Source organism: Lactuca serriola, chromosome 8 (genome assembly GCF_051521515.1).
Source record: "Lactuca serriola cultivar US96UC23 chromosome 8, Lser_US96UC23_V15, whole genome shotgun sequence".
NCBI classification, from domain to species: domain Eukaryota; kingdom Viridiplantae; phylum Streptophyta; class Magnoliopsida; order Asterales; family Asteraceae; genus Lactuca; species Lactuca serriola.
This window is the reverse complement of record NC_136415.1, coordinates 318,037,262-318,109,350: the sequence shown is the minus strand read 5'-3', so window position 1 is coordinate 318,109,350 and position 72,089 is coordinate 318,037,262. Positions and strand designations below refer to the sequence as shown.

General features: G+C 38.6%; 1 protein-coding gene across 2 annotated transcripts; it reads right to left on the bottom strand.

Moving 5' to 3' along the window:
- Nucleotides 1-39,827: 39,827 nt before the first annotated feature.
- Nucleotides 39,828-40,814, bottom strand: LOC145070366 (uncharacterized). 2 transcript variants are annotated; one of them, XM_079017297.1, is made up of 4 exons: nt 40,679-40,814; nt 40,509-40,564; nt 40,382-40,437; nt 39,828-40,245 (listed from the first exon to the last, which is right to left on the bottom strand). In XM_079017297.1, the coding sequence occupies exons 1-4, from the start codon at nt 40,791-40,793 to the stop codon at nt 40,098-40,100; spliced, it is 375 nt and encodes a 124-aa protein (XP_078873423.1). In that variant the 5' UTR covers nt 40,794-40,814; the 3' UTR covers nt 39,828-40,097. The 2 variants fall into 2 exon arrangements, with proteins under 2 accessions (XP_078873423.1, XP_078873424.1); XM_079017298.1 differs by having other exon boundaries at nt 39,828-40,040.
- Nucleotides 40,815-72,089: the final 31,275 nt, after the last annotated feature.

Here is a 72,089-nt window from a genome sequence, read left to right as displayed (position 1 = left end):
GAAGACTCCAACAGAAGAATAAGCCAAAGCCTTGCAAAGCCCCTTGCTCCAAGCCTATTAATCTTCAAAGATCTCTTCAACAACACTCCTTCAAGATCCAATTGCTCTCTAATTCTCTCACAAACAAATATTAGGGTTTCTAGACTTCAAGGGAGGGTAAAGAGGCAGGGGAGAGGGTATTATGTCCTTTATAGGGCTCAACCCCCGGAATTAGGGTTTTCTCCACATAGCACCAACTAGCCCAGTCCAGCTACAGACTCGCCGAGTTGGCCATTTAACACGCGACCATAATCGCGACCCTACTCACCGAGTCTACCCATGGACTCGCCGAGTTGACCATCCACATTTTCACTTTGAACCTTGAACTTGCACTCCTGAAATCGGGATATTACACCCAACCTCCTGAGTATGTGGGGCGTACTCAGCCTGTACGCTCAACATCGTACTTATAGGGCTTGTATGAGCATCGTACATGCTTGTACACCCCACGTACTCACCAACTTGGAAAACTTTCCTATTTAAGCTCTTAATCGATTAATACCATTATAACGCCCGTAGATCCAGGCTAGTCAATTTAGAGATAATAGGGGTCGAAAACGACTTTTTGACAAAAGATTATTTAGAATAAATAATCTTAACCAAGTTATATAATACGTCTCAAGGGTTCCATACATATAAAGAACGTTGAAATCCGAGTTATAACGAAAAAGTTATGGTCCGTCGAAGTTTTACAGCAAAACCGGCACGACACCGGGAGATGTAAATAGTGAATTTATGATGGAGGAATTTTTAGCCTTAGAAATCTAAACAAAAGTTGTAGTATACATTAAACCGAGAACATACAAAAAAAGAACGCCCAAATCTGACTTTGTATGAGGAAGTTATGAATTTTCTAAGATTTGGCTTAGCAGTGCACAACCCGAAACTCGAATTTTAGATCGATCGGTTTTTGGCCTGTGCGACCTAAATGAGAATTGAATATCTCATTAATAGGAACTCAATGGTAAAAAGATAGATGAAACACAGAGTCTGTATGTAGAAGTTATGAATTTTATGCAGACATTTAACAGTATAATCTCCTCGTACTGTTAAATTTAAGATCGGTCGAGAATTAGCCGACGGAGTCAAACTGAAAGTTGTAGATTTTATTTTTACCTACGCGTGGATATAAATAACGTCAAAAATGGAGGTCGTATGTGAAAGTTAAGGATTTTAGAAGTCGGAAGTTTGTTGTGCGAAAATGGGTGATGTGGCACAATCTTGGCCATTGTTTTCTCCCCAAGTCTTGCCATTAGATGGTGACATGTGGCACCAAGTTAATCCATTTTTCATCCTATAAACAGAACCTATCCCACCCTCATTTTCTTCACAACTTTCCCATTCTTTCTTCTCTTTACTCTCTCTCTCTCTCTCTAGCCCCGAAACCCCTTGAAAAGCCTAGGGAACCTCCCTAGCACGAGGCGGAAGCCCCGGAGTGCTCGACAGCTCCGAGAAGAAGAGCATTTCGGCTCGGGAACGCTGCTCCAAGCAAAGCCCGATTTTCTATAAAACTGTTGTAAGTGAGCTACACCTACGCTATTTTTAATATAGCTTTTATTTAATTATAGTAACGTTATTAGGAACTTAATAATAAATACTTGGGCTATTATTATGGGTTATATAAGTATTGTTTAACGCTTATATAATAGTAATAATAGCTAGACTATTAATTAGTCTCGAAGAGTAATATACTAATCTCTGGTGGTAATAATAGTAGTTTTCGTCGAAGGAAATTATTTTTAAGAAGCGAAGCGCTGTCTGAGTTCGGAATCACCATCTTTTCAAATGAGTGCATAGTTACTTTCATCTTACACATAGATATGAAGTATTTAATATAAATTATGTGCTATGTGTGCATATTGTCTGAATATTTGCTTTCTATGTTGGATGAAATATTTTTATACGTGTTTTAAATGATTTAAACTGTATATGTATTTTATATCTACAAAATGTTTTGGGTAAAACATTGGTAGATGTAATAGTTTTTGTGTGACCAAATAAAATAATGAGAGGCCTCAATATAGATGTTATTGATGATCCAGTCATCTAGCGGAGTACAGATGATGACCACGGACTATTCTAGACAGTCCAGTGGAACGCTAGCAGGCTCGCAACCTGTAGGTGTTTATTTGAACTGTGTGCTCACCAGTAGTACTCCATTCCCCCACATGGTTGCCTTATTTGACATGAATTGATGAGGAACCCCCGAAGCATGTGTTGTCACCCCGATGGAAGTCCTTAGACTAGGTCCCTTGTGTTAGATGTTTTAGGGACGTAAAGTGAGGATAACGGGAACGGGTAATTGGATTTGTTTGGTTTGATAAAGTTAATAAACTTATTTATTGTGTGTTGAAAACCCTATGTACTCACTAGGTATCCCAACCTGGCCCACTGAATTTATTTATATCACAGGTGTTGATATGAAGTCACATTACACTGAGAGATTAAGGAGATATAAATCACTAGTGATAATGAATGTAAGTTCTGTTTATTCTTATGTTTCTTTATTGACGATGACATCCCAAATGTTTTAAAATGAATAAAAATAATTTTCTTCGGAAAATGATTTGATAACGTATTTATCATGTTTTACTGGGAACAAATTCCGCAACATTTTTATTAAAAGTGGTACTCTGATTTTTATAAAGCATAAACAAAATCGGTCTTTTCTGGCCGTGAAAATGGGGATGTCACAGTTGGTATCAGAGCATTAGTTTAAGCGAACTAGGAATATGGATTTATCTCTAGACTTAAACTTTGAATGCTAAGCAAGGATTGTGAGGAGTGTGTCTAATAAAATTTAGGTAAAGCACTTGAATAGACACAAGCACTAGCTAATTTAAGGAAAATGCCTAACATGCTTTTATGTGCTAAATGATTTATGATATGCATTGTGTAATCGGATCTATGGTCTGTTGCCGACCGGATCTAGAAACTTTATGTGTTCAGATTTCTAAACATTTAATTACAGTATTACAACTGACATATAACTTTTCGGAGAAATAGGGAGAATTACACGTCGATCGTAAATAAAATCTTTCCCTATCTTAATTCTCGTCATTGCACATCGAACGTATGATTTGGTATATAGATCGAAATGGAAAGAACCTGTAGTGGAGCAGGGAATGCAAATGGGAACATGAATCAACCACTAGTGATTGAACAAATACCTGTTGTAGCAGATGCTCCTGAGCCAATTACAATGGCTGGAGTACAAGCCATGATACGGGCTATGTTAGCTGAACAATGGGAAGAGATGAGGCATGAAAATAGGGATGAACCTACAATGCCAATTGAACAGCCCGAATTGAACGATGGCCAGTCAGAAGGAGGGAACTACAGTGGAACCATTGGTCAAGCCAACCCACCAACAGTTCGACAAAACAACCAGTATGACGGAGTCGAGAGGAATGGATGCAAGTACAAGGATTTTCTGACTTGCAAGCCATCGACTTTAACTGGAAGGGAAGATCCAATCAGAGTCATGGATTGGATCTCGGAGATGGTGTTTGCTTTCATGAAGTGTGGTTGCAGAGGCAAGTTACAGACCACCTTTGCAGTACGTCAATTCTGAGGAGGTGTTGTGCGCTGGTGGAATACCCTGGGGAAGACTCTGAGCCGCAATGAGCCCCTGCAACTGACATGGGCAAAGTTTTTCGTGCAGTTCAAACGCAAGTACTGCTCAGCCCAAAACCTGTTCGAGCTAGAGAACCAATTCCTGACCTTAAAGAAAGGAAGCATGTCAATTGATGAATACACCAACAACTTCACAGAGAATATGGAGTTCGCCTTGCGTCTTGTTCTGAATGAGCTGACAAAAATCGACAAGCACACAAAGGGACTTCCATGGGAGTATGCGGTGCCAGTGCGTCAGGCACCTACTCAGGAGGTAGCTATCTGGGCTGCCAAGTCTGTGGAGGATATGATTAAAGGAAGAATTACCAACAAGATTGAGGTTGGCGAGAAGAGGAAGTTTAAGGGGTCTACGAGGCCCAATAAGAAGATCAAGTTTGGTTCAGAGGAGTTTAGCGGAGGAGGAAACAAAGTGAAATGGTGCGAGAAGTGCAAGAAGAAGCACTTCGGGAAATGTAGCGAGGAAGTGACTTTTTACAAGTGTGGGAAGACCTGACATTACGCCAACGAGTGCACCGCCAACAAAAGGGTGTGTTATGAATGTCGTGAAGAAGGGCACGTTGCCAAGGATTTCCCGAAGAAGAAAGAGGCAACAGGACCAAACATTCCACCGAAACCGAAGGCAAGAGCGTTGCATATGATACTTGACAAAGAATATGGAAATGAAAGGGATCAGGAATGAGAATCTATAAAGTAGTCGTGTAAATAGTACCACGTGGTGTAGCCTATTAGAGGCATAGTATAAGTTGAACTTGAACACCTATGTAATCGTTTCAAGGAATAATATAAAACCTTGGTTTTGTTATCTAATGTGACAAGTTGTTATGTGATTTTCTTGTATGGTGACTTGGGTGAAATGTGAGACAATACTTGGGACGAGTATGAGTAGGTGTGAAAGGTAGTAGAGGCCTATAATACCAGAAGCACAGGACTCACACTTGGATCAGGGAAAGTCACAAGGTTACCAAGAAGCTAGTAATTGATACCGTTTTATTCAAATATGTCGATACCATCATTTCGGTAATGACTAAGAGGATGATTGTTATTCTGACCCTAGTGGTCATATCGAATTGAGTCTGACTACGATAAGTATGTTACGTGGTTCAAAGAACCAAGTTTGATGTAGCATCTGACTTAAGTCGGAAGATTGAAATAAAAGATAATCAAAGCGATCGGTAAAGATATCGTGATAGTTGCTTGTAACTAGAAATGCTACCTTCTACGATGTGATTAGAACATGGAGAAATGTATAGTTTGTTCTGGAAGACTCTAAGAGTACCATGGGAACATACGATAATAAGTCATTAGAATATGACACATCAGTCAATTTTAGTAATAAAATAACTTATCTTAAGTTTTTTAAGAAGAAAAAGCAGTCTCTAGTAAGGATCGAGATTATGACTTGAAGGTCATAATTTGGAGTCTAATGTGAGATAGGGAGTAAGTGCAAGATCGAGCACCGCCTGCAATCAGGAAGTCATAGAATTAGATATTCGTTCAAAGAAAGATCAAAGTTACAGTTATCACTTAGGATGAAAAGATAACGTATGGAGTCATCATGTGAGCCCTGTTTCGTTGATGATTCCAAGACGTAATTATCCTAAGGGGGAGATAATTGTAATGCCCGTAGATCCGAGCTAGTCAATTTAGAGATGACAGGGGTCGAAAATGACTTTTTGACAAAAGACTATCTAGAATAAATAATCTTAACCAAGTTTTATAATATGTCTCAAGGGTTCCGTACATATAAAGAACATTGAAATCCGAGTTATAACGAAGAAGTTATGGTCCGTCGAAGTTTTACAGCAAAATCGGCACGACACCGGGAGACGTAAATAGTGAATTTATGATGGACGACTTGTTATCCTTATAAATCTAAACAAAAGTTGTTGTATACGTTAAACCGATAACATACAAAAAAAGAACGCCCAAATCTGACTTCGTATGAGGAAGTTATGAATTTTCTAAGATTTCGCTTAGTAGTACACAACCCGAAACTCGAATTTTAGATCGAGCTGTTTTTGGCCTATGAGACTTAAATGATAATTGAATATCTCATTAATAGGAACTCAATGTAAAAATACAGACGAAAACAGAGTCTGTATGTAGAAGTTATGAATTTTATGCGGACATTTAACAGTATAATCTCCTCGTACTGTTAAATTTTAGATCGGTCGAGAATTAGCCAAAGGAGTCAAAATGAAAGTTTTAGATCTTATTTTTTCCTACGCGTGGATATAATGAACGTCAAAAACGGATATCGTATGTGAAAGTTATGGATTTTAGAAGTCGGAAGTGTGTTGTGCGAAAATGGGCGATGTGACACAATCTTGGCCAATGCTTTATCCCCAAGTCTTGTCACTAGATGGTGACATGTGGCACCAAGTTCAGCCACTTTTCACCCTATAAATAGAAGCTCTGCTACCATCATTTTCTTTACACCTTTCCCATTCTTTCTTCTCTTTACTCTCTCTCTAGAACCTCTCTCTATTTCCGAAACCCCCCGAAAAGCGTAGGGAACCTCCCTAGCACGAGGCAGAAGCCCCAGAGTGCTCGACAGCTCCGAGAAGAAGACCCTTTCGTCTTGGGAATGCTGCTCCAAGAAAATACCGGTTTTCTATAAAGTTGTCTCGGCAAATGATATACTAAACTCTAGTAGTAATAATACTAGGTTTCGTCGAAGGAAATTATTTTTAAGAAGCGAAGCGTTGTCTGAGTTTGGAATCACCACCTTTTCAAGTGAGTGCATAGTTACTTTCATCTTACACATAGATATGAAGTATTTAATATAAATTACGTGCTATGTGTGCAAATTGTCTGAATACTTGCTTTCTATGTTGGGTGAAATATTTTTATACACGTTTTAAATGATTTAAACTGTATATGTATTTTATATCTACAAAATGTTTTGGGTAAAACATTGGTAGATGTAATAGTTGTTGTGTGATCAAATAAAATAATGAGAGGCCTCAATATAGATGTTATTGATGATCCAGTCATCTAGCGGAGTACAGATGATGACCACGGACTATTCTAGACAGTCCAGTGGAACGCTAGCAGGCTTGCAACCTGTAGGTGTTTATTTGAACTGTGTGCTCACCAGCAATACTCCATTCCCCCACATGGTTGCCTTATTTTACATGAATTGTTGAGGAACCCCCGAAGCATGTGTTGTCACCCCGATGGATGTTCTTAGACTAGGTCCCTTGTGTTAGATGTTTTAGGGATGTAAAGTGAGGATAACAGGAACGGGTAATCGGGTTTGTTTGGTTTGATAAAGTTAATAAACTTATTTATTGTGGGTTGAAAACCCTATGTATTCACCCGGTTTCCTAACCTGACCCACTCAATTTATTTATATCGCAAGTGTTGATATGAAGTCACATTACACTGAGAGATTAAGGAGAGATATAAATCACTAGTGATAATGAATGTAAGTTTTGTTTATGCTTATGTTTCTTTATTGACGATGACATCCCAAATGTTTTAAAATGAATAAAAATAATTTTCTTCGGAAAATGATTTGATAACGTATTTATCATGTTTTACTGGGAACAAATTCCACAACATTTTTATAAAAAGAGGTACTCTGATTTTTATAAAGCATAAACAAAATCGGTCTTTTCTGGCCGTGAAAATGGGGTTATTGCAACCATGACCCAAGTTCAGATTTGACTTCCTTTAGGTGGTTCAGAAGATAAAGTTGCCAACTTTATGTGCATGAATGGCTAAATGAAGCTCTTAAAGTTCAAGAGAGCTTAATAGATGACTTAATGCATGCATGAGACCATAAGTGCCATAAAGCTTGCACCATTATGCTTAAGAAACTCATAATAGGCCCAAATCTAAAAGGATAAACCCCACAACTGACTTTACTCATCAAACTAACCCAAAAAGGACCTAAAAACACAAAAACCATGACATGTAGAGATCTAATCAAGTAGAAGGCAAGCTATGAACTTGATACCTCGAAAGACTTGGAAAATGAGTGATGATTCTGGATCTCTAAGCTTCACACCAAGCAATGCACCTTCAATCTTCTTCAATCCATTCATAATGAGCAAAATAAGCACCAACTTCTTAGGAGGTATGGAGACTAAGGTTCGAAATTTAGGGTTTAGTAGGTATGGAGGCTGGTAAAGAGGCCAGCCCTAGGGACTTAATGAGCTTAAATTGTGTACAACATCTCAAAACTAGGGTTTTATTAAACCCTGATACCCCTTACGTAATCCTCGTATGCTGAGCGTACAAGGCTTCGCAACCACGACCAATCCCTCTTAGTACACTAAGTGTACACCAATGTACACCTCACGTAATGAACTTCACACTAGTACACCCTGCGTACTCCCTATGTACGCCCCGTGTACTAGGGTTATCCTTAAACCCTGCAATCCTCCGAAGGCCATAACTTCTTCATTATAAATCCAATTTCAACGATCCTTATATCCATGAAAAGGTAACGAGAAGCTCTACGCTTTTATCAACTCATACTTTCCTTAAAATTTCCCGCACAAAAATCCAATTTCCATAAAACCCGAGCTGATACTTTACTAAAATACCCCTTAGCTTCAAAACATAAACCGAACACCTGGATCATATAAATCACACCACCCACATCCAAATGGGTCCATATCTTATTTCCTCATACGTCCTAAGCCTGATAATATTTGATCTTTGCTCACCAGTCCGAAATAGGAAACGATTAGGGATATGGCGTTACAATAGTCATAAACTAAGATTTATAAGGGATGCTTAGTTTAAAGTAAGTTGAATAAGATGGAAGTATCATACTAGGTGTGTGTGTGAGATTATAGCTCTATTATGTGGCGCTATCATGTGTCAGGGTACGAGTTACGTACCGGAGTTACTTGTAAAACTTGTATTGGGAAGTGACGGGGTGAGAAAGATAAAATAGTAGAGTAAGGCCACAAATAAAATTTTACTATTATATTATCAGGACTAGTCATACAGTAGAGTATAGATGACGACCTATGACTATTTTAGACAATATTTTGGAATGCTAGCAGACTTGTAATTTGCAGGATTTTAAATGATTCATACTTATCCAGGGAAAAGGATTGTTTTTTCATTCGGGTACTCTATCCCCCTCATGGTTGCATGTATTGACTTACATTGATCCGGAATACCCAAAGCAGTAGAGTATACTCAATGCTTATAGTGATCCATCGGGCTATATTTCAAGGGATCATTGTTATAGGATAACGTTTGAGAATCGACGAGCTGGGTAACTAAGGATAAAGGTTATAGTGTCTTATAGATATTTTTGTTGTATGATATATCTATATTGTTTGGTAATAATTGGTTTTGCAGGATTATTATTTATGAGCTATATCATAATAATATTTTGGGATTGAAAACCCTATATGTCTCGCCTGGTTCCCAAACATGACCTACTCAAATTATATGCATCACACGTAGCGGTGCAAAGGTTGGTGAACTTGAATTGGATGCCAGTGAATAAGAGACAACCTTCAATACTATTCATGACCGAAATATCTTTACGATGTAACTCATGTTTTGTATTGATTACGACATCCTTAGGGTTTTGTTATTTTGAAACAACATTTGTACTCAAAATGTTTTAAGCAACTGAGATTTTCGCAGACGAAGATAACATGGTTTTGAAGGCAAAAAGAAATGTTTTTTTTTTCAGTTTTGGAAAATAGGGGCATACATACAGACACACACACACACAAACACACACACACAGATATATATATATATATATATATATATATATATATATATATATAAGAAAATGCTCGAATTACACTAAAATGGTGAGTAACAATTATAAAAGGACACATATACTTTCTTGATTAATGAACAAATTACTAAAGTTGTCCCTGTGGTTTGCCAAAATTTCATGTTTGGTCCCTAAGTTTTCTTTTGCACTCGATATAGCTTCAGTTTGTTATGTTTTTAGTCCCTGGCAGACATAAAAAGACTTAGTTGTCCTTTATTTTTTCTTTTTCATGTTTATTTGATTTTTATTCATTCATTATAAAAAAATACATTAAATGATTTATAAACACTTGGAACCCACTCCCTATCCCACTCCCACCACTACCACAACCAGTTACTAAAAACCACCACTAGTCATCACCAACCATAAAAAAACACCACTAGTCACCATTAGTCATCACCGGAAACCTAAAATTAACTGTAAAAAAAAAATCCAATCCACCAGTACAACCAAATAAGAATCCTAAATTACAACCTATAACTATAAGTTCCAAATCTGCTTGTGTATCAATCAGATCCGCTTGATGGTGTGGAATCCCGATCAAACGGATGATGCCAGATAAAAATAAAAGAGAAGGAGAAGAAGAATAAGTGAATCTATGATGTATTCAATGAATAGAATGATGCTCCATACACATAGTACACACACACACTAGTTCTTCTCTCTTTGAAACACACCTTGAGTTTCACACACTTAAGCTCCTCTAGACCATCCACTCCTCACCCACCTAACATCTATATATAGCACACATGGGCCGTGAATGGGTTCACGGCTGTGAACCCATTCACAGCCGTAAACACAACCGCAAACACCTATTACATGACTGAAAAATACATTTTGATAGAAAAGTAAAGTGTAAACCAATATTTTTGACCCAACAATCTTCCCCTTGGTTTATAGCTTTCTTTTCTAATTGACCCAACCACCCCCCCTAAAAATGTAGCTGGCTTTTCTTGTCAATCTTCATTTGGATTTTGGCTTCAGCGTTAATCTTCGATATCTTCACGACTTCAAGATGAACATATGAATCTTCAATAAATGAATTCATCTCGAGCAGTTGGGCTTTTCTTCAGAATTTGACATTGAACGCACATTGAGTGAGGAGGCTTCCTGTACTGATTCTTGAAAGATAGCGCATTCACCTTGAATATCTTTAGAGAGAATATCAGAGAGAATGAATCTTCTGGATCACTTTAGTAGGTACAAAGATAACAACAAATTGATTGAGGAGGCTTGAATGCAATCTGTCACATAATCTTCAGGTGCAGCTTCACCTTGCTTCTGGGGTGGTTGAAAATTTGATTGTTGTAAGAATAATCTTGCTCATTCGAATGAAAATTCTTCGATGATCACAGATGAATCCTTGGCTCAGAAAATTTCGATACAATCTCCGTGAGTCTCACCTACATCTGAATTCACTTTTCAAGACAAAAAAAAAACTAAAAGAAAACTTAAAACAAGATTTTTGGATTTTTCATATTTTCTGAACAAGAAATAAAACAAAAATAACACTGTTTTTGGATTTTTAATTTTCTGATTTTTGTTTGATTTTTGCATTTTTTTAATTCTCCCCCTAAGTTTGTGCATAGAGGAAAGCTATGAACCAATTTAACAAAAAAAAATATTTGGGGTCAAAGTTGTGAGACAGTCTTAACTTTGTTTATCAGTACCTTCACCTTCATGAATAAATATGGTCAATTGCCGATATTGTGATCCACTTAAACACGAAGGATATTCACATATTTTTCTAAATAAACCATTTAGCTGACGACGACCACAGGTATTGTTGTCCACTTAAATTAAGCAGCGAGATCTACAGGCAACCTCTAAATGGTTTGATTTTAGGTGCACTGGAACGTGTTCCCCGCTTCGCGATATACCCTGGTTATCAAGAACTTCCTAAGGACTCCTTTCTTTAGGTGAATAGAAAAATATTAAGGAGGAAGTCAGATTTAGAAATAGGTGCATATGTTGTGTCCCAGTTCGGATCTCTTTCAATCACGTATAGGGGACAACATATGACTAACAGAGATAGAGGAATTGAGAGGTAGAATGTTGCGTATGCTGTGTTCTAGGTCGGATCATTTCAATCATGCAGAGGAGACAACATATGGCTAACAGATAGAAAGAATTTCATAGATAAGGAGGTGCATAGAAATAGAGTTGCATATGTTGCAATCCAGGTCGGATCTTTTCCAATCACGCAGAGGAAGCAACATATGACTGACAGATAGAAAGCAAGAAAATAATTTCCTACATACCTACTTTATCAGAACCCCCCAGTTGCCCTATCAGAACCAGAATTAAGGATATAAGTCCGTACATCAAGGAAAAGTTGAACCACAGCTCTAGATGTGTATTAATTTAGTGTATCTTGTGGGTTCCCGTGTTTATCTCACTGCTCAATCTACCCGAGCGTCGTATGGTCAGTCCAAACGATCCTATCTAAATCCACACTGTCAAATCCTTCATGCCTACCAGCACATTGAACACAGAGTCTACACAATTCAGATTCATTCCCTTACACATGTTTTAGACTTCCCGTTATCACTTTCTTGATATCACTTCCCAAACAATACCTACTAGTGAAAAGCTATAAGAAAATTAAAGATTCTCTTCAAAAGGAATCAGTGTTAGATAAACTCAGGAGTATCAAGAAGAAAACTCAAACCATAATTCAGCGATTGAATTTGCACCCAGAAGGACTAAGAGCAGCACGCGTAATCTCAGAAAAGATTCGAAAATTCTTCACATCGTTAAGAACAAACCCCATGTGTGATCCCTTCGTTTCTTCCTTTCCCGCAAAGGACACATACTCTCAGACACTGTTGTGAGTGTTGTATAGTTGAGATATCCCTCTTATCATGTGCCTGTAACAGCCACTCTCAACATACTGAAGTCTGATGATATGCCTCAATAGCTGCTCCGGCACAGAGCGGGATCAGTTGGTGTTTGGAACCCAGTCCTCTTTGAAACAGGGTTGACCTTTGTCATCTTTGCAAGGTACTCTCTCCCATGATATATCCTGCTTATCACAAACAGAAGATGTAGAAATATTAGAAGCATTAGGAGATTGAACCTTTGGTAACCATCTGTAGTTGGGTTTAACCCATTTCTTGTTCGATTCGATGGGTGCCTTAGTACTTTCTTTTGAACTGGAAGCCGATCGTTAAGATGACTTTGATACGACTGATCATGATTTCACTGGGGCATCTCTTGGATTGGACTTCTTGGCCGGCATACCCTTCTTGTTGTTGGAAGATGAATCCTTGGCCTTTTTCGCATTCCAGTCACCATTTCGCAATTGTGACCTTGAAGGGCTTCTTTTGGGGTATTTCCCTCTTGGCGCGTTCTGCCAGCATTGTGCGTAGTGCAAAACATATGCACGATTAGGACAATTTCTGGCAATGTGTCCCGGTGTTCCACAATGAAAACACGTCTTTTTCTTCAGTGGAAAGTTGTTTCTTCCTACCCCTGGTGGCATTTCCATTCCTCGTTTCTTATTGTTCCCACAAGCAGACTTGCAGCAAGTCGTAGGTTTCGGTTGTTTTGGTGGCTTGTATTTTCCAACAGCATGTTTAGAAGTAACTGAGTTAGAAGTAGCAGATTCAGAGTTCAAGGAGTCATTGGTTTGACAGTCAATAGAATTTATAGCACTAGAATTAGTTCTGTTCTCCTTGTCCTCATCCTCTATTACTTTACCAGCACATGAAGTAGAGGCATCAGAAACGTTCACCTCAACATTCTCAATTGGCCCAGATTGTTCAGTCTTAACTGAAGCTGGTTCAGAGAGTGGGCCAGACTGTCACACCCCCGAACCAGACGGCGGAAACGTCCGAGGGCTCGCGTGACTTTAATTGAATATCATCACAATGAATATACATGAATCATAAATAAACATCACCATGCATCAATATATTACAACTGTAATTGTTCACATCAAGTACATTATTTTAACACATTACACATTCATAACACAAATTGTTCCAGAGTTTTCAAAACAAAACATTCTAACGTACTTCGTATTACCCTTTCGCTTATCTGTTACCTGAGAATGCAAGTTATTTTGGAAAAACGTCAATATATGAAATGTTGGTGAGTTCATAAGCAAAGTTGTGAATAAAATGATTTGTATAGTTTGTAAAACCCAGAAAATCCAATATTTTCTGAAAAGACATTAGTTTAGCAAAGTGTGAAGATCTATAAGTTGATGCATGAATGATTTCTAAACATATATGTAACAAGGGTGTTTTGTATTGTAGTTATAGAATTTCCGAATGAAAAAGTATTGATTTTCCCTGGAAAACACGATGTTTTCCGATGTCGAAAGATATACGTGATTAGAAAGTTTGTACTGTCACATCGAATGAATATTGATTTCACCACCTTGATTACTGTTGAATAACATCCTAATTCTGTCTACTTTGATTATTCATAAGCCTTAGCGAACGAAGAGAAGAGGAGCACTATGTCCTGCAACTATCATAAGTACTTTAGGCTGTCGGGGTTGCGAAAGACACGATGGTCCAACTCGCATTTGATTACTTTAACCTTACTAGCATTACTAATGGGCCACTAGGGTCCAATAGCACATAAAATCTATTGAAAGTCCTTTTATATGGAATTGGGTCATAGGAGGCCCAGTAACATATAAGCATTATCCCTTTGGGCCCAAAGATCATGTTAATAGACTTGCAAGGTCCAACAAGCATGATTTAAAACTTCTAAGCCCAAAGTTTGAATAATTACTCATCTTAGGTTTCGCATATCTATTGGAGGGTTAGATTTTACGATTGTTGTAATGGTATCGATTCGAGACCAATCGATTCGTTTGTAACGATATTTGGAGTTAAACGTGTATTCGTCTTTTGATTTTTCAACAATCGTGGTTTTTGTATTTTGACTCAATGAAATAATTTGTTTAAAAGTAGAAGTTTGACCCTTTTGACACCTTTCTTATTATAAAAGTAACAAGTTTAGTCCTTTATATAAAAGAAAAGACATTTTTAGCCCTTAAAACATTTTCTTGACACCTTTGTATCATATATTTGTTGAAATGATGGTTTTAACTCAAAATTTATTTTGTTAACTGTTTTAGTCCTTCTAGAATAGTAATTTTCGGTTAAAACCCAACTTTTCACAATTTTTACAGTTTTGGCCCGAAATCCAAAAACTTTACATTTTTTTATCCTTTTTGGAAATAAAAAGCATTTTTGACCCTTGAAATAGTTTTATTACCCTTTTTATCCCCTGTTTTGAAGATAGTTACATTTTAGCCCCTTTAGTGGTCATTTTTCGCAATTTTGGGCTTATTGGGCCAAAAGGCCCAAAATTAGCCCATTAAGCTAAAAATTTACATTTCAAGTCCTTTGAAAACTTTAATATTCAGAAAAATAATTATGGAAACTCTTTTGACTCTTTTGGCCCTTAAGAAACCGTGAATTGGCAATTTTTAACCCAAGTTTTGTATTTTTGACAATTTAAGCCCAAAAATGGGTTTTATGTTGGAAATATCTTCATCATAATCTTATAAGTTATTACTCTTGACTTGTTTAGTGTAAAATAACTTAGATCATGTTTGTTTCCTTTCTCATGTCATAGATCTCGAGTATCACCCCTTTTTGGTTACATGTTCATCATAAAAACACACATACATGCATAAAATCACACATATCATACATATATACATAGATCTACACATTTTCTTGTATTCTCCCCCATAAAACACATAAAAACTGAAAAGAGAGGGGTATGAAACTCACGTTGAGTTGTGGGTTCGATTGTTGAAGAAAAATGTAAGTAAGTGATGTGTTTTTCGGCTTTAGCAACCTTTCTTGGATGATCTCGAAATTAAAGAGTTTTCTAGGAGTGTGATCACCAAAAACTTGTTTAGAAAGAATGATCTTACAAGGGAGAATAGTTTTATAACTTAGACATGTAAAAACATACCAAAGAATGATGATTATCTTGAGAAAATATCTTGAAACATAAGCAAAAGTCTTGAGAATTTTTGGATGAAGAAATGGATGAGTTTAGAGAGACTTAGAGAGAGTTGTTGTGATGTGTGTGTGTGTGTGTTTTAGGAGGCTCTCAGCTGAGAGAAGAAGAGAGAGGAGAAGAGAGAGAGTGAGGTGACTTGTCTAGATACATGTTAGTCCATTCATGGGTGCATGGTGTGCAGTAAGGAGGTGGCACCTCCTAAAGTCAACCCTTCCTCCTTTGTTTTGTGGTTTGGGCGGACAGAGAGGAGAAAGGAGAAAGAAAAATTGGGCCTTGAATGCTTAAGCCCATATTATGACTTAATTTGATTATCTTTGGCCCAAAATAAATCAAGGAATGATTTTTATGATCCATTAGGGCTAATTAGATTTGTTATGGTCCAATAAGGCCCATTAAAGTATTTTATTTCATTATAGGCCCAATATGGCCCACAATGTTAAAATAAATGAAAGTGGGTCCAATTAGAGCCCATTTAAGAGTTCTAAGTCCAGGATAGTCAAATTGGAAGTTTACTGGTCCATTAGGCCCAATAAGGAAATCCTAGTCCAAAATGGACTTAAACCGGGATTTTTAGGGCTTCCAAACTTTTGTTGACTATTTGATGTGCTCTTCTAAAGCATTTGATGGAAGTTTTGTTGTTATTCAATAAGCATCATACATGCTTTCACATTGTTGGTTCACATTTGTTATCGTTGTTCAATGTTTACAAGGCACCAAATTCCTAGTTGTGACATCATCCCCCCGTTAGAGGGAATTTCATCCCGAAATTCTTTTGAAAGTGTAACATCCCGGAAATTCAGAACTAAAGCTGAAGGGCTAAAAGTGTAAATAAGAAGGTCGACTCGGCGAGTTGATGGATAGACTCGGCGAGTCGAGTCGCGTTACGGGTCGCGTGTTAAGTGACCAACTCGACGAATCGCATGGGTGGACTCGGCGAGTTGGTGCTGTATGGAGAAAACCCTAATCCTGGGGGTTGAGCCCTATATAAAGAACATAATACCCTCTCCCCAGCCTCTTTACCCTCCCTTGAGTTCCAGAAGCCCTAATAGACGTGACTGAGAGATTGGAGCACATTTTGGAGCTTGGATAGGTGGATTAGGAAGGAAATCTTGAAGAGCAAAGGGGTTGCAGCAAGGAAGGGACATAGATCTGAGGTCTACTTCAGTGGGAGCTTGCATTAGAGGTAATTGATCTATTCTTGAGCTTTTGTACATCTAGATCTATCAATTGTGGGTTTTTTGGAGCATAATTGAGCTCCATCTCGAGTTTGGTGTAAGATCTGAGGTTGCTACCTCAGATCTAGGCTTGTAATGACCTAAGGAGTCATAAAGTCTACGCCCAAGAGTTGTTGGTGAAGTTACTTTGTCCCAAACCCTAGCCCTAGAGTGTTTTATGCTTAGATCTCTTTGGATTCAGGTAAAGTTTACTACTTTACGTGATGAGTGGTTTCTAGAAGAGTAGATCTATGGATTGGAGCCATTGAATGGCTTAAAAAGCCACTGTATGGATTAAGAACTAGAGCTACTCGGGGAGTCACATGGGTGTACTCGACGAGTTGCATGAAGACAGGCAGGAACTCGGCGAGTTGGAATAACAACTCGACGAGTTTTTTGAAGATTGCCATGGACTCGACGAGTTTGTTCTTGGACTCGGCGAGTCCGGTCATGGAACCCCAACCTCTTCTGGTTAAGTGGCGAATCGGTGAGTCGAGGGACGACTCGGTGTGTTGAACAGGAAAGTACTCGGAGATCCTTGAACTCGGCGAGTCTTAGGGCGACTCGGCGAGTTGGGTCGCGATATGGGAGTTTTCAGAACATGGGGACTCGACTAGTCAACGGGCTGACTCGGCGAGTAGAGTCAGTCAGGAAGTTGACTTTGACTTTGACCAAGAGTTGACCAGTTGACTTCGAGGGGTATTTTGGTAATTATTGGTATTTATTGAGTTCAGTATTTTGGTATTACCAGTGGTGGAGTTCGTGTCGGAGGTTGAAGCAACGCGATCTTATCTTTTCAATCAGCAGTTGCGAGGTGAGTTATCCTCACTATATCGACAGGGTCTAAGGCACCAAGGCCGGCCCTTTATGGGATTGTAATACGGGTGTCCTTGTTATGTTATTGCTTTGCTATGTTTGCATCCTGGTAGTTAGGATGGTATATGCTAGTGACCGGTTAGGTCGGTATCCTGGTTAGGATGATGTTATATTATGTGATCTGCTAGATCGGTTGATTGGTGACTAATTGTTATATGATTATATGTTTATGTGCACATGGTTGGTTGACTGGGGTTGGGTTGAGGCGCGTCCTGCTTTGTGCTGTAGGCCAACATACCAAGGGCGGACCGGATACTCCGAAGGCCCACCGAGCGGTCCGGATAGGCTGTAGGCCACACGAGGGCGGACCAGACGAGCCAGGCTCGGAGAGTGGACCAGGTCGACTGAAGGCCCGGTGCGGGCAGACCAGTCATATTGTAGACTCAGAGAGTGGACCAGGTGGGTTGAAGGCCCAGTGCGGGCGGACCAACCACACTGCTGACTCAATGTATATGGCTAGACTCGGAGGGTGGACCAGGTGGACTGAAGGCCGGTGCGGCGGATCAGTCACACAGTAGACCTAAAGTGCATGGCTGTTCTGTGTTCTGTCATGATATGGAATGTTATGTGTATGATATATATTGTTGGTATTTTGGGGGTATCTCACTAAGCTTTCAGGCTTACAGTTGTGGTTTAAATGTTTTAGGTAGTTTAGGAGACCGTGAGAAGGCAAAGGCGTGATCGTACCGCTCCTCATGTTTATGTTTTATGATATGGTTCTGGGAAGACTCTGATAATAATTGTATTTAAAACCTTTTTGTAATGACTTAACGAAACTGGGTTGTTTTTGAAAAAGTTTAAATTGGCTTGAATTTTTAGAGTGTTACAAGTTGGTATCAGAGCCTTGTTTTGAGTGAATTCGAGAAAAATTCGTGTGAATCCAGTCTCAAATCGAGGAGAGTTTTCAAAAGAGAATTTAAAATGGTTTTAAAAAATTAATAAAGGAGGATGCGGAGGTACAATCAGCCAGAGCCAGTAAGTAGCCCCAAAATACCATACAAGTTATTTGTTTATGAGATATGATAGAACATCATGCTAGTACTAGGCTAGGGATCTTCAGGAATTGCATGATAGAAATGCCTGATTATATGATGCCAGCTAGCCTAGGGTTTCGTTGTATGAAATTGACATCATTACTGTAGATATTTAGTGTATGCATCACGGCCAGATGTAATTAAGATATTATGGCCTGAGAATGTTGGATTTGACCTTATGTTCTGTTCTTGTTTGATTGGGAGCTTAGGGTAGGATTGAATATTCGAAAGTTTATGGGGTCCAACATTATGTATGACTAGCATACATTAGTGTTGTAGGACTTGGTGGAAGTTTCATGGTCGGGTGAGTTGTGGGACCGGTAGGTCAGTATGAGATATTTAGTGTTCCTCTAGGATTGAGGATTGGTTGCTTGTTATGTATGTTCATCTCTAGGGTTTTGTGGTGATACTTGATATAAATATGGGTAGGTGTGGCAAGTAGTATGGGCCCGTACTACTGAAAGCACAGGACCCATACGCGTATCAAGGAAGTCACAACCCCTAGGGTTGGGTTGGGGTTGGTTCCCGGGTTAGTGGGAAGTATCTGATGTTTTGCGGTCAGGGTGGATCGGTGCCACCCGAGGTCATCGGTCAGATGAGGACGGATGAGTTGGACGCTAGGGTTTGTGACATCCTGCATGATGAGGTTGCTGCTATGTTCCGGGTCGAGCTGCCGAAACTGTTTGGGTCGATAAAGACCGCCATGGTCGAGTATTTTGATAAGCGTTATGCAGCTCTTACAGAGACGGCTGCCGTAGCGGCTACTGCGGCTGTAGCAGCGGTAGGGGAGGAGCCGGTAGAGGTTTTCAGTATCGGGACTTCGATAATACGAAACCCCTACCTTCGATGGAGTTCATGATCCGATTGTCGCTATGAGATGGTTGTCAGACATGGAGGGGTGTTTCTTCACGTGTTCATGCCCTGCTGATCAGAGAGTGAGGTGTGCTATGAACCTGTTGAGGATCGGGGCGAAGGATTGGTGGAAATTGACCACGGGGTCATATTCGGATGCGCAGCAGGCTGCGGTTTCTTGGGATCAGTTTCAGGAGATGTTTAGCACTCGTTATGTTCCACGGGTTGAGAGAGAGAGAGAGGTTGGCTCAGGAGTTCTTGGAGCTGAAGCATGATTCGGAATCGGTGACGGAGATCACCAGGATGTTCACTGAGAGGGCGATGTTTTGCCCGGAGTTTGCTTCGAAGCAGGCTTAGATATCTCGATATCTGAGTATGCTCAAGAGGGATATCAGGCAATTTGTATCTACGCAGAGGTGCGAGACCTTGCTGGAGTTGCAGGAGGCCGCTCAGCGGCGTGCGTTGGAGATTGAGTTGCAGTTGAGAGAGCAGAGGCAGGCCCCGACACAGTCGCAGCCGGCGCCGAAACGGTCCAAGATCGTTGACACTAGGTTGGGAGATCAGGGCAGCCTCACTTGTGGGAAGTGTGGGAAGGGTCACACCGGAGTTTGTAGGTCCGGTGGTGTATGCCGTAAGTACGAGAGAGACGAGAAATATGCGAGGGATTGTCGTCAGTCAGCCCCAATTCAGGATATGAGGATTTGTTATCAGTCCCATCAGGTTGGTCACATGAGGGCCAACTGTCCATAGATGCACCGGCCACTTTAAGGATTACGGGTGGAGGTCAGGTTGGAGCAGAGCCCTCGAGGGCTCAGGGGCGTGCTTTTCAGCTTATAGCAGAGGAGGTCAGGGCAGAGCCGGATGCAGCTGTGGGTACGTTTCCTTCTTGATATCTTGTTATCTTATGGTTGTTATGGAGTATTATATCTGCTAGTCTTGTTCGCGTAATTTATGGTATTGTGTCCATTCGATCTTTCGAGTTTATGGTATTATTGAGGAGTCGATAGTTAGGGTTTGAAATCAGTTAACATCCAAGGGATTGTTGGTCAGATTTTGGTGGATTGATCTTGTTGTCGGGTACAGCAATTACGACTTGAGAAGTGTTCAGCTAAGAGTCGAACTCCCTTAGAGTTCGATATGTGCGATGTCGGATAAGTGATTTTGTGGAGGTTGCTCGTTTTGATTCAGTTCAAGTAATAGAGAATTTGTTGAGTAAGAATGTTTAAGTGATGTTGGTTGGGTCACCAGTGATTGGTAGTCAGTGCTCTAAGTGGGGAGAATTGGAAAATTCTCAGGAGGATCGACAAGTATTTGAGGTTGATTAGCTGTTTGGAAGTCAGCGGTGTTTCTGTCAGTCAAGAGTGTGGGCTGGTATGAGTAAGTGGCAGACTAGTGGGGGCAGGGAGCAGACCATGGATTCAGGGTAGATAGTGTTTCATGTTAGGCCCGGGTTTAGGCCATAGAAAGGATTTCGGGATCGGAACGAGAGTTCGGAACCCCTAAGGGGCTAGAACAGTATGATCGGGAAGGATTCCCTGGAAGGGTAGTTGGAAAGATGTATGATAGTTGAGCAGACCGGATAGACTAAAGGCCGAAAGGCGTACCAGTCAGGTTGAAGGCTCGGGAACACGGTCCAGACAAGCTGAAGGCCCAGAGAGGCGGTCCAGACATGTTGAAGGTTCTGAGAGTGGTCTAGACAGGATGAAGGCCCAGGAGGGCGGTCCAGACATGCTGAAGGTTCCGAGAGTGATCCAGATAGGTTGAAGGCTTGGAGGGGCGGTCCAGCCATGCTGAAGACTATGTACACATTTGTGGATCGGTATGGGGAGAATGAGGAAATGCGTCGCCAGGGAATGATGATTGATATGGTCTGGCCCCAAGTGTTGATCAAGTTAGTGGAAAGCAGTACATGGACTCAAGAGTCCTTGCAAGCAGATTCAGAGCATGTGCAATGCACGGAGTAGCAGTTACTCTACAAGGGATAGTGTAGAGTGGGGTGTGTACACCGTGGCACTTGTCTAAAGTGGCAAGGTTGGCAAGTAGATTTCCTTGGATAAGAAAAGGGGAAGATATGTAACTCCGGGAGTGAGTGTTGGTTCACAGAAGTGGAAGCAGTAGTGAGAATGGATGATCGAGAGTATTTCAATTATCGTTCTTGAAGCACTGTGATAATACCAGTGGTATGGAAGCACATCCGGTTTGGGTGTCTGTTGAGGTTGCGGATGAATTTCTGATGGTATAGAACCTGAGGAGTTCGGAAGGGAGGCAAGGATGGAGCCTTGGATTTTCAGTATGGCTGTGATCAGGAGGTTATGTATGTAGCGGTAACTCATCCTGGGGATGTTGGAGGTATCATCAGTGTGTCAGGTTTTTCCAGCCTGAGGATGTTAGAGCAGGTTCAGCACGTGTATGTGATTGCGGAGGAGAGCTCAGGGGAGTTGCTCAGGAGCTGAAGGATGTGTCATCCTGTCAGCACGAAAAGAAAAGAGTTGGATTCGAAAAGGGATATCAGTTGGTACCGGGTCAGGACCCGGTGGTTCAGGGTGATATCTATCTTGTATGAGACAAGTGATTATGTGTTCTGGAAGGATGGAAGTATCATCGGGTGGTCATTGATCGATAAGTGTTATTATCAGAAAAAGAATTCAGTGGCCGGATTGAAGCAATTGTCGTGACTCTATGAGAAGGAGTTAGACTTTATAGGGGTTTGGTAACAGTGTTTGGAGGAACCTGGGTCGGTTGATTTTAGTAGATGCGTTGTGGGAATAGTATCTGGAATTGTGTGTTGCAGCAGGCTTCGAGGAGGAAGCCTAATTTAAGTGGGGGAGAATTCTAACATCCCGGAAATTCAGAAGTAAAGTTGAAGGGATAAAAGTGTAAATAAGAAGGTCGACTCGGCGAGTTGATGGATAAACTCGGTGAGTCGAGTCGCGTTACGGGTCCCATGTTAGGTGACCAACTTGGCGAGTCGCATGGGTGGACTCAGCGAGTTGGTGCTGTATGGAGAAAACCCTAATCCCGGGGGTTAAGCCCTATATAAAGAACATAATACCCTCTCCCCAGCCTCTTTACCCTCTCTTGAGTTCCAGAAGCCCTAATAGACGTGAGTGAGAGATTGGAGCACATTTTAGATCTTCGATAAGTGGATTAGGAAGGAAATCTTGAAGAGCAAAGGGGTTGCAGCAAGGAAGGGACAAAGATTCGAGGTCTACTTCGGTGGGAGCTTGCATTGGAGGTAATAGATCTATTCTTGAGCTTTTGTACATCTAGATCTATCAATTGTAGCTTTTTTGGAGCATAAATGAGGTCCATCTCGAGTTTGGTGTAAGATCTGAGGTTGCTACCTCAGATCTAGGCTTGTAATGACCTAAGGAGTCATAAAGTCTATTCCCAAGAGTTGTTGGTGAAGTTCCTTTGTCCCAAACCCTAGCCCTAGAGTGTTTTATGCTTAGATCTCTTTGGATTCACGTAAAGTTTGCTACTTTACGTGATGAGTGGGTTGTAGAAGAGTAGATCTATGGATTGGAGTCCCTGCATGGCTTAAAAAGCCACTATACGGATTAAGAACTAGAGGTACTCGGCGAGTCACATGGGTGTACTCGGCGAGTTGCATGAAAACAGGCAGGAACTCGGCGAGTTGGAAGAACAAATCGACTAGTCTGTTGAAGATTGCCTTGGACTCGGCGAGTTTGTTCTTGGACTCGACGAGTCTGGTCATGGAACCCCATCCTCTTTTGGTTATGTCGTGAATTGGTGAGTCGAGGGATGACTCGGTGTGTTGAACAGGAAAGGACTCGGAGATCCTTGAACTCGGCGAGGCTTGGGGCGACTCGGCGAGTTGGGTCGTGATATGGGAGTTTTGAGAACATGGGGACTAGACAAGTCAGCGGGCTGACTCGGCGAGTAGATTCAGTCGGGAAGTTGACTTTGACTGAGGACTTTGAATTTGACCAAGAGTTGACCAGTTGACTTCCAGGGGTATTTTGGTAATTATTGGTATTTATTGAGTTCAGTCTTTTGGTATTATCAGTGATGGATTTCGTGTCGGAGGTTGGAGTAGTGCGATCTTATCTTTTCAATCAGCAGTTGCGAGGTGAGTTATCCTCACTATATCGACAGGGTCTAAGGTACCAAGGCCTGCCCTTTATCGGATTGTAATTCGGGTATCGTTGTTATGTTATTGCTTTGCTATGTTTGCATCCTGGTAGTTAGGATGGTATATGCTAGTGACCGGTTAGGTCGGTATCCTAGTTAGGATGATGTTATGTTATGTGATCTGCTAGATCGGTTGATTGGTGATTAATTGTTATATGACTATATGTTTATGTGCACATGGTTGGTTGACTGGGGTTGGGTTGAGGCAGGTCCTACTTTGTGCTGTAGGCCAACATACCCAGGGCGGACCGGATATTCCGAAGGCCTAGCGAGCGGTCCGGATAGGTTGCAGGCCCCACGAGGGCAAACCAGACGAGCCGAGGCTCAGAGAGTGGACCAGGCCGACTGAAGGCGCAGTGCGGGCGGACCAGTCATACTGTAGACTTAGGGAGTAGACCAGGTGGGTTGACGGCCCGGTGTGGGCGGACCAACCACACTGCAGACTCAATGTATATGGCTAGACTCGGAGGGTGGACCATGTGGATTGAAGGCCCGGTGCGGCGGATCAGTCACATTGTAGACCCGAAGTGCATGGTTGTTCTGTGATTTGTCATGATATGCCATGTTATGTGTATGGTATATGTGGCTGGTATTTTGGGGGTATCTCACTAAGCTTTCGGGCTTACAATTGTGGTTTAAATGTTTCAGGTACTTCAGGAGACCATGGAAAGGCAAAGGCGTGATCGTACCGCTCCTCATGTTTATGTTTTATGATATGGTTCTGTGAAGACCCTGATAATAATTCTATTGAAAACCTTTTTGTAATGACTTAACGAAACAGAGTTGTTTTTGAAAAAGTTTAAATTGGCTTGAATATTTAGAGTGTTACAGAAAGCTAGATTTCATAATGCGAGAGTAGGTGAGGGTACTTCTGCTTCATCTGATCTACGTGTTCCCATGTGAATTCTGGCCCATGCTTCGCGTTCCATCGTACCTTCACAATCGGAATGCGACTTTGCTTAGTACGCTTCACCTCACTGTCCATGATTTCGATTGGTTCCTCGACAAACATGAGATTCTCATTGATTTCTATTTCATCAAGGGGAATGATGAGGGTTTCATCGGATAAGCACTTCTATTTCATCAAGGGGAATGTTGAGCTCAGCGGGTAGCTGCAGTCTATATGCCACTGGACCAATTCGGGCAAGAATCTCGAAGGGTCCAATGAATCGTGGATTCAATTTTCCCCGTTTTCCAAAACGAATAACCCCTTTTAATGGAGAGAGTTTTAACAACACCCGATCTCCGACTTGAAACTCCAAGGGCTTTCGCCGTTTATCACCGTAGCTCTTTTGTCGGTCGCGTGATGCTTGTAGTCGAGCTCTGATTTGAACTATCTTTTCCGTTGTTTCACGTATGATCTCGGGTCCCCTTAACGTCTTGTCTGATGTCAGTTCTTTCGCTAGCTGGATGTCACCTACCTCAGCCCAACACAACAGTGATCTACATTTACGTCCATACATCGCCTCAAAAGGAGCAACTTTGATGCTCGGGTGGTAACTGTTGTTGTACGAGAATTCAACTAAGCGAAAGTGGGTATCCCATGACTTCCTAAAGTCTATCACACATGCGCGAAGCATGTCTTCAGGTGTCTGAATGGTTCGTTCGCTTTGACCATCCGTTTGTGGATGATAAGCAGTGCTCATGTCGAGATGTGTTCCCAGAGCTTTTTGAAGTGATTGCCAAAAACGCAAAGTGAATCTACTATCTCTATCTGAGATGATAGACACTGGCAGTCCGTGGAGTCTCACAATTTCCTTGATGTATATCCTCGTCAACCTCTCCATCTTGTAAGATTCTTTTATTGGCAGGAAACGAGCGGATTTCATCAATCTGTCGACTATTAGCCATATGGTGTCCAATCCATATGTTGACTTGGGTAGCTTGGTCACAAAGTCCATAGTAATCCTCTCCCATTTCCACTCGGGAATTACTGGTTGCTGTAATAGTCCTAAGGGCTTCTGATATTCCACCTTTACTTTAGCGCAAGTAAGACATTTGCTAACATAGGTGGCAATCTCTGCCTTCATATTGGGCCACCAATAATGTTGCTTAATATCCAAGTACATTTTGTCTGAACCCGGATGGATGGAGTATCGCGTCTTGTGGGCTACATTCATGACTAGCTCTCTGAATCCCCCAAGTTTAAGGTCCCAAATACGGTTCATGAAATAATATGCTCCGTCCTTGTTCACTTCGAGATTCTTTTCCATTCCACATACTGCTTTGCTCGTTTTGTTTTCTGCCTTGATGGCATCGAACTAGGCTGCCCTGATCTGAGAGGTTAAGTGGGATTGGATGGTTATTGAGAGAGTTTTCACACGAAGATTTGAGTATTCTTTCCTACTCAAAGCATCAGCTACCACTTTAGCCTTGCCTGGGTGGTACTTGATTTCACACTCGTAGTCGTTTAGCAGTTCGACCCATCTTCGTTGCCTCATGTTTAGCTCTTTTTGATTCAAGATGTGCTGGAGACTCTTGTGGTCGGTGAAGATGGTGCACTTAGTACCGTAAAGGTAGTGCCTCCAAATTTTTAGGGCAAAGACCACTGCTCCTAGTTCCAGATCATGAGTGGTGTAATTCACCTTGTACGTCTTTAGTTTCCGGGGCGCGTAAGTTATCACCTTTCCACGCTGCATGAGTACACAACCTAAGCCCTAATTCGATGCATCGCAGTATACTATAAAATCTCCTATTCCTTCTGGTAATGATAGCACCGACACACTGCAGAGTGCTTGTTTCAGAGTTCGGAATGTAGCTTCTTACTTGTTCTTCCATTCAAAGGGTACGCCCTTTTGTGTAAGCATGGTAAGTGGTTTTGCTGTTTTAGAGAAGTTTAGAAATTAGCGAATTTCCATGGGTGTTGTTGGATTTGCCCATCCTTCGATGGCTTTAACCTTAGAAGGATCCACATGTATTCCTTCTTGGCTAACAACATGACCCAAAAAGTTCACACTACGAAGCCAGAACTCACACTTAGAGAGCTTCACGTATAGCTTTTCGGTTCGCAGGGTTTCTATGATTTGTCGAAGATGTTAGCCATGATCTTCTTCGCTTCGAGAGTAAACTAGAATGTTGTCAATGAAAACAATAACAAAATTGTCAAGGAATGGTCGGCAGATTCAATTCATTAGGTGCATGAATGCGGCGGGGGCATTCGTTAGACCAAAAGGCATTACGACAAATTCATAATGTCCATAACGGGTTTGGAAAGCGGTTTTAGGGATATCCTCTTCCCAGACCTTGAGTTGATGGTACCTTAATTGTAGATCTATTTTAGAGAAGTAGCTTGCGCCCTGAAGTTGGTCAAATAGATCGTCGATTCGCGGAAGTGTGTAGCGATTTTTGACGGTGAGCTTATTTAGTTCTCTGTAATCAATGCACATCCTAAAAGATCCATCCTTCTTCATGACAAAGAGAACTGGAGCTCCCCATGGCGAGAAACTGGGTCGGATGTATCCTTTATCCAAAATTTCGCCGAGTTGACTGGACAATTCTTGCATCTCTACAGGGGCTAATTGGTAAGGCAATTTAGCGATGGAAGTGGCTCCCGGCACAAGCTCAATTCGAAATTCAATTTGTATTTCTGGGGGTATCCCCGGAAGATCATCAGGGAAGGCATCCGGGAATTCGCGAGCTATTGGAATATCTCGAATACTGGCCTCTTCCTTGGATTTGTCTACTATATGAGCCAGGAACGTCAGGTCCTTCTTTCGCAGGTACTTACGTGCCTTAATGCACGAGATAAGGCGAAGGTTCGTGCTGGGTTTATCTCCGCATACAATTAGGGTTTTGCGATTTGGAAGGTGAAAGCGAACGACCTTCTCGTGACACATAACCTCAACATGGTAGGGCTTAACCAATCCATGCCGATAATCACATCAAAACTCCTAATGGAAACAGGCATTAAGTTTATTTGAAAGACGTGTTGGTTTAAGGCTAGGGTACATCCGATATAGATTTCCACAGTGGATTCTGTTTTCCCATTAGCCATTTCCACCGTGAAGGTTTCATTGAGCTTCTGGGGTTGTTGTTTTAACAAGTGTTTAAATTTATTGCTCACAAAACTTCGCTCTGCTTCGGTATCAAATAGGATGCATGCATAAGTGTGGTTTAGGAGAAATGAACCGGTGACGACAGCGGGATCCTAAACCGCTTCTCCCTGACCCATGGTTAGCACTCTTCCTGTTCCTCCATTCCCAGGGTTGTTGTTGTTAAGGAAATTTCGACGAAAATGCCTAGTCCTTCCACATCCATAACAGGTGTGACTTGGTCCTGCATTGTTGCCGATGTTGGTGTTGTTGTTGTTGTTTTTATTGCGGTTATTGTTGTTGTTGTTTCCTTGTTGTTGGTTCTGGGGAGGATAGGTTCGACAATACCTTGTTGTGTGACCCTTCCGATTGCAACTAGTGCAATGCATTTCTCTGCATTCTCCATTATGGTGGAGACCACACCTGTTGCACTTTGGAAGACTTCCCGAATACTACCTAGGAGCACTTGGAGCAGTTGAGGTTGGAGTATGTGGTGTGGATGGAACTTGGGTGGTTACAGCATTGACCGTCATGGTTTGCTGCTTCTTGGACGATTCCGATCCTTGACATCCCTACCTCTTGTTGTTCTTTCCTTTCTTGTTGTCACTTTCCTTCTTACCTTCAGCCTCCACCGGCTTGTCACCCTTCTTGTTTTTATTATCGTACAGTTTCTTGGCCAGTCTCTTGGCACTGTCGAATTTCCTTGGATTGGGGAGGTTAGTCTCCAGATGAATCGTTCGATTTTCTTTCCCTCCGAAGTGATCATGCCAGGGCACAACAGAGAGTGTTCACTAAACCTCGATATGTAGGCATCTATGTCAGAGTTTCGGACAAGGAAATTCCACAACTCTTGCTCCATTTTCTGAATTTCGCATCGAGGGCAGTTCTCGGCCATCAGTATTTCTTTCATCTATGCCTATGGCATGGAATTGGCTACAGGAAGAGTCATGGCTTCTACGTGTCCGTTCCACCAAGTGAGAGCTTGGTCAACGAAAGTGCATGCGGCAAACTTCACCTTCATCTCCTCAGGGCATTCCCATATCTCGAACACCGATTCCACCTTCTCCATCCATCTTTTCAGGGTTAACATTCCTCCTGTGCCGTTAAAGGTTCGTGGCTTGGCATTGGTGAAATCCTTGTAGGAGCACGTTTTGGTAGGTCCTTGATTGATCCCGTTGTTCGAACTTCCAGCCCCTTGTCCATTGACTCCTCCATTGTTCCCTTGATGAATTTGTTCCATTGCTGCGGTGACCGCAGCAGATACAACCGCTTGGAATGCAGCTGAGTCGACTTCGAGTGGGGTTGGCGTAGGGTTACCGCTAGTTGGTCGTATTGTAGTTATAGAATTTCCGAACGAAACATATATGTAAAAAGGGTGTGAAGATCCATAAGTTGATGCATGAATGATTTCAAAACATATATGTAAAAAGGGTGTTTTGTATTGTAGTTATAGAATTTCCGAACGAAATAGTATTGATTTTCCCCAGAAAACCCGATGTTGAAAGATATACGTGATTATAAATTTTGTACCATCACATCGAATGAATATTGATTTCACCACCTTGATTACTATTGAATAATGTCCTAATTCCGTCTACTTTGATTACTGGTAAGCCTTAGCGAACGAAGAGAAGTGGAGCACTATGTCATGCTACTATCGTAAGTACCTTAGGCTGTCGGGGATGCGAAAGACACGATGGTCCAACTCGCACTTGATTACTTTGACCTTACTAGCATTAATAATGGGCTACTAGGGCCCAATAGCACATAAAAGCTATTGAAAGTCCTTCTATTGGAGGGTTCGATTTTACGGTTGTTGTAATGGTATCGATTCGAGACCGATCGATTCATTTGTAACGATATTTGGAGTTAAACGTGTATTCGTCTTTCGATTTTTCGGCAGTCGTGGTTTTTGTATTTTGACTCAATGAAATAATTTGTTTAAAGTAGAAGTTTGACCCTTTTCACACCTTTCTTTTTATAAAAATAACAAGTTTAGTCCTTTATATAAAAGAAAAGACATTTTTAGCCCTTAAAACATTTTCTTGACACCTTTGTATCATAAATTTCTTGAAATGATGGTTTTAACTCAAAATTTATTTTGTTAACTATTTTAGTCCTTTTAGAATATTAATTTTCGGCTAAAACCCAACTTTTCACAATTTTTACAGTTTTGGCCCGAAATCCAAAAACTTTACATTTTTTTATCCTTTTTGGAAATAAAAAGCATTTTTTACCCTTGAAATATACCCTTTTTATCCCCTGTTTTGAAGAAAGTTTCATTTTAGCCCCTTTAGTTGTCATTTTTCGCAATTTTGGGCTTATTGCGCCAAAAGCCCAAAATTAGCCCATTAAGCTAAAAATTTACATTTCAATTCCTTTGAAAATTTTAATATTTAGAAAAACAATTATGGAAACCGTTTTGACTCTTTTGGCCCTTAAGAAACCGTGACTTGACAATTTTTAACGCAAGTTTTGTATTTTTGACAATTTAAGCCCAAAAATGGGTTTTATGTTGGAAATATGTTCATCATAATCTTATAAGTTATTATTCTTGACTTGTTTAGTGTAAAATAACTTAGATCATGTTTGTTTCCTTTCTCATGTCATAGATCTCGAGTATTACCCCTTTTTGGTTACATGTTCATCATAAAAACACATATAAACACACATACATGCATAAAATAACACATAGCATACACATACACATAGATCTACACATTTTCTTGTATTCTCTCCCATAAAACACATAAAAACCAAAAAGAGAGGGGTATGAAGCTCACCTTGAGTTGTGGGTTCGGTTTTTGAAGAAGAATGGAAGTAAGTGATGTGTTTTTCCGCTTTAGCAACCTTTCTTGGAAGATCTCGAACATAAAGAGTTTTCTAGGAGTGTGATCACCAAAAACTTGTTTAGAAGGAATGATCTTACAAGAGAGAAGAGTTGTATAACTTAGACATGTAAAAACTTACCAAATAATGATGATTATCTTGGGAAAATCTCTTGAAACATAAGCAAAAGTCTTGAGAATTTTTGGATGAAGAAATGGATGAGTTTAGAGAGACTTAGAGAGAGTTGTTGTGACGTGTGTGTGTTTTGGGAGGCTCTCAAATTTTGTGACACGGACTGAGTAGGAATTTCTTCCTCATTGGTCTCGAGGGGTGGGTTATAATTGTCATTGAATGGAGGTGGTACCCTGTGATACCCTAGACCCTTGGTTTGATTATCTTTAAATTTTAAAAAGTTGTCAATCATGGACACAACTACCTCACTTGACACATCAAACTTTTTAAAGTTGAATTCAGCATCTTTATATTTGGTTTTTAATGCATCAAGTTTGGTAGTCACAACATCAAAATCTTTCTTAAGATATCTATAATGGACACACTTGTCACTGTACTCTGTCTGTAATTTCCTAAAGTCCTTAGTCTTGGCCTCTAGTTCTTCTTTCAATGGTTTCTGGCCTTTCCTAAGTTGGTACCCCTCATATTTAAGTTCCTCATTTTCTCTTTTTAATAAATCGATTTGTTCACAAAGAAACTTGATAGTAGTTTCACAAGATGGAGTACATGAAACGTCATTGACCGAGAGGGATGCTGAACTCATTTTTATCAAAAATGCCCTTTGACTAAAAACTCAAAAGTCAACCTTAAAAGTTAAATTTAGAAAATCAAACTTAAACGTCAAACTTAAAAGTCAAACTGAAAAGCTAAATTTGAGAATTTGAAAGTTAAACGAGAAAGTCAATGGTCAAACTTTAAAGTCAAAATCAATTTTTGAGATCAAAAGTCAAAAAATAAAAAACTAAAATTTTTGGAAGAAAATGGAACATAAAAATAAAAAGAACTTGATTTTTGGGCTGAAAGTGTTAAAATTGCGAAAATTAGGAACCGAAATGGAGTCCTTTTGAATTAAATCCGGGAGGAATGGAACGTGAGGCAAGTTGGTTCAACTGGTAAGGCGCTGCAAGTTGAAAACAAGAGATCCGGGTTCGATCCTTGCAACCCCCAATTTTTTTAAGAAGAGTTGTGATGCGAGGACCGACCGGGCACGTGTTGGAGCTTGCTGGCCGAGAAAAAAGCAAATCGGGAACGAGACGAGGACCGTGACCTCGAGACTGGCCGTGAACCTCAGACAGCAAACAACCGAGGACCGTGAACTCCGAGGGCCGTAAACTCCGAGACACCCTAGCCGCAAACGCCGCCGCCGAGAAACCCTAGCTGCAAATGCTTCTTCGGCCGAGAAAGCTTCAATGGCCGTAAACCCTTCTTCCGGGTCGTGAACACTTCGCAAATATGAAAAAAAAAACCAACGATTTTTGCCACTTTTTGCTCCAAAACTCAATCAAAAACTCGTTTTTTATGAAAAATGCGAAGAACAAACCCCCTTTATTTTGCCAAGAGCTATCCAAAAATGCAAAAATCCTTCCAAAATAAGATAAATACGCTCTAGATCTGGAAAAATGATTTATACAATCCAAGCTCTAATACCACTTGTAAGTCCCAAATCTGCTTGTGTATCAATCAGATCCGCTTGATGGTGCGGAATCCTAATCAAACGGATGATGCTAGATCAAAATAGAAGAGAAGGAGAAGAAGAATAAGTGAATATATGATGTATTCAATGAATAGAATGATGCTCCATACACATAGTACACACACACTAGTTCTTCTCTCTCTGAAACACACCTTGAGTTTCACGCACTTAAGCTCCTCTATACCGTCCACTCCTCACCCCCTAACATCTATATATATCAGACATGGCCATGAATGTGTTCACGGCTGTGAACCCATTCACGGTCGTAAACACAACCGTAAACACCTATTACATGACTGAAAAATACATTTTTCTAGAAAAGTAAAGTATAAACCAATTTTTTTGACCCAACAATAACCACGACATCCATGTGAGGAAAATTTGTCATTGACAACCATCACCAAAGCCACCCCATTGATGCTAATATCAACATAAAAACCCATATCTAGATAAGAATATTTGGATATAGAAGAAGAACAAACAATAGATGGTAGTGGTAAGGTGGATTGTCCCTTTAACCATTCGTTAATTTCCCAAAGATGAACCAATAAAACACAAGACGAACCAGATTTCCCCAAATTGAGTATGATATCATTCTTTACATACCAAATAAACCTAAACTCGTTGGATGTGAAGTAGTAGTTTGTGGTGTTTACTAATGTGAGTTGAGAGAAGAAGCGAGAGATCAGTGATTTGAGAGAGGGTATCTTATCTAAGGTTTAGAGAAGGAAGATGAAGTATTCCAGGGGTTGGTTTCTTGCATGTGTGAAGATGGAGACGATTGCTGTATGGAGAAGATGATTTCTGCATCTTTTCTCATAATCAATGTAACTTGTAGTCTTTCCCACAATCGATGTAAACAGAAGATGAAAAGAAGATCGCGTAACATAACACTCCCTTAACAGATCATGAAGAAATTCAAAAGCTGCTACAAAATAGGATATGTTTGCATTTACAGGAGCCAAAAAATGTGTATGAATAATTCTTTTAAATCTCCAACCTCTCGAAATGGTTTTGATCCAATTCCTCACCTAAAGAAGTGAGATGGAGGTTAAGGTTTTTTCTGGAGGTTGAGGATTAGAGGTTTATGAACAGAGGATGAGGATTGGAGGTTTATAAACCTTGATGAAGAAGGCGATGATGATGACGATGGTAATGATGGAGTTGAAAGCGTTTGAAACTGAAATTTGGGAGTTCTCATATATCGAAATTAAGGTTAGATTTGGGGTAACTGAAAGATCCAGGACATGTTTGGACTTTGCTGGGGATGGGCTCATTTTATTAGTATTGATATAAAAAATAAAAATTAATTAAAAAAATGTATAAAAACATAAGTAAGGGTATAATAGTCTTTTTGTGTCTGAAGGGGACTAAAAACGTAACAAAAATCTATTTGAAGGACTGTTTGAGTTAAAAAAAAATTAGGGACCAAACACACAAATTAGCTCAAACCTCATGGACCATTTTCTAAGGTTGTAACTATATTTGGCAAGTATTTGACCCGGTTGTGCATGGTCCTTTTGGGTTGCCTTCACCATAGCAACTTGACAGGATGATTTATAATGAGAGAAGAAATATTATTAATATATTATGAGAATAATATAAAGAATAATAATATTGTTGTTTGATTAATATAAGTCATAAATTAATTAGGAATTAATTTGGTGACTTAAAGAGATTAATTAAATAAAGGGGCATAAACTGTTAATTGTATGATAGTTGTATTTTGGGCTGTGATTCCTTATGAAAAAAAGGGTGGACGATTTCAGGGTTTGGAAGAGCCTAGAAATCGTCCAAGGCTTATCAATAAGGATATTGGATTGCTTAGGGGCTAAGTTATCCAATTAGGGTTTTAAGGGTGAAACCCTAGGAAGCTCACTAGTATAAATAGACCCATAGGGTTAAGGAAATCGGCACCCTTGGTATTGGAGTATCCCTGGCCGATTTCTCACCCTCCTCTCTCTCTCTCTCTCTTTATTATCATCCTCTTGCTAGTTGGTGTTTGTAAGCCATTAGAGGAGTGACAATTGTGACTCTAAGCTCCAAGGACAAGAAGATTCAAGCAAGCAATTCAAGGTAATCCATCAGATCTGATTTCATGTGTTATAATTTGAATGTTTTCATTAGATCTATCAATCAAAGTCTTGGATACATTGCATGTTCAATTAGATAAACCTAGATCCAAGCATTAGGGTTTGTATGTGCACATAGGATTGTTCTTATGGCTCAAACCCATCAGTGGTATCAGAGCCTTGATTGGTTTCTATTGAATTGATGCATTGGTTGCTTGATTGTTGATTGCAAAAATCGTTTTTTTCCTTCTGCCTGATGAACTCGGCGAGTACCACAGTGTACTCGGCGAGTAGGCCTCAACTCGGCAAGTCCATTGTGGTACTCGGCGAGTAGGCCTCAACTCGGCAAGTCCATTGTGGTACTCGGCGAGTTCGAGCGTCAGAAGGAGCTAGTTTTGGGATTTCTTGCTGATTTTCTTATGGAAACTTGCCTTAATCTTCATGGGTCAATAAAATCCGATTTTAAACATATATGTGAGTATATCCTTGACCTAACAAAAGATATTTACCAATTAATTGAATAATAATTTCCTTATATGATATTAATTGATTATTTTAATTAAATTGGTGAATTGTTTTGCAAGAAACATTTAAATAAATCAAATATGGATAATTATGAGATTAAATGGTTAGTTTAAATTATTTGTTATTTGATCCCTTATGTTTTTAAAAGTTTAAGACTTGTCCTCAAGTTTTGAAATTTATGTTTTGTGATTAAAAGTTTAATCTAGACAATTTAAATTTCAAACCCTATAATTTTACAAGTTTAAAATTCAACCCTATACTAATATAATATTACAAGACTAATATATTATATATATATATATATATATATATATATATATATATATGTATAATTAAAATGTTAGTCTTACCGTTAGTAGACCTCATTCACGAAGTCGGTCTATAAGGTGAGTATAAGGTTGCAGCCTATAAAATGGCGATTAATGGGTGTACACTCACACCCACCGCTTGCTTGATCGGTGGATGGTCGTTAGCCGAACGGGTAGGATAGGGCAACCCTATCTCCTCATTAAAAGTATAATATTAAAATACAAATTAACTAAATGTTTTTCAAATTCCCAATCCTAGTTACTTTAGGAAAAGTGAATTGATGCAAACCCATGAAATTACACTTTGCATCCTTGCTAAGAAATTAGTGGAGCGTGTGTGGTTTACCGGCACACTAATTGGTTCTAAGCAAAGGTGGCAAAGGGTGATTCATTGTTTATCATAGTTCGGTGGAGCGTGTGTGGTTTACCGGCACATCGAATAGGTGACTGTAACAATGAAGGCACCATGTAGATTTGCATGGTTATTCACCCCCACTTTGTGATCCTCGGCATCCCAGTCACAAACGAGAGGGGCATATCGAGATTTAAACATGCCATTGAAAAGTTCAATGAATCTCATCGAAACCTAGGAATTCTCAATACATTTAGAACTTAAGGTTATGTTTTCATTGTGGAGAATTAGTGAATCGTCATTCACTTACCTTCAAATTGTTTGCATGTTGGATTACGACATCTCTTTTCTAATGTGTAAATAATGTTGTTGGATCCTAGCCCTAATTTTTCATATTGGGTGATAATTAGGGATTCCATTCTAATCAAACTTTGTCCTTTCTATTTGTAGATGTCGAACGCGAACAACGCTGCTGCTAGCTCATTCACACTAATGAGCCTTTGCCAAAAGGTGACTTGACGAGATTACTCGCTACGAGAACAAGGAGTATGTCCTTGACAAGAAGCTCGAGAAGATCAATCCAAAAATCGCTACTCCGGCTGAAATGGCTGCTTTCGAGACTCATGAACGTGATGCAACGAAGGTTCATTGCATCATGATAGCCACAATGAACGCCGAATTCCAAAAGTCCTATGAGGACATGTGTCCGTACGAGATGCACCAAGACTTATTGGAGAGATACCATCAAAACACGAGGCAGGAACATTCCGAGATCTTCACTAACATGATCACCACTAAAATGGAACATGTAGATTCTCTAACCATACACTTTCAAAAGATGCAAAGGTATGTCGATCGTCTTCGCAAGTTGAATGTCGACTTTGGGGAAGATTTGGCTATCGACATGGTACTTCATTCCTTGCCTCCGTGCTACAACCAATTTAGGATGACCTACCAAATGAACAAGGAAAAGGTCGCCCTAGGTAAACTCCAAGGTCTCCTAAGGGTTGCTGACAGCAACCTCAAGGACAAGTCTATTGCACCAACTCCCAATCCACCCGCAGCTCCTGTTTTGGCTATTGGGCAGGGAAGGGTAAGAAGAGGAAGGCTCCGTCTAAGAGCCACCACAAGGGAAAGTCCCGAGATGGTTCCTCTTCTAGGGGGACCAAGGTTGATCCTGCTAAATCCAACCCTAACCCGAAGGAGGCAGAGTGCCACCATTGCCACATAATAGGGCATTGGAAGAGAAGCTGCCCGGAATATCTGCAAGCCATCAAGGATGGAAAGATCAAGCCGTCTGTCGTAGGTATTTACACAATTAAATCTAATGATTCATCTCATGCTATTTCTTGGGTTCTTGATACCGAGTGTGGTTACCACATTTGTTCTGAATTGTAGGGACTAAGAAGAAATAGGGATGTGGAGCATGGAAGAATAAATCTAATCATGGGGAACAGAAGATCGTCGCCTGTGACCAAGATTGGAGTGTATTCTTTAGTGCTTAGTAATGGATTAAGTTTAGATTTGAATAATTGTTGCTACTCGCCAGATATGGCAAGAAACATCATTTCATTTCACGGTTTGTTGAGACAAGGATTTATATTTTTGTTTAATAATGAGAATGGTTCAATTTATGCTTATCTAAATGGTATCTTATATTTTGAAGCAATATCGTGTAATGGAATTTATGAAACTGTGATGATTGTAGATAACCTAGGAAATGATGTTTTATGCATGGATTCTTCCAATAGTATGGATAAAGCATGTTTGTGGCATTATCGTCTTGGACATGTCAACAAGAAGCACATAGCCCAACTCCAAAAGGATGGAGTGTTGGAGTCATTCGAACTTAGGGAAGATGACACGTGTGAGTCTTGTTTGCTTGGAAAGATGACCAAGTCACCCTTCACTGGTACTTGTGAAAGGGGTGAGGGTTTGTTGGATCGAGTGATGAAGGAACCTCTACCGCTGGCGCTCAACCCGAGGAGGAAGCTCTGATTGAACCAATTGACGAGTCGTTACCTCTTAGACATTCCGAAAGAGTTAGAGTTCAACCCCAATTTTATGGTTTTCATATTACTACCGAAGGGGACACGTATATTAGTGATGGTACACTAATAAATTTAGATGATCCTAATAGTTATAAGGAAGCCATGGCAGGCTCGGAATCTGCAAAATGGAAAGAGGCAATGGACAGCGAGATTCAATCCATGTATGACAACCAAGTTTGGAATTTGGTTGATAATGTGCCCGGACGTAAGACCGTTGGGTGCAAATGGATCTTCAAGAAGAAGACCGACGTGGATGGAAATGTACACACATATAAGGCGCGATTGGTTGCAAAGGGCTTTACTCAAACTCCCGGAGTTGAGTATGATGAGACCTTCTCACCAGTTGCAAAAATAAAGTCTATTAGGGTGATGCTAGACATTGCTTCATTTCATGATTATGAGATATGGCAAATGGATGTTGAGACCGCTTTCCTTAATGGGAAGTTGGCTGAGGATGTTTACATGGCTCAGCCAGAGGGTTTTGTCGATATGAAGCATCCCAATAGAGTGTGCAAGCTTGAGAAGTCCATTTATGGACTTAAGCAAGCGTCTCGCAGATGGAATCTCTGCTTCGATGAGAAAGTCAAAGAGTTTGGATTTGTACGAAGCGAAGATGAATCATGTGTATATGTCAAAGCCAGTGGGAGTATAGTTAGCTTCCTCGTTTTGTATGTCGATGACATACTACTCATAGGAAACGACGTCCCGACACTGCAGGAGGTTAAGTCCTGGCTCGGGAAGTGTTTCGCTATGAAGGACGTCAGAGAGGCTTCCTATATCATGGGAATAAGGATAGTGAGAGAACGAAGTAAGAGACTAATAGGACTTAGTCAGAACACTTACTTAGATAAAGTACTAAAACGTTTTAGTATGGAAAATTCAAAGAAGGGAGAATTACCGATACAAAGTAATGCCAAGTTGAGTAAGACTCAAAGTCCGAGTACCGAAGCCGAGATAGTAGAAATGAGCCGAGTACCATACGCTTCCACAGTTGGCTCAATCATGTATGCTATGACTTGTACTCGCCCTGATGTAGCCTTTGCTTTGAGCATGGTCAGTAGATATCAAGGGAACCCTGGCAGAGCGCATTGGATTGCGGTCAAGAATATACTTAAGTACCTTCGGAGGACGAAGGAATGGTTTTTAGTCCTCGGGGGGGAGGGGGGGAATGATGACTTAAAGGTGTGAGGGTATAGTGACGCCAGCTTCCAGATAGATAGGGACAACTACCGTTCGCAGTCGGGCTGGGTCTTTACCCTTAACGGAGGAGCAGTAACTTGGAAAAGTTCCAAGCAGGAAACCGTAGCTGATTCAACGTGCGAATCAGAGTACATTGCAGCGAGCGAAGCGTCGAAGGAGGCAGTATGGTTGAAGAACTTCATTGGTGACCTTGGAGTTGTACCTGCCATAAAGGAGCCTATGGAAATTTTCTGTGATAATGAAGGGGCGGTTGCCTTGACCAAGGAACCGAGGGATCATGGTAGATCTCGTCATATCGACAGAAAATATCACTTTATTAGACATCCAGTAGAAGAAGGACAACTCGTGGTTAAGAGGATATCATCAGAAGATAACCCAGCAGATCCGCTTACGAAGGGACTGAGTAGGGTTAAGCATTTGTAGAATGCTAGGAGTATTGGGCTGAAGGATGATATTAGTTTAGATTAGATCGTTTTAGAAACTTGTAATAGATAAATGTGATTGACATTTGATGATTAAATAAAGGAGTATTATTTATGAGTAAAGTTACTGTCATATGTTGATTGTTTAACTATTGTTTCACTTTGCATGTTTTGACTTCCTGAATAATTGAGTTATTAAGAATAATCGAATTATTCAAATGGTCCACAATCGTTCATATGTTGGAAGTAGATATGAAAGAAGATTGTCATGAATTGGTGTGTAGATTGTCTAAATTGTATTAGACATAGCAAACGTTTGCTACAACGTTCATGAGTGCTTACGAACTAGTTTTGAGCATTGGAACAAACCCGCACTTGCTGGAATCACGTTATGGAATGTGACAAAAAGGTTGATCGCAAGACGATAATATCATATGGTCTTAAAACCTAGATATATATATATATATATATATATATATATATATATATTGTAAGTGATCGCAAGATGATTAGTCACCTAGAATATAACACTAAGACTTAGTAATGTGAAACTAGGTCACAATTTTTTTTTGCTCTTTTCAAAAAAAAAAACAAAAAAACTAGGTCACATAAGATGAAAAGTCAAGGAGTTTGGAGGAGCGTTGTCGAATCCTCCAGTCACCCACCTAAGTCACATGAGTACATTGTCCCTTTCATGAACAAGATTTCAATACAAGTATTTATACAATTATTAAATATATGTTAAAAAGTTTATATGTGAGTTATATGCTTATTGTCTAATTTCAAGTTCATCTGTTAAGCACACACATAATTCAGATCCTTCATGTATTCAGGTTTCCACTTTCCAGGTCCTAAGATTCTAGAATTAAGTTCTTCAGAAGAAAATATTTGTATTCAAAAGTAATATACCGATAATTAGATATAGAGAAGAAATCCATCAATGAAGATCAAATCAGATCAACATCTATTCATCACCTAAAAACCCATACAAAAGACTATATCAGTTAGCATGCTGAATGATTTATGTATAATTCAAATATTTAAAATAAAGTACAACCACACAAAATGAAATAAATTGAAGGTGTCATCTGGGTATGTTGATTCCGATGGTAACAAGAACGAAGGCACAATAGGCTGTTTTGGGGCTGAACCTTGCGTCCTCATTTTCTTTGTAAGAGCCCTAATTTCAGACCATTCAGATCATTTGACTGAAATTCTAATTATTTTATATCGACTGACGTTCCAATTATTTGGATTTGGGTCAAATATCGGTTAACATACAGAACAACAAAATGAAACCAAGTAAAAAAACAAACCTTTCCAGCAAAATCTTGGAAGAATTGAAGTTTCTTTTGATTCCTAGCACATAAAACTGAAAACCACAGCAAATTCGGTAAACAAACAGGCCATTATCATAAAAAAATATGTTAAAGGCAAGCTTACCTTGATTTCTCTCTGATTGAGGTGTCTCTTGCCCAAAAAGAGGCTGATGTGCAGACCTACGAAATCGACATACACACATAATTAAACATACATGCACAGTTAATCATACATATATAGAGATCTAGACCCAAATGCACTAAATCCACACAAATATAAAATTAAACCCATACCTGTAGAGAGAGGGTGGTGGTTTTCAGCGAAATACAAACAGGGAGAAAGCGAGAAAGACCAAAGTGTATCGACAAATATGAGGCCCATATCGATTAAACGATTCAGAATCTTCATACCTGGGAAATCTATTATTCAAAATATATCTTCAAGACCTGCTATTGAGGTTTGGAGAAAAAGGGGTTAAAATAAACTACCAAAAAACAAAATATAAACTCAAAAAGTCGATCTATACCTCAAAAACTCCAGCTTAGATTTGGAAGCTTTGATTTGCGATTCCAACTGAGGATACAAACAAATAAGTAAGAAGAAGGAGTCGATTGATGCAGTGATGTTTAATCGTTGTTGGGATGTAAGTTATCTCTGAATCCACTGTAATCGTTGCATAGGTGGGGATGGGATTTAGATGATAAACTGAACAATTCGAGATAATCGGTGTTTTTAGAGAGAGAGACAAATAAAGGAAATCAAGAAGAGGATTCTTACCTGAATCGGAACTTCTAAGAACCAGACATGACCAATGAACAAAGTATCTATTGGCGGTCCAACATAGGACATAATGAAGGAGATATTGATAGCGGCTAGGGTTTTACAGGAAGAATGGCTTGTCCTGATGTTGAATGGAGCGAGCGAGAAAGAGAAATAAACGCCATTTTGGTTCTAGACGTATGAAAATTCGATTTCAAAAATATGTGAATTGCCCGCCTTGGATTATAACACATTGGCAATTCGTGTGACAGTCCCGTGTTTTTAATCCCCACCATTCAAATAATATTCAACGGTCCAGATCAACTTTACTTGTATTTTAAGATAACATGCTTAATTTTTTATACCTTTGCCTTTAAAATTTGTACTTAAGACATTATTATATATGCTTTATATATATATATATATATATATATATATATATATATATATATATATATAAATATATATAATAATAACAACAACAACAAAAAAAAACAATAATAGTAGTAGTAATAATAATAATAATAATAATATTTTGGGATTGAAATCTTTATATACTCACCAGGTTTCCTGATAGTAATAATAATAATAATAATAATAATAATAATAATAATAATAATAATAGTAATAATAATAATAATAATAATAATATTTTAGGATTGAAATCTCTATGTACTCACCAGGTTGCCCAACCTCATCCACTCAGTCTCTTTGAATTGCAGGTAATTAAATAAAGATATTTGGATAATGATGTATGTATCTGCTAAGAAGTTCAAGGAGATGTAGGTCGTTAGAACATTGAGACATTGTAAGTCTCCGTTTATGCTTATGTTTCTTGTATCAATTATAGCATCCCAATTCCTAGTAAATCAATGAGACATTTCTTTGGAAATAATTTTACGGTACCAAATTCCACATTAATGAATAAGCTTTGTATTAAATAAGCATAAATAAAAAGGTTTAAAATAACCGTGAAAACTAGAGATGTCACAGTTGGTATCAGAGCATTAGCTTACGTGAACTAGGAATTTAGGGAATTTCTAGACTTAAAGTTAGAATGCTAGGAAATGATCGTGATGTGAGTGTCTATTTTCTTTTAGGTGGTATACCTAAATTGACACAAGCACTAAAATACTTTAGGGAATATGCCTTCATTTTTATTATGTGCTAAAAGATTTATATTGTAGCATGCCTTAGGTTACCAAAATGCTCTTACTTAAATTAGATGAAAGGTCAGTTGCTAACCTAGATTAGGAAATTTTATGTGTTCATATTTCTAAACGTTTAATTATAGTATTAGAACTGACATATAACATTTCCGAGTGATAAGGAGAATTATACATCTTAACTTTCCCAATCTATATTCTCGGCTCGATACATTGAACGTACGCTTCGATATGTACAACAATATGACGATCACAAAGAGCGGTAGAGCTTTAAATAACAAAGGAGGTCCATCACCTCATAACGTTGGAGCAGGAGCTACTCAGTTCCCAGATAGGTAAAGTTTGATTGATGATGTATGATATGCTAGATCAGCAATGGCACATGTATATGGATCTCCCAACTCAGGGACTAGTGAATGATGGAGGCATAGCGTCAGTGATCAACAAACCGATAATCATTGAGCGAGTCAATGATGGACTAGTTTCCTCTTATATGACGATGGTCCAAGAAGGACATGATGACTCAGAAAGTAATCAAGGGCCACTCCTACTATGGAAGATTCAAAGATCCGAAGGAATGATGAACCTAGAGTCTATTGAAAGTATAAGGATTTCATGGCTTACAAGACATCATTATTTAACGACAATGAGGATCCAATAGGAGTAATGGGCTAGATCTCGGAGATGAAACTATCTTTCATCACATGCGGGTGCATTGGAAAGATTCAAACCACCTATGTTGTAAGACAATTCAAGGGTGCAACAATCCGTTGGTAGAATACACTGGGAAAACGCTAATCCCTAACAAGCCGTTGCAACTAACGTTGGAGGAGTTTTGAACCCGCTTCAAGTAAAAATTCTGTTGTGTTAAATACATGTTGGAGTTAGAGAATCAACTCCTAACATTGAAAAAGAGAAGCATGACATTTGAAGAATACACTAATGCATTAATGGGTAAAATGGAGTTTGCACTACATGTGGTCCCCGACGAACTGGCTAAGATTGATATATACTCCAAAGGACTGCCATGGGAGTATTCTGTGCCAGTTAAGCAGGCACCAAATTTTGAGGAACCTATCTAGGCTGCGAAATCTATGGAGAGTATGATTAAGAAAAGAACTATCGACAAGGCTAAAGTTAGTGACAAAAAGAAAGATGCTATATTCTCTGGAAATAATAACAATAGGAAGAAGAAGAAGTATCTAAAGTCAAGCGACGAGTATGGAAGAAGCATTTCAATGACCGTGTCCTCTGCTACAAGTGCAAGAATCCAAGGCATATCTCTACAAATCGCCCAACAAAACGAAAAGTTTGCTTCACTTGCGGCGCAGCAGGGAACATGAAGGCAGAGTTCCTAAATGCTGAAAATCCAACCCAAGGATCCTACCTGCAAAGCTCAAGGGTAGAAGCTACCAAAAGATCCTTGATGAAGCGGATGTCGTCGTAGGAAATCAAGAGTAGTAAACTGTTTATCTAGAATTCGATATATGGAGTAGTCCTCCTATATAAATAATAATAAGATGTGTAACCTAATATTAGAGGCCTAATGTATGAACAAATATTGTAATCATTTTTGAAGTTTATAAAATTTGTAGTTATGTTACATTGTTGTGTGCCACTAAGAAATTATGATTTCAACATAATGGATTGGTTAAGAATAAATTAAGGTATAGAACAACTTGTAGGCAGGACACTACACGAGAAAGAATTTATACCAAAGGCTGGGAAGTGAATTTGTGGTTGAAGATAAGCATGGATGAAATCCTAGTGAAGTCTAGGAAATTTGTTGTATACGATTTCTTGGACACATCTATATGAATTAAATTGCTTATGTGATTTTTAGAATACCAACTTAGGTACTGCAAGACCATCCTTAGGATAAGTATAAATAAGTGTGAAATGTAGTATGGGCACGTACTACCGAAAGCACATGATTTATCCTTAAATCAGGATGAGTCCCAAGCTTACTAAGGCACTAGTAGTTGGAATTGTTTGTTCATGTACGTCGTTACCATCGTTTCGGTAACAACTAAGAAGACGAACGTTATTTATGACCCTAGTGGTCATATTGAATCGAGTCCAACTTAAATACGAAGTAAGTTACTTGGTTGACGGAACCAAGTTTGATTTAGCATCCAAATTTAGTCAAAATATTGAAAGGAAGGACAATCGAAGCGATCAACCGAAATATCACAATCACCGTTAAGACTAAGTAGCCAGTAGCAAGAAACACTAACTAAAATAATGTGGTTATACCACATTAGAACATGAAGGAAGGTATCCTCTATGACATCCACCAAAACTCAGGTCAGTACTCATCTAGAACCTCGTCATTTCCTTGTGTGCACTTGACTTGGCTCTAGAGTTACAAGTTGAACTAGGTTCGCGACTTAATAGATCCCTCAGAACAATTAGTGTACCTTAGCTTGTATTGAACGATCACATTGATATGTGAATGAACCAACTGAGTAGTAAAGTGCCAAAGTTGAACCTTAAGCCTAAACATAAAACTATGTTCGGTAGACCACAACCCAAGGGTAAGTTAGCAACCCTAAAATTTCCATATTACAATAATCTAATGATTAACAAGGTTAAGTATTCTAAGCTAATAAGAACAAAATTAAATCATAATGTGAACCAACTATAAAGTTGATGACAAATTCATATAATTCATAATTCGAAATGTGAACCATAAGTAAAATCCAAGGATTTTAAAATCCTACAACCACATATTAAGAACCCTTGTTACAATTGTTGAAATATGAGAAATTGATTTTTATAAAAACTAAATCATAGGTTATCATTTTTCTAAATTAATTCAAGAAATATAAGTTTACAACTTATTTCCAAATGTAAATATTTGAATAAACCCCAATAAATAAAACCCTAGGAAATTATGATAATATTTGAGTTTTTATAAAAATTTAAAGCCTAGATTTATAAAAATTAAAGAAAGGCTTTTAATGATTTATCCAATACCATGAAAAATATTCTTCTCTCACCTTACTACCATTCAAAATTCGTCCATATGCCATCGGCTCTCTCTCATGCATTAAAACCTATCATTACTACTCATTTGAGCCCTTTCTACACTCAACTCTCTCTCATTCTTCAAGAAAACTCTCCAACTCCCAAAACCTCTCAAACCCATCCGAAAATCATCCATCTTTTGCCCTAATTTCGGATTCTTGAAAGTCTTGAAGTGTTCTTTCTTCACTCAAAGTCGAAATCAAGGTAAACAACACAACCCCTTATAGTTTTACAACTTTACTTCCTCTTCATCATGGTTCTTCTTTACTTTTCGGATTCTATGCCCTTCTATGGCTAGATATCCTTGTTTTTCCTCTCGGTGTTTGTAGATTCTCAACATAACACATTACATATGTTTGAGATGGTGAAAATCCATTATCAAACCCATGCTAAGAGTGAAAAGATGCACATATGTTCATATGATTTCAAAAATCGGGTTTATATCTTCTTCTTCATTTCTGTTGTGTTCTTACATAACATAAAGCATTTAACTCGTTTATAGTACATAATGGATGCTTATTCACTCCGTGTGTGTGCTAAAAATCGAACTTATGGTGCAATCTTAGTGTAAGATTCGGTGGTTCCAAGGAGTTCTCTATCACAAGAATAAAACACCCTAAGGAGGCACTTAAAGCAACCAAGGATGACATGCATTCTGTCATAATATTTGTTCAGCGTTGAATGACCACAACTCACTCATTACTAAATGAAATCATGATATTGTTTTTATTAGGACTAGCTCCTTGAGTTAACATTCGAACACAATTGTCTTTACTTTAAAAAATTAAAAATATGATTTTTGATAATTTTTACAAAACAGTTTCGCAAACAAAACATTTTATGTGATCATTAGTTTTGCTTTACATGATCAAGGGTCTTAAACCCCACCTTAAATCTAGGGAAAATTTTTTTAGTAACTTAACATATCCAAAAAAAAATAATGCCTGAAATTACGTGGATTAAAACCCCACAGAAGTTTCTACACAAATTCGTGAACTTTCAGCTACATCTAGAACTCATGCACTATATTGTGCAACATTGCTTAAATTGTTGTGGTTGAATACCCCTATTTTGCTTCTAAATATATTTTGAACAAATTATTTTATGTAAGTTCATATACACAAGTGATGATCTGTAAAACTCCAAGGGCTAGAACCAATTCCTTATTTTTCTATAAAAATAATGATTTAATGGCTTTAAACACAAAATAATCATTTTAAAAGAGATAAAAATATGAAAAATTGTAGTATTAATATATTCACAGAATAAGAAAGTCATGTAAATTTGTAGACGAGTTGGATACTATTTGGTATTTTATCCATATTTTTCATTAAATTGGTGCATGACTTTACAAATTCAGATTATTGGATTCAAAGACTCTAACCAACATTTTTTCAACCTTGAGAACATTATGAGAACCTGTAAAAATTAAATTGAGAATTTTAGAAATTGTTTACCATTTATTTTGAATTTTCTCTATTATCTGGGCTTTAATTTACAAATAAATATCAAATGACCTTAAAAAATGACTACATAATTTTTGGACACCAATGCCCTTTTTTAGAACCAGAAAATCAATTTTAGTAATTTATTTCCCTGCCTTTGTGAAATTTTGAACACAATGCATTATGAATTAACGTTACAAATTCAAGATTTGTCAGGACCTTGAATTCCTTAAGTTCAACTTTTCCTACTCAAGTCCATTTAGAATCTTTCGTGCCTACCAGCACATCGAACACAGAGCGTAGACAATTTAGTTTTGGTACTTTACGCAGATTCATATTGCCTGTTATAACATGATAATATCACTTCCCAACACATCACCTACAAGCAAAACTATCAGCAACATATTTTTGATTTTCTGTTTTTTTTATTGTTTTTGGATTTTTTTAAATTTTGAAATTTTTTTTGGTTTTTGTTTATTTCTCCCCCAAAATTTGTGCATGGGTGAGAATGAAATCACTAAAATGCGCAAATTTAAATAATCTAATCAAAAATAAATTAGAAGATAAGAATTAAAAAAATAAAAATAAAAATAACTTAAAATAAGTAAAAAAAATAGAAAAATAAAACTAATCCTCAAAACGAATCATTTTTAAAAATCCCACAAGCACATCGAATCGAGCTTTGTTAAAAGGCTTGGTTTTGGAATGTTGGACAGAACTTTAAGCAATTTCAATCGCAGCCTCATTATCACTGCAAATAGGGGTTTCTAGATAATTCAAACCGTAATCCAACAACTGATGTTGGATCCAGATAACTTGAGAACAAGAAGCAGATGCAACAATGTATTCCGCTTCAGCTGTTGAAGTTGAGACGGTGTGTTGCTTCTTGCACTGCCACGACACCATCCGATCTCCAAGATATTGAAACCCTCCTGAAGTAGATTTCCTGTCAAGCTCACAGCCTCCATAATTACTGTCAGCAAAAGCATATAAATCAAATTTGGAATTTTTCGGATACCAAAGACCCAATTTTGGGCTGCCTTTGATCTACCGAAAAATTCTTTTGACAGCAATAAGATGTGAGAATTTAGGATTAGCCTGATAACGTGCGCATTGACAAACTGCAAACATGATGTCTGGATGGCTTGCAGTAAGATACATCAACGATCCGATCATCGATTTGTAGTGTGTCTGATCTACGGGTTCGCCATCAGTATCTGGAGTCAACAGAGGTCTTTTGGCCATTGGCGTCAATGCAGGTTTAGCGTCTTGAAACCCGAACTTCTCAAGAATATCCTCCACATACTTGGCTTGATGTATCAGGATTCCGGTTGAATTTTGTTTGACCTGAAGCCCCAGAAACATGGTCATTTCTCTCAACGAACTCATCTTGAACCGCTTTTTCATAACGCCTTCAAACTCTTTGCATAGCTGCGGGTTGGTAGACCCGAAGATAATGTCGTTAACGTAGATTTGAACTAGAGTTTGATCATTACCAACATGCTTGATAAACAAAGTTTGATCGATAGTGCCATGAGAGTATCCATGCTCGAGCAAGTGCTTTGTAAGGGTCGCATACCATGCTCGAGGAGCTTGATGTATCCCATACAATGCCTTGTCCAACTTGTAGACATGATTACGAAATTTCGAGTTAACGAACCCAGGGGCCGATCAACATAGATTTCTGCTTTCACCTTGCCATACAAGAAGGTTGTCTTGACGTCCATTTGATAAACCGTAAAGTTCATGTAGGAGGCATATGCAAGAAACAGACGAATAGCCTCCAAGCGAGCTACTGGAGCATACCTCGGTATAATCAAGACCCTCGACTTGTCGAAACCCGTGAACCACCACTCTAGCTTTATTTCGCACTATAACCCCTGAATCATCCTGCTTGTTTCGATAGCCCCATCGTGTGTGAAAATACTTTTTTCCCTTTGGTAACTCAATCAATTTCCAAACCCCGAGTTTTTCAAACTGATTCAACTCTTCATGCATAGAATCTACCCAGCTGGGCTCATTCAGAGCCATTTCAACATTCTTGGGCTATATTTGAGAGATAAAGCAACAATAGAGACATGTATTGACATCTCCACTCTGACTTCTGGTTTTAACTCCATCGCCCAGCTGACCAATGATGTTCTCGATCGGATGATCGCTTTGAATTCTTGAGGGTATCTCTTGGCTGATATCATTAAGCGAGACGGGAAGATTGTGAATATTGACACCTCCTTCATTTGCTGATTGTTCCACACCAGATGACTCAGCTACAAACTCATTAGAAATGTCTTTAGGAATGAGTAGTTCCATAAAAGTTGAAGTGACAACGGAAGCATCTCTAGAGATGAACTCTCTTTCAACAAGAGTGAGCGGCGTAGCCTTAACATCAGGAGTATCATTATGAACTGGAGATTTTGGACTATTAGGTGGTACAGATGACTCCCCCTCAGGTAAAGCAGAGGACTCCCCCTCAGATGGTGAAGAGGATACCATTGGGGGTCTGTAGACAACTTCTTCGTCTTCGTCTTCAGAAACGTTCTTCGAACCAGAGAAAGACCCAGATGAACTATCCAAAGACACATTTATAGACTTGAAAAGCGATGTGTAATGAAATAAACCAATCCGGACCCACACAAGCATCCGTTTCATTCTCCTCTAACCAGCGCACGTCATAGGATTCCACAATCTGCTTCGTCTTCTTATTGTAGACCTTATATGTGGTGTGTGCAGCATACCCTGCGTAGTAATAATCATCAGCTTTGTCATTAAACTTTGGGTTGGACTCTAGGTGAAGAAGAGTGCAAGGCAGCCAAATACACAGAAATGACTAACTGATGGCTTGTGACCATATAGAATCTCATATGGTGTCTTCATTTGAGCTTTGTTGATCAACACACGATTCTGAACGTAGCAAGCAGTGTTAATCGCCTCGGCCCAAAAGAAAACCGGTAACTTGGAGTCACACAACATCGTCCTTGCAGCGTCTTTTAAAATTCTATTTCTCCTTTCAGCAACACTATTTTGTTGAGGTGTGTGAGCAGAGTTGTATTGACGCATAATCCTATTTTCCGCGCAAAAATGATGTAAAATAGAATTCTTGAACTCTGCTCCGTTGTCGGAACGAAGCGCCTTCACCCGATTATTGGTTTGGTTCTCAATCAACATTATAAACTTCTTTATCAGATCTGCAACCCCAACTTTGTTGGATAAGAAGAAGACCCATGTAAAACGAGAGAAATCATCAATCACAACCAGACATTAGGATATTCTGTTGATGCTTAGGATGTTGACTGGACCGAACAAGTCCATATTTAGTAATTGGAGCAATTGACTGATTGAGTTAACCTGTTTTGGCAGGTGTGGTTTCTATGATGTTTACCCTGGGTACATGATATACAATTCTCAAACATTATAAAATCTCTGACAGGTAAACCACGAACCATCTCATTATTTGCAAGATGATTTAGGTTTTTGGCGTTAGCATGAGCAAGTCTTCGGTGTCACAGCATTGCATTTTGTTCTGAGACCTTTGAAAAAGGCAAGTGACTTGTTCGGGAATGTTGCTATTCATATCAATAATGTAAGCACTTCCATCCCTCTTAGATTTTACAAGAATCCATTCTTTCGAGATGACGATGCCTGGATTGAGAATCATACATTCCTTGTTAGTGAAATGTGTAGAATAGCCTTTATCGCATATCTGAGATACACTCAACAAACTATGCTTTAACTCGGGAGAAAAGTTGACATTCTCTAAACTTAATACTCCATTTGTAACGGTTCCTCTTTGAGTGATCTTTCCACCTTCTCCACCCGCGAAAGAAACATATCCCCCATTAAAAGATTGAATGTTGTTCAGTTGGGAGATATCTCCTGTCATATGCCGGGAGCAGCCGATGTCGACGTACCAAGGTCTAACGACATTCCTCCGCAACTGTCCCAGCAAAATGTGCAGGATCATACAGATTTGGGAACCTAGGTCATCACTTTCCTGGGTTGACCCTTCACTTTTTCAGATTTATCTTTATTTTCTAACTTTTCAGAGGATGTTGATGATAGATTGGAGTTTATTTTGGGCATCCATTGGTAATTAGGTTTCCTAACAGACCCCAATGGTTTTGAAATACGTTTCTTATCAGTTTGCATTGAGCACTTAGTTTTTCTATCAGAAGTGGTTGAAGACCCAGAGCTGCTTCTTGACGAAACCGATTTGGCCGGAGCCGTGTTCGGTTTTGGCAAACTGTTTGGGACTTTGTTACGAAAAACCTTTTTATTATTTTGAAAAACTACCCTTTTTCTACTACAATCATCATTCCGAGAACGAGCTCTAGAGGACTTTCTAGTTAAAGACCTTCCTTTAAATTCGTTTTCTCCTCTTTGTGATATATAATGTAGAAACATTCTATTTAGAAAATTCCTAGCTATATGACCACCAATACCACAATTAAAACAAATCTGTTTGTTATTATCAAAACCTTTATTGCCTTTTTCAGATTTATTTTCCATGCCGACACCTTACTTTTCTCACATGAACATGAACAAGAAGCAGGTTACGAGATAAGTGAGGGCGTAAGGTATGTAGTGACTTGTGGAAATGGTGAGTTTTATTAGCATCATTACAAGCATCAGAATTATCAAACATCTCATCAAACACTTCAAAGCAATTCAAACCAGTATCAGCAGTTGCGGAAAAATCACAAAAAACATTGTCACTTTTAACATCATAAAAAATAAAGTCTTTATTTAAAACTAAAACTTCAGGATCAGACTCAGTTTTATTTTCAGAAACAGATCCTTCAACTTCGTGCTTTGATTGATTTAAGGATTGATCTGCAGGGGAAGTATAAACGTTAGTATTTTCAACATTAATAACTCCTCCTGAAACAAAACTTTTTGGTTTGCCATAAACCATGAAAGATTCATTTGCAATCTCCTCATCAGAGACAGGGCGATACTAATAATTGTGATTGAAAGGAGGAGGCACTTTATCGTATCCCAAACCCTTTTTCTGGTTTTGTTTAAACTGCAGGCAATGGTCAATCATGTTGGCAACTACCTCGCTTGATACATCATATTTTTTAAAATCAAAGTTTGTTGTATCTAATTTATTCTTTAATGTATCAAACTCAGTAATTAACTCAACATTTTGTCTCTTGATATAATTATAGTTTTCACATTTATTACTGTAGTCTTCCTGAAGTCTCCTAAAGTCCTTTACTTATGTCTCTAATTGGGCCTTTAAGGGTTTTTGTCCTTTTCTAAGTTGATAGCCCTCATATCTAAGGTCCTATTTCCTCACGAAGAATTTTAACAGACTTAATACAAGCTTGAGAGCAAGAAGGCAAACTTACCTCATTTTTCTTCGATTCAGAAGTAGAAGATACCATCAACACAAACTGAGGCTCCATCATCTTTTCTTCAGCTGCAACACTCTCCACGTAGGCTTCATCTTTAACTTGGGCCAGGTGAGCATTTTCAGGTTTTGAAATGTTTAGGGCCTGAATCTGGTCCTCCCAGTCAAATGAGTGAGCAACCATAGCCTTCTCACTGTTTATTTGAGCACCTCCCCGATTTTTTTCCACTACAACCATTGACCAGTCATTGTTTAATCTTCTATCCGGCTTTGGGCACTCACGAGCAAAATGACCCGGCTCGTGACAGTTGTAACAACACAGCTTCCCTTTGCTAAACCCTACCTTTTTATCAACGCTCATCCCCCAGTTACTCTTCCCTGTATTCTTTGCAAACTGCTTCGCCCTGAACACTGCCATGGCAATTTGCCATGTAATATCCATTTCTTCCACATCTTTTGGATGAATCTGATCCAGATCAGCAAATGACAATTGAGGTGGAAGATCTCCAGCTACAAGAGAATTGTAGCAGTTAACAACTCTTGTGGTGAGAGCATGATTTTCATCACACTCCTTAGCATTTGAGGAAGAAGCCACATTTGAGGAAGGAGCAACTTAAGAAGCAACAAATGATTGGTTCTGAGAAAAAGGCATGGATGATGTAGCAGGAAGTGAAGTAGCTGATGAAGTGGAAAAGGGTTGAGTCTAAGCTCGCTGAGTAGCAAAAGGTTGACCTAGAGAGGGAAAGGTGAGAGATGAAAGAGCATTGTTAGATGAAATCCCAAGGTTTGCAGTTGAATAAGAATTCACATGATTTATCTCCCACTATTTATCATCAATATCACAAGCCTTTTTGATCGCCATCATTTCAGCAAAAGTAAGACGATTTAGATCCTTGGTCTTCTTGATGACAGCCACATTCATGTCCCATGACTTTGGGAGAGCATTTAGTAGTTTTTTATTTATTTCAGACTTTGTCAAGAGGATCCCAGCTATAGTCATCTCAGTGGTGAGAATTGTGAATCGTTGCAGCTGTGCCTCCATGGTTTCTCCAGGAATGTAGTTGAACATGTTAAATCTTTGTCGCAGCATATCCTGGCGGCTTTCCTTCATGTCCTCATTACCTTAATATACCTCAATCAAAGCTTCCGACAAAGCTTTTGCTGAAGTATACTCTCTGAAACCTAAAGTTATATCAGGAAATAGAGCCATGGTTAGAGTGGACAAAGCCCTTTCCTGTTCTTCCACTTTCTCAAAATCTTCATCTGTGTAATTTTCAATAGCTTTGTCAACTACTTGCCCTGCACCAGTTGTAGTTATTCTGACGGGATTCTTGATGATGCTTCTCCAAATCTTGAAGTCCTTCATTTTAATGTACTTTTCTATCCGGTATTTCCATTCAGGAAAACCATCTGCAGACAACAGTCTTGGAATGCGTGTAGTGGTGCCCATGACAGAATCCAACTCATGATGATGTGTTTGACTTTGAGATTCCATTTATTCTGTTTTTTAAAATTTTTAAAATTTAAAAAAATAAAAATGATCAAAATTGAGTTTACGGTTAGTAGTTTATGGCCATAAACTGTGTTTACGGTCGGGTGTTTATGGTTGGGGTGTTTACGGCCATGTAGTTTACGGTTATTTAAGTTGCACTAATTACGGTTTAAGAACACAATTTACGCTTTTGGCAGTAAACTCCCAAAAATCTCAGAAAACGCAAGTTTGATGCAGATTTGACCCCCTTTGCTATGAAAACACCAAACCCTAATCTCGAACACTAAAGAATATGAGTTTAAACAGCTGAAAACTCGATTGAATGATGCTTTGACACCGGTTCTGCTCTGATACCAATTGTAATGTCCTGGAAACGGATCTTTACCAATGATCAAGCAATCACACAATCAAATAGAATGAGAAACAAAGTAGAAACAGAATTGAAACAAGCTTGCACACGCATATATTGCATAAAACGTCTGGTACAACTTGCTCCTATCACCGTGAACTATTGTGGCATCAACAACCATTAATGAACTACATAACCCTTATATATAATGGACTTTGGCCGGACACTGGGTTTACGGCTGTAAACTCACTAGTTGGTCGTAAACTAACAAACAACCTACCAAAACTGCATAAAGACTCAAAAGAACTTATTACAATGAAAGCCTAGACCTAACCATTAAGTAGACCCTTCATTCTTCATCTAACACAAGTACATCTTGAAAGGTGACCATGACTAAAAAGTCCTTGTAGATCACAGAATCAAAAAGACCCTTCTCACCACAGTTGCTCAAGGATGTAACCTTGGCTTAGAAAGAGACTACTCGCAGTATGTGTGTGAACTCGGAGGAATGCACTGTGATTTTTTGTGTATCGAAGAACTACTCATGGCTCGTTTTGATGTTAGCCCTTGTATATCCTTAATCAAAGATCTCAATACAGTTTTTCAAGTTAACAAGTTAACTTGGCCCTTGGCGAGAAGTTCAACGATAATCATGGCTTGCGAGGTGAATCGCCCTTGTGCCATGACATCTATACCATTTCAGACTTTTAATTCCTTTAATACGGCCGTTCTTAGAAAGAAACTGGCAAACTGAAAATTTGTACAGTTTTCAATCCTTCAATTCCTTGGATACGATAGTTAATAGAAAGTAACCGCTTAACTGATAAATTGAACAGTTTCATTCCTTCAATTCCTTGTGAAAGTAGTATGAAGTGTGATGACCGTCAATTCATTTTCAAGTTTCTTCTCTTTATTCAGAAAATTCTGCTACAGTCTCATTGAGTCTCTTCTTCTTTTTGAATTCACATTTCAAGACAAAAGAATTTTTAAGATAAAACAAAAGTAAAAATAAACTTAGCACACAATAGAAATAACTAAGAAATAAAAATAAAATAAAATACACTCAAAAGTAAAATTAAAAATATTTTTTTGGATTTTTTAATTTTGTGAAAAAGAAATAAAACAAGAATAAACATATTTTTGGATTAATTAAACTTTATGATTTTTGTTTGATTTTTCTAATTCTCCCCCTAAATTTTTGCATAGAGGAAAAATATGAACAAATTTAACAGAAACAATACATAATAACTAAATTTAAAACATTTTTAGGATCAAAATTGTCAAGTAATTCAATATTTTTTATCATCACACACCTACATGTTTAGCTCTGGTCAATCACCAATATTGCGATCCACGTAAACACAAAGAAGAATATCGACAAGTTGGAAAAATTATAAATGACAAAACATTGCAACTATATTCCTAAATAAACCATTTTGCTGATGACGACCAATGATATTGTTGTCTACTTCAATTCAGCAGCGAGATCTACATACAACCTTTAGTTAATTCAATTTTAAGTGAACTAGAACATGTTCCCCATTTCACGACATACCCCAGCTATCAAGGAATTCCAAAGAACTCTTTACTTTAGGTGAGTGCTCAATTATTTGAGAGAGAAGATGGATATAAAGATGCATATGTTGTATCCCAGGTCGGATGTCTTCCAATCACGCAGAAGGAACAACATATGACTAACATAGATAAAGGGTTAGAGAGATAGAAGGGTGCATATGTTGTGTACCAGGTCAAATCTCCCGATCGCGCAAATGGGACATCATATGACTGACATAGATAGATAGAGAGACACATAGATAGAGATGTATAGAAATAGAGGTGCATATGTTGCGTCCCAGGTCGGATCTTCCGATTACGCAAAGGGGCAACATATGACTAACAGAGAGGATAAGAAAGAAAAACAATTTCATACATATCTACTTTATCAGAATCCCCCAGACACCCTATCAGCACCAGAATTAAGGACATAATTCTGTACATTGAAGAAATGTTGAGCCATAATTCTAGATGATATGTAACTTTAATGTATCTTGTAGGCTCCCTTGTTTATCTCACTTATCAATCTATCCAACCATCGTATGGTCAGTCCAAATGAAACTATCTCAATCCAGATGAGTTAACATTTTCTATTCTTTTCATTGTCAGCTATGTCTAATCATTTAATATGAAATGCTTCGTGCTACCAGCATATTGAACACAGAGTCTAAACAATTTAGTTTCAGTGCATTACACGCATTTCATATTGCCCTTTAACACTAAAGTTCATATCACTTCCCAAAAATACTTACGAAAGAAAAACATCTTTTTAAATTTCTTATTTTCTAATTTTGTTGTTAATTTTTTAATTAATTTTTTTAAGTTTGATAAACCTCAGGAGTATCGAAAGAATTCAAACCGTATTTCAGCAATTGAAGACGTATCCAGATGACTCGAGAACAACACGCCGTTAAGTACGAACCCATTTGTGATCCTTTCCATTCTTCATTCCCACAAAGCACACATACTCTTACTTAAGGTTCTGAATGTTGTGCAGTTAAGAGATGTCTCCTATCATGTGCATGGAACAGCCACTATCAACCTACAAAAGTATGATGATATTCCTCCGTAGCTGCTCTAGCATAATGTGCGAGATTAGTTGCTTTTTGGAACCAAGTCTATTTTGAATCTGGGTTGACCTTTATCATCTATACAACGTACTCTTTCCCATGACATATCTTGTTTATCAGATAAGAAACATGAAGAAGTTATAGGAATTTTGGACGAGTTAGAAATTTGACCCTTGGGAACCCATTGGTAATTAGGTTTAGGCCTGTTAATGTTTAACCTACTGAACCATATTTTTATTTAGAACACTTGATTTTGAACTTGAACCATATTTTTATTTAGATTTGAATCTCAAGTGTGAGCTAGAAGATGATCCTTGAGATGAATTTGACCTTACCGATTTTGGTTTGGCTAAACCATCTCTTGAATTAGACATCTTGTCCTACAGGCCCTTTTGGTCCTTGGGAGATTGATTCTTGCCCTTCTTAGCATTCCAGTCACCATTGTGTGAACGTGACCACAAAGGGTTTCTTTTGGAGGATCTCCCTCTTGGCATATTCTGCTAACCTTGTGCATAGTAGGGGACATATGCACGATTTGGACAATTTCTGGAAATCTGTCCATGTGTTCCACAGTGGAAACATGTCTGTTTCTTCATGTAGAAGTTGTTTCTGCCTATCCATGGTAGCGTGCCCATGCCTTGTCTCTGATTGTTCCCGCAATGACACTTACAGCAGGCAGTCTGTTTCGCTTGTTTTGGTGACATGTATTTACCAACAGCAGGTTTATTAGAAGTAATAGAATCAGAAGCAAAAGATTCAGAGTTCAAAGAGACATTGGTTTTACAATCAATAGAACTAGAATTATTTATGTTCTCATTGTTCTCATCTTCCACTGCTTTACCGGTACATGAAGTAGAGACATTAGTATAGTTCACCTCACTTTTCTCAGTTGGGCCAGATTGTTCAGTCTTAACTGAAGTTGGTACGGGGGCGGGCCAAACTGAGCAGGTATCTCTACCTCATTGGTTTCCATGGGGGGGGGGGGGTTAGTTATCATTGAAGGGAGGTGGAACATTGTGATACCATAGACTCTTATTCTGATTATCTTTAAATTTTAACTATTTTTCTATCATTGTTTCAACTTTCTTAGTTGACACATCAAATTTCTTAAAATTAAAATTTGCATTTTCAAACTTATTTTTTAATGTGTCAAGTTATGCAGTTAGATTGGCAATCTCTACTTGAGCATAATTATATTGTTCACATTTATCGCTATATTCTGCTTTAATCCTTTTTAGGTCTTTGGTTTGAGCCTCTTAAGTTTTTTTTTTTGGCCTTTCTGAGAGTGTATCCTTCATATTTAAGGTCCTCAACTTCCCTAATTAATAAATCAAGTTGATCACGATAAGCTTTAATTTTAGCTTCACAGGACTGAAAACATGAAGTTTCATTGACCTCCTTTGTATTGTTGTAAGAACTCATTGATTACAAAAAATATATATGATCGCGAACCCAAAAAAAAATTTCGTTTGACTTGAAACCTTGAAAGTCAAACTTGAAATTCAAACTTGGAAACTTGAAAGTCAAAAGTCATAGTCAATCCTTTTGTCCCAAAAAAATAACCTTAATCAAAAACAAAAGTTTCTAGGCCGAAAACGAAATTTCAAGACAAAAAACAAGAGTATTTGACATAAAAGTTGACTGAAATTTGAAATGAAATCAATAAAAATTGGCCGAAAACAACAAAATCAAATTCTGAGCCAAAATCAAAATTTTAAGATGGGCCAAAAACTCAATTGTTGACCCAAGAGCTGATTGTTTAAAATTAAAACCGAAATCGCAAAACTAAAATTGGATAAATGAAATTTTGATAAAAAATGTAGATAAATAAAATAAAATAAAATCACAAAGCAACTGACTTTGATTTCGGATCTTACCGAAATCAATTTTGATTTCCCTTTTTTTTTGACCGAAAACAAATTGCCATTTTTTTGACCGAAAACAAATTGAAATTAGACTTTTCAAATTTGACCGAAATCAAAATTTATAAAACACAATAACATTTGCCGAAATCAAAATTTGTTTCATGTTTGTTATATTTGACCAAAAACACAAAACAACAATTAAATGAAGTGAACCAAAAAAAAAAGCTATTTGAAACAGAAACAAAATAAATTCCTTAAAATACGTGATTCAAATTGATAAGGTTCCATTTTAAATCCGATGAACACGAAGAAGATTTGCAAAACCAAAAACATTTTCACGAAGAACACATGAAAATTTATTAATGAAAATCGAAATTTTCAAGGTTTTTCGATTAAACTAATACTCCCAAAACAACTAAAAACGATTCCAATGTCCTTGAATGCGATTGATACCCGTTAGAGCTCTGATACCAATTGTAAGTTCCAAAACTATGGATCTTATGTAATATCAATCTCAATAGAATAAAGAATGTGAAATGTTAATCAAACAACGGTTCAAGAACACACAAAACAACTTCAAATGCACACGATATATTGATTAATCGTCTGGTACATATGCATGCTCTTTTGACAGCCAAATACAATTACGATCAACAACTGCAAAATGTAAACGGGTATCACCTATATAAATGACCTAAATACAAAGCTTAATAAAAGCCCAAGCCTAGCCCACGAAAGCTACTCTGACCGAAATCAAGAACGATTTTGGTCCACTTAAGCGAAAACACTACAAACCAATTTAAATAATATAAAACTAGCATAAACCACATAAATATGTCCCAACAGGACGGGTACATTGTCAACCAAGTTCCAAACTTGATTATCATAAATGGACTGAATCTCGCTATCCATCGCCTCTTTCCATTTAGCAGACTCGTGGTCTACCATGGCTTCCTTGTAGTTGTTAGGTTCATCCAAATTAACCAGTATACTATCACTGATACATGTATCACCTTCAGAAGTAATATGGAAACCATAAAACTCGTCAATTGGTTCAACAGGAGTTTCCTCCTCGGTTGAGTGCTAGTGTTTGAGGTTCCTTCATCACTTAACTCTTGAAGCTCTTCAAGGTCAATTTGCCTCCTACTGTCCTTCTGGCATATGAGTTCCCTCTCCTGGAAAACTCCTCTCCTTGCAACGAAGACAACATTGTCACTCGGTCTATAGAGGACATATACAAAGGATTTCTATGGGTAGCCGATGAAAATACATCGCTGACTATGAGATTAAAACTTGTCGTCTCTCGTCATACGAAAGCCTCGCAACCCCAAACCTAGATATGTGCTAACGAGGGATCCTTCTCTGTCCACATTTCGTGAGGTTTTTGGCAACCTTTTTAGTTGGGACTAGATTAAGGATATGGGTGGCAGTCTCTAAGGCATACCCCCATAATGAGATAGGTAACAAAGCTCGACTTATCATGGAATGAACCATGTCTAGCAAGGTTCGATTGCGCCTATCAGCTACACCATTAGGCTGTGGTGTCCTAGGTCGCGTCAATTGTGAGACAATTCCACATTGCTTAAGATAGTCATGGAACTCGATACTAAGATACTCTCCTTCACAATCGGATCAAAGCATCTTTATCTTCTTACCCAATTGATTCTCCACCTCTTGCTTAAACTCTTTGAACTTTTCAAAGGTTTTTGACTTATGCTTGATTACGTAGACATAGCCATATCTGCTTTAATCATCAATAAAAGTCACATAGAAGTGGTTAGCATCCCTTGTGACGGTTTTGAAGGGTCCACACACATCGGTGTGTATGAGGTCCAACAAACCTTCACCCCTTGCACAAGAACTAGTGAAGGGTGACTTAGTCATCTTTCCAAGTAAACAAGATTCACAAGTGTCATCTGAATTTAATTCAAATGACTCCAACACTCCATCCTTTTGGAGTTGGGCTATGCACTTCTTGTTGACATGTCTAAGACGACAATGCCATAAACATTCTTTATCCAAATCATCGGATGAATCAATATGAAACAAATCATTTCCTAATTTATCTATAACCATCAATGTTTCATATATGTCATTGCAAAGTAATGCTTCAAAATAAAATACACCATTAAAATAAGCATTTATTGAACCAATTTCATTATTAAAAGAAAAGGTAAAACCTTGTTTATACAAACTGTGAAAGGAAATAATATTTCTCGCCGTATCAGACTTGTAAAAACAATTATTCAAATCTAATTTTAACCCACTACTAAGCAATAAAGAATAAACTCCAATATTGGTGGCAGGCGACTTTTTCCTATTCCCCATGATTAAGTTCATCTTCCCATGCTCCACATCCCTACTTCTTTTTAGACCCTGCAAATCAGAACAAATGTGAAAACCACATCGTGTATCAAGGACCCAAGAATTTGCATGTGATGAGTTATTAGATAGAATAGTATAAATACCTGCAAAGGAGGGTTTGATCTTCCCGTCCGTTATGTCCTGCAAGTATTTGGGACAACTTCGTCTCCAATGCCCTTTTTCATGGCAATGGAAGCACTCGGCTTCCTTTGTATTGGAAGAGGGTGTGACAGAACCAACTTTGGTTCCACTAGAAGAGGATCCAGTGTGGGGCTTTCCCTTGTGACTCTTGGAAGGAGTCTTCTTCTTCCTTCCCTTTCCATGTCCAATTGCCAGGACTGGGGCAATTGTAGTAGGAGTAGGTACAATAGATTTTCCTTTCAAATTGCTTTCAGCAGTTGTAAAAAGACCTTGAAGCTTGCTTAGAGTGACATCCTCCTTGTTTATATGATAAGTCATATGAAACTAATCATAACAAGGAGTTAAATAGTGTAGAATAATACCTATAAGCAAATCTTCATCGAAGTTGGCATTCAACCTCAGCAAGCGGTCCACAAACCTTTGCATCTTTTGCATGTGGGTCATGATGGACTATACATCCTTCATTTTTGTCGTGAACATGGAAGCAATGATCTCATACCTCTTTTGCCGAGCACTTTTATGGTACCTTTCCATCAAATCCAGGTGCATTTCATAAGGCCAAAAGTCCTCATAGGACTTACGAAGCTCAGTAGTCATGGTAGCGATCATTATCCACGACACTTTGGTCATGTCCCTCTCATGAGTTTTGTACTCAAAAATCTGTTCGGGAATAGCATTTGATTTATTAATCTCCTTAAGCTCATTATCAAAGACATATTCTTTGTCCTCATAACGAATAGCCATTCGGATGTTTCGAATCCAATCATTGAAATTCGATACATCGAAGATGACCCTCCCACATAAGTTCATGAGGGAGAAAGAGCCGGAAGGGATTTGGTTTGAAGTAGACATCTGAAAAGAAAGACAAAGTTTAGATTAGATAAGGATCCTAAATACAACACCCAAAATGGAATATTAAATGTAGGACCCAACACAATATTCTACAATTTGGAAGAGGGACGCCGTAATCCAATTCTAAAATATTTGAAGGTAGGTAAATGACGATTTACCAATTCCACCATGAACAACGAAATTTAAGATTATGTTGTAAATGAATTGAAATTCCTAGATTCTTTTGAGATTCATTGAACTCTTCAATGACAAGTTTAAATCTTGATTATGCCCTTCTAGTTTGTGACTGGGATACCGAGGATCACAAACAAGGTGTGAATACAAATGGAAATTAGCTTGGTACTCTCGATGAATCTTAAACTTTAATATTCTAATAGTATAAGGTTGAATTTTAAACTTTTAAAACTCCATGGTTCGGAATTAAAATTTCATTAATGTAACTTTTCAAGTTCCAAAACTTGAGGGCAAGTTTTGTAAGTTGTCAAAACTCTTGAAATTCATAACTTTTGAACTTGTATGTTCCATGAATGTGACCTTTCCAATTCTAAACTTGTGTATAAGTTATGAAACCTTTCAAGAATCTTAGAATTCTATAACTTACATTAGTTAATGGTTTCATAAATAAAGACTTTTCATATTCCATAACTTGATGACAAGTTATGGAACTTTTCCAAGAACACATATAGATCAAATTAACTAATCCAGTTATGACATGAATATCATTTACGAATTTGACCTAATTTGATTCATAGTACATGATAACTACAAAATTTTCAAATTACTAGTATATCACAAAAACAAGTAGTTATCCTAGAATTTGATAAACATCATGTTATTGGATGGGGATAGACATTACCATACTAGTAAAATCAAATTTTCTGAACCAAAACAGTTTGTGGTAATGTTCCTAATCCAATACAAGCCAAAAACTCGAAGATTCTGCCCACTGACTGTCCAAATCGTCGAGTGCATTGATGAACTCAACGCGTTCATCATAATAAGGAACATACTCGTCGAGTTCATACATGGACTCGTCGAGTAGGCCTTGGCAGAATCCAAAATTTTCATTTTTCAGCTTTTAAAAATCACACAATTGCGTCAATATAATAGAAAACACCCATGGCTCTGATACCACTGTTGGCCGGTTATGTATTCTAACATTCCTATGGTGCACATACAACCCTAATGCTTTGGATCTAATTTTTCTCTAATTAAAAATGCAATACAAATTTTCCAAAGCACGAAGCCTAAACTAGCATGCAAGGTGATATTTGAATCATAAAAACTAGTCAGAATATTACCATGTGTAGTCGGTTGAATGACTTGGCCTCAAGAAAGCTTAGCACCCCATGTGTGATGCCTAAATGGAATCACAAAACACCAAGAACAATTAGGATGAATATGGAGAGGTTATGGGGACTCTAAAATCGGTTCTTACTCTTCAAAATATAAGTGGTAGGTCTGTGTCACCAATTTTTGCTTTTATATATATATATATATATATATATATATATATATATATATATATATATATATATATAATATCAATCGGCATGTGTAACCCTAATCCATACCCATAAACTTATGATCCACCCATTTGATTTGGATAGCCACTTCATGGACTTACCCATAGGCCCATCACAAAGCAATCATGGATCAATAGCGCAATCCATATGTATCAATTTAATTAGTCTCTTTTGATTACTAAATTAATTCTTAAATTAATTCTTGATCAATACTAATTAAATAATTTGATTTCTCAATTAATATATTATACTTATTTGCAAAGAGATCGAAAAGAATGATGACGTCAACACCACAAATCCTAATCCTACTAAACCAACCAAAATTAAAGTTTTCACCATAAAAAGAAAAGACGAAACAAATTTAATTAAACGTACTTACTTGGTTGATATTTCTCTTACTATTCCTTGTCCTATAAAAGGCTTACAAGGACCCAAGAAACTTTGGGTTGCTAAATCTGCTTAGTATTTTGCAGGTTATACGTGACGAGCAGTTTGACGAAGAATGGTACATTGCTAGTGGCTGCTCGCGTCACATGACAGGAAGGAAGGAAGAACTGAGGGAGTTTCGGTCTCTCAAGGATGGTGGTATTGTGAAGTACGGCAGAAACTCATTTGGTACTATCAAAGGCTATGGAATGATCACTAATGGCGAGTTCTCTATAAGAAAAGTGGCTTATGTTGAAGGGCTCCAACATAACCTTATCAGTGTATCACACCTGGTTGTTGGCACTGGATTGAAAGTATCATTTAACGATGAAGGCTTAGAGATTGTCGAGAAGAAATCTAATAACGTTATGCTGAAGTCAAAGCGAAAGGGGTAAATGTATCCTTTGAACCTCAACCCAATTCGAGGTAAACCAGCAGTTTGATTACTCACAAAGGCTCACTCTGATGAAAGCTGGTTATGGCATCGAAGACTCTCTCATTTGAATTTCAAGGATATCAACAATTTCGTTTTGGGTGATCATGTTCGAGGTCTTCCAGTTCTAAAATTTGATAAAGAACATCTTTGTGCATCATGTGAAATGGGAAAGCTGAGTAGGCAAAGTCATCCTTCTATTATCAATACGGTGATAGAACCATTAGAGCTATTACATATTGACCTGTGTGGACCCTCGTCCATTGAAAGCATTGGTGGAAACAAGTACATTCTGGTAATTTTGGACGATTTCTCTCGATTTACATGGGTATTCTTCTTGAAGCAAAAGTCTGAAGCTACTCCAAAGCTTAAGCTCTTTATAAAACAAATAGAGACTCAACTAAGGAAAGTCGTTCGTAATGTAAGAAGCGACAATGGCTTGGAATTCAAGAACAAAGATTTTGAAGACTTTCTTGCTGAAAAGGGAACGACTCACAATTTCTCAGCCCCATATACTCCATAGCTAGATGGTATCGTTGAAAGACGAAACCGATCCCTGTGTGAAGCAGCTCGAACAATGCTATGCTTCGCGTCCTTACCTCTATATTTCTGGGCTGATGCAATTGCCGCTACTTGCTATACTCAGAACATGTCATATTTGAACAAGCGATTCTCCATTACACCTTACGAGATTTTGAATAATCGTAAACCGAATGTGAAATTCTTTCATGTGTTCGGTTGATGAAGGAATATTCTTAGGCTACTCCCTGAACTCCAAGGCGTATAGAGTTCTCAATAAGCACTCAAAGAAGATTGAAGAAACATACTATGTCACCTTTGACGATAGTTATGTTAATAAGATGAAATCAACAGAAGATGCAACGCAGGAAATCTTTCCAAAGAATGGTCAAGTTACGACCTCTATTTCAAATCTTTTTGAACAATATTTGCTTCTGTTTGATGAGCCTCAAAAGGCGATTGACTCTGAATCAACTACAAAAGACAAAAAAGTTGATAATCTAAAACAAATTATCGATGACGCTTCTCAAAAGATGGCTGATGAACAATCCAAAGAAATCGAAAGGCCAGAAGCAAGCGAACCTTCAATTGATCGTCCTAATGTCCAGGGGGAGGGTCCATCTCTTCATCATGATCAAGGTTCATCGTTTATGAAGAGACCTTCGCTCCAGTTGCAAGATTAGAATCTGTTCGTATCTTTCTTGCCTATGTAGCTCACAAGAACTTTGAAGTCTATCAGATGGATGTCAAATGTGCCTTTTCTCAACGGAGAACTTGAAGAAATTGTGTATGTTCAGCAACCGCCAGGCTTCGTGAACGAGAAGTATCCAGATTCTTGTTATGTCCTTGACAAAGTTGTATATGGCCTAAAACAGGCTCCTAGAGCATGGTATGAAACTCTCACTCATTTCTTAAAAATGTCTAAATTCAAACAAGGTTCGGTTGACCCAACCTTCTTTTGCAATAGAGAAGGTAAACACCTTATGATAGTCTAAATTTATGTTGATGACATCATCTTTGGCTCCACGAATCCTAGCCTAACAGTTGAATTCAGGAAGTTGATGGAAACTAAATTTGAGATGAGCTCAATGGGTCCAATTAACTTTTTCCTTGGATTAAACATTAGACAGGGACCCCGAAGGCATACACCAAGACATTATTGACCAAGTTTGGGATGACGGGAGACTCCAAAGTGAAAGTGCTTATAACCTTTGGAACAAAGCTTACACCCTCATTGGAGTAACCAGCCACTGATTTGATGCTCTATCATCAAATGATTGGGTCTTTAATGTATCTCACTGCTAGTAGACCTGACATCATGTTTTCAGTCTGTTATTGTGCAAGATTTCAAGCTAACCCACGCGAACCTCATCTGCAAGCCGTGAAAAACATCTTTCGCTATCTGAAGCGAACCTCCTCTCTCGGTCTATGTTATCCAGCCAACTCTGCATTCTTCATTCAAGCATTCTCAGATGCTAACTTAGGTCGCTGTGGATTAGATTGTAAAAGCACCATTGGAGGATGCCAATTTCTAGATGGTAAATTGGTTAGCTGGAAATCGAAGAAACAAACTTGTGTTTCTCTCTCCACTGCAGAAGCTGAATACATTGTTGCAACATCATGCACATCTCAAGTTGTATGGATACAAAGTTAGCTTAGGGATTACGGGATAAACATGAAGAAAATTCCACTATATTGCGACTCTGAAAGCGCAATTAGGATTTGTCACAACCCAGTGCAACACTCGAAGACCAAGCATATAGCACTGAGGTATTACTTTATCAAAGATCATGTCGAAGATGGTAACGTAGAAATCCATTTCGTCAGAACGACTGATGAACTGGCTGATATATTCACTAAGGCTTTACCTGAAGCAAGCTTCACCAAGATTCTACAAGGCCTAGGAATGATGGAAGCAGAATCAGTGCCCAAATCGCCTTCGCTTCAATAAAGATTAGAAGCGAAATAGAGCGAACCGAAATGAACCAAACGTTCGGTCTATTTCGGGTGAAGCTCGACTATTAACCGAAATGAACCGAACGTTCGGTCTATTTCGAGTTCGGTTCTTCTGAATTCCTTCGCTTCTTTTTCTTATCAAGGCATTTTGACTGTATTCTTTTGTACACTTTTTAAATACTTCTTTTCTACTTATAAAATCCAAAAATATTTTTCTCTTTCGTTCAATTGGTCAATTCTCACAAAATACAAAAATATTTTTATTTTTTTTATTTTTTATTTTTCTGTTTATCTAAAGTTTTTCTTTTTGTATAAGTGTGATTCTCGATGGCGAAGCTAAGGCAGGTAAATGTTTTTATTAGTTAGGAGTCCCTAGAAGCATGCTGCTGTATGTTGACTAACGCCTCGAAAGATTTTGAGTGAAGCCTTAATAACATGATATATATATAAATCTTTTTTTCCCAATCCAGGCTGTAATATTCACTCTAATCATGAGCTACCTTACTCTACACACATTGAGTTTAGAGTTTTCTGCTTGGTCATTCTTTTTCTTTAAAGTAGAGGTGCAATCGCTTCTTTAAACATCTCCGTCATTTTTCCCCATTATAATTCGTTTCACCAATCTAACCCCTGAGACTCTCAGTATTAACCACTGAGGTTTATGGTTATACAAAATCTACGTTCATGATCTTAGTTTCATGCCACTATGTACTAAGTGAAAGCCAAAGTTCAACACCACTAATGAATTGACCGTGAATTCTCATATTCAAGATCTTACTTGTTACCTAATGAAATCTCTTTTTACTTTTGAGTGATCTTTATGAATTTGTCTTACACCAAGGCTATTCTTACCCTAAAGATCCAGTTTTTTTTTTTTTTTTTTTTTTTTTTTTTTTTTTTTTTTTTTTTTTTTTTGAGATTTCTTTACTTCCTTTTGGCACTATAAAATTTATCCTACCTGCTTGTTCAACAGATCACAATGATCTCACAGGTACTTCATTCAGTTTCGGTCTTATGTCAAGTATCGAAATTATGAATTGAAGCAAAAGCCACCCTTTATAACCTTCAAAAAGATGCCTTTCAATACTTCTTCACAAGTTATTGATCGTTATTTAATGGGAAACGAAGCAAGCACTTTAATGTCTCTCTTGACTTTGAAGGAAGTGATTCGTGCCCAGAATCCACTATTTTATGTCTATTTAAGACATCATATATTATCCCAAAACGTTCGCTTTATTTCTTTATCTTTTACACCCTATGCACGAATTTTTTTAATTTTCCACACTATGGTTCTTTTAAGCTTGTTCAATAAAGCATAATAGGCAATGACAATTCAAATGTATTTTGGAGTGACGATTGGGATAAAGTGAAAGTTGACTTAGCGGTTATCCAATCGATTTGGCGATTTGAAAAAGTGAATTTTATGGAATGGAGTGCAAAAAGGAAACATCCTTTCTCTTTCTTGCGTCATCATCGGTATGCCAACTGTTCATCCGTCAAGTCAGGCTCTATTTTTTAAATAATCCAAGATCTCAACCGGATTTTTCTCTCTCCTCCTTGTACGTATAAAAGGAATTGGAACGGTACTCTTTAACCTTTTATGACTTCCAAAACTCTCTCAAAGAACAACGACGATTTCTCTTACTATTCATGATCTTCTCCAAGCTTCAACAATGGCAGACTCTTCCTCAGTTCATGACACCTCTGTTCGCCAAACTCTCCTCACAATCGAACCACAACAAAATGTGATCATCGATCTCACCCCCTTTGTCTATGAACCCTACATGTTGTATGTAGTTGAGTGTCTTAAGTACTCTCCTTTGGTCGATGCTCTGACTAGAGTCGAGATTGTTCCAATGTCCTGCCTTTCTCTTGTCTACTCCACTGCTTACTATGACAAGATTCATGAAATGATTCACTTTGAGATCCACAACGAGAAGACTTCTATCTCCAAGCACCGCTTCTGTGCCCTAATTGGCCTCTCTCAAGAACAATCTCTGGTAAACCCTGAATCCATCACCACTAGTCAACTGTTTTCTATGTTTTATCAGATGAGGTATACTGAAAACCTCACCACAATCACCAAGTTCAAAAAGTCCTGCCTTCCACCTCAATGGAATGGCCTTTTCACATTGTTGTTCAAGGGACTCTCTTAGTGAAGCGTCGACTCAGATGGTGCGAGCAAGTCTTTTATGAGTGTACTATATGGATTGTACCATGGGATCGACTTGGATTATGGAACTATTATCTGGCAGCAATTGGTACAAAGCTTGGTCTCTTCATCTAGGCACTCTGAGATCTCGTGTGGGCGATTTTGGTCCATCATCACCAACTGGGCAATGGACCGCCTTCATGTTCCAATCATGGCGGATTCTCTTCTCTCCTCCATTGCTACCTTTCACACAACCAAAATCATTGTCACAGGTCCCACCAAGTACTCCTTTAATGGATCAATTCCTAAAACCATGCTCGATCGTGTCTCTGCATCGAGTAACATTCTACAACAATACAGGAAGCATCCATCTTCAGGTCCAAGGGAGCTTACACCAGCCATGGTTTGCTCCATTGAAGAGGCTGACAAGCCAGCGAAAAGGGGCAAGAAGGCTGAGAATCCGAAGGAGGCACCGGTTTCCAAACCAACCAAGGGGCAAACCCCCAAGAAGCAAAAGTATGACAAGGCTGCTACCTCATAGGCTCAACCGAAGAAACAAAAGAAGCCTTCAAGGAAGCTCATACTCTAATCTTCCAGTGATTCAGACTCAGAGTATGTTCCTCCCAAACATAAGAATGCTCCTCCTTCAGAATCTGAGAGCGAAAGCTTTGATGATGAGGCTTCAAGCCGAGGTGATACTCCGCCTCGCTCCCCAACCCCAGAAATTCCGGTTCGCTCTCACCCTCCGTCACCTCCTCCTGTAACCATCCTACTATTTGTCCCTCTAATTTTTCCCATTCCAACCACTCAACCATTCACTACAATTCCCATCCCCACTCCCATATTCACAAACACTACTACTACCACTACTACCACAGGAGCTCACTCTACCGCTCCCACTCCACCAGTAACAACCGAACCACCTATCACAACCGAACCTCCATCCACTACCAAACCCTTATCTCCTACTCCATCCACAGAAACAACCCCTGTTCTAGGCGGTGAGGACTTGGAATTTGATTCCACATATTTTAGTCCTTACCGTGTACAGAGTGACGATGATGATGATGAGCCTGTTACAAAGCGTCATCTCAAGGCAGTAAACGAAAAACTTGGTCAACTGCTCTCATCCTCTTCCTATGGATCTTACTCTGAAGCGACATTAAAGGATTTATTCTCAACTGTTGTTCAAGAACACAATGCCTCACTCTCTGCTGCAGCTAAATATTGGATTAATGTCTAAGTTGATAACTATAGTTGGTAAGACTTGACCCGACCCGGCATGGTCCATTTGGGTTTCATGGCATCATGCACTTGGATAGACTATAATGAGAGAAATAACACTTAAGGTTGATTAATATATTATAAGTTCTAATATATTAATAGGATTATTTAATTAGTATTGATCAAGAATTAATCTAGAATTAATTAAGTGATCAAAAGAAGACTAATTAAATATATGGGTTGATTGTGTAAATCATCCATAATTGTATAATGGGCTAATGCTTCATGGATAATCAAGTTGGGCTAAAACCCATAGGATGGTGCATGGATGCTCCATGGTGTATTTGAACCCATGGATCCAAGGAAATGGAAGGCCATGATAATTAGGGTTGACCCTAATTGTAACAACTATATAAGATCATATTCATTGGGAAAAATCGGCCACTATGAATAATAAGAAAGGGCTAGCCGATTTTAGGAGTGTTCAAGTTTCTCTCAAGTTATTCCAAGTGTATTTGGTGTTGTGTGAACAATTTGAGGTGTCACACTTGAGGCACTAGGCACTCAAGCTTCATGAAGACATTCTACATTAAAGAGGTATGTATTCTATCTTGTTATATTCATTATTTTGTATGCTAGATTAGTTTAATACCTTGGAAGCTCATAATTGCATGTATAATAGAGAAAACATAGATCCAAGGTCTTTAGGGTTGCATGTACACATAGGAGTGTTAGAATGATCAAAACCCAACACTAAAGCCATTGAAGCATCCACTTCTCAATGTCAGCAAGCCTCTCTTGCTGTTGAGGCTTCTACCAAGGAGTGCAAGGAAGCGACCGCAAAAGCCGATAAACTAGTTTCTGAAGCTCATCTTTTTCTAGATTCTTTGCAGGCAGCTGCTAAGAAGAATGCTCAAACAGTCAATGCTTCGGTGGATAATCTTCAATGTTCTCTTCAATCTGAACGTTCCAACCTTGAAGCTGCACGTCAGGCAATTGAATCTGCCAACAAAACTTTACATGCTAACATCAATGATCGATTGACTCAACTGGAAGCTGAGTTAGCTGTAGAGAATCGTATCATGGATGAGCTAGACAGGAGAACCTCACAGCTAAAAATGCAAAATTACAAGCTGCGTACTGCTACTGTTGAGGTCAACAACCTGAAGTCAGAAAGGGAGGTCATTCAGAATTTTGTTGCTGATGTTCACTCCATCCTCCTTCATCTCCTTGAAGCTCATGATCCTATCGTCACCATAACTATCAGGCGCCATCTGGATGACAAGCTCAGACCAGCATTAGACATCCTTAGTCATATTGAGGGTGTTACGGTGACTGGTGTCTAGCCGAAACAAGGGGGAGAAAAGCAAACTCAACCTCCGCATGAACCGAAACCATCTACTGAACCGAAGGGTAATGAAGCTTCGGTCAGTAACAAGGAGAAAAAGAAGAAGAATATTGGGGAGGATGAACAGACAATCAGGATGATGTATATGTTGAGAATCCTAAAAACCCTTTTCAGAAGGTAAAGCCCTCTGAAAAAGAACTAGAAGAAAACTACAAGAAACAACAGGCTTAGCTCGAGCAAAAGCGAAAGGAGGCGGAGCTCCTAGAAAAGAAGAAGTCCATGTTTCATGTCTGGACTATAGATTCGCTTCAAAGGTGTGCTATTGATGAGCCCAACATACTTTGGCTTGAGCCAATAATGTCATTTGGGCTCGAGAACTCCAAGGATGCACAGTTTGACATGTCAATCACACGAAAGGCATTCATCTTTCATTGCTTTAATTCGATTGCTGTTATTCCTTCCCCAGACCCGAAGGTAGATAGGGATCTGCTGGAGTTCTACTTGGAGTTTGCTCAACCCTAGTACTTGACCTGGAGTTCGAAGAAGATTACTACTGTCAAGGTTTTGAAGCCCTACTCAGCGGGGACGTTTATTAATGTTAAATTCAAAGTGATTCGAGACACCGAAGGCTCAGTTCACAACTTCACCCTTGCTGATCTAGCAAACCTTAATCCCCACGA

What these genes read in the sequence shown, in the direction of transcription:
- LOC145070366 (XM_079017297.1), bottom strand. Translation starts at nt 40,793, where the DNA reads ATGAAGATTCTGAATCGTTTAATCGATATGGGCCTCATATTTGTCGAT. An exon ending in CCACCACCCTCTCTCTACAG is followed by an intron (nt 40,565 to 40,678) that starts GTATGGGTTTAA and finishes TCGATTTCGTAG; the next exon opens with GTCTGCACATCAGCCTCTTT. An exon ending in TCAATCAGAGAGAAATCAAG is followed by an intron (nt 40,438 to 40,508) that starts GTAAGCTTGCCT and finishes TGTGGTTTTCAG; the next exon opens with TTTTATGTGCTAGGAATCAA.